Below are 69,774 nucleotides of genomic sequence, written 5' to 3' on the forward strand. Positions count from 1 at the left end.
AGCAGTGGCAAGAAAAATTAATGGAACACGGGTACCTCCACGATGGCCCAACAACACCAAACCCCTACGGTGAGAGCGCCTCGACGGCCGGAGTGTCTCAACGATCGGAGTAGCTCCAAACACAGCACCCTCCTTCCACAGAAACCCCTTCTTCGCAGAAATCCCCCACTCACGCGAAAGTCCAATTCGCAATGGGAGGACGCACGCGACAACATTACCGGAAGGAGGCCGTCACGACGCCGATTGCGAGTGGCACGACAGCGGAAGTCGCAGCAGCAACGGGTGGCGACAATGGCAGCGACTATAGTGATGCCCTATGCGGAGAAGAACTGCGTTTTGAAATTGGGGAGGCCCGCGATAGTGTTACTGGAAGGAGGTCGGAACGGCAGCGATTGGGTATGGCGTGGCAGCGACAGTGGCAGCAGCAAGGGGCCACAACAAGGGCAGGAACAGGGGCGGGAACGGGGGCGACGATTTTAGTTTGGAGAAGAAATGGTGAAGTGGTGAGTTTCGCAATGGGGAGAAATGGATTTTTTTTAAGTTTAATCTGTGAACTTATCGACGGATCAATCTGTCGGCCACCTGTCGGTAATTGTCTCCTCACCTTACCGACGGATAAATCCGTCGCCAAATCTCCCCTGTGGTTTTACCGACGGATATTTCCGTCGTCATATGTTTGTTGTGTTATTACCGATGGATATTTCTGTCGGTATTTTTCCCACTCTAGATCTGTTGCTAAATCCGTCGGTAAATCATAGTTACCGACGGCTATTTATCCGTCGGTATTGGTTCGTCGGTAATTAGCATATTTCTTGTAGTGGGAGAGGCGAAATTGTAGCTACGTGGAAGAAGGAACCTTTGCATTTTCCAACAATGGCATTCGAAAATGGAAGAAAGAAAAATGAACGTTACTCTACACGAAGAAGACGAACATTGATGCGATTTCTTTTAAACCCTAAGAAGGCTTATTGCCTCGATTGATTTTAAACTGAGGCATAAACATCTATCTGCTTCGGTTAGATGTGACCTGGGGCATATTCCACTCGAAAAGCAATCAAATATGCCTCGATTAAAATAGACCTAAGGCATAAACATCTATCTGTCTCGATTAGATGTGACTCGAGACATAAAAGTCAACCACCAATTTAAAAATATCAATGCAGTGAAAAAAATAAAAATTTTGGGGGGTTTATGCCTCAGTTCTAAGTACAACCGAGGCATAAAAATTCGAAAAAATTATAAAAGTGCCACCGCATTTTTATATACCTTGATTGCAGGTGAACCGAGGCATATAGAGCATTGTAAAAAATCCATTATGCATTAGTGAATGATTGAGATGACATGTGGAGATTATTGGTAAAAGAGTTTAAAGGGAAACTCTTGGTGATGGTGGTTAGTGCATACCTTGATATAAGAGATGTCTAGATAAAGGAAGGTATCCTGAACTCTAATAATCGTTCACACTCACATAGAGCAAAATGATTTATGTGGTGAGAGTGGTAGGAGGTCCTAGTCTTGGGACATATTGGGCCTAAGACATTAGAGGATTAACCATGTGTGTGATTGGGTGATAACCCCTTGCGTCTAGACTCTGTAGAGTTTAGAAACCAGGACAAGTGCATACTTCCTTTAGAATTCTATATCAAGAGTATGATACGGATAATCGGGTCAAAGAGTCCTGTATTTGTTTGCCTTCACATGATTTGGGTGTTTACTGCTTTATATGATTTTAATCTGATTTAGCTTTTATTTGCCCTGTAACATGATTAAAAAAAATTTTACTCTAGCTTACCTTGTTTGTTTGGTGTATGCCTTTTGTTTTTCCCTTTTGCGATGATCATCAATTAGATGGTATGAGCAAATGCAGAAACCCCTGGCGGTCATCAGGATGATGGGAGTGCTACGATTTAGATGAATCATGCTTTGGTGTTGGCTCATTACTGAGCCCCTTTTTGGAAGAACAATAATTGTTTTAATTCTCTGCTCTTTGGGCAGTTCTTTTGCGTACTATTAACTTTTATGTTCTGTTAGTGGCCATTGTTTTGTGCCTTAACTTTCATTCCAAGTATATTTTGGATAATTGTAATAGTTAGTACGTGTATGCTTCATGTCGTGTGCTCTTTTATATTATAATCATGTGATGTTCCTCCATCAGTTGTAGGAGAATATGATTGGTGCTCTAGTGTACAATCCTCACCCCCAACCTCCACCCCCTGAATGGAGCTTGGAGGATTTCTTGAAACATCAGCCGACCAAGTTTGATGGCAAGATAAGTCCCAATCAGGTGGACCAATGGATGAAAGATATGGAGTGCATCTTTGATTCCAAGAGGTGCTTGGATGAGAGCAAACTTGCTTTTCACTGTCTACACTCACAAGGGAGGCTAAGCATTGTGGGCCAACATGAGGTTGGTCATGGAAGAGAAACATGAACAGATCCCCTGTGAGGCCTTCAAAAGGAAGTTTTTGTCTGAATACTTTCCTGATAGCGTGAGATACGCTAAGGAAGTAGAGTTCCTTCAATTGACCTAGGGAGACAAGTCGGTGGCTGAGTATGCTGAGAGGTTCAAGCATTTGGGGCGCTTCTACACCATGCCACTAGATGAGGAGTGGCGATGCAAGAATTTTGAGAATGGCCTTCGAGGAGACATCAGATTGATGGTGGCACCACTCTCCATCAAGGACTTCACAGCTTTGGTGGAGAGAGCTCGTGTTATGGAGCAGATGAAGGCTGAGGTGGAGGCTCAACAAAGTCAACAGTAGCAGAAGGTCAGTGGATCGTCTAGGTCCAGACCTAGAGTAGACATTACAAAAAAAATAGATATTACCGATGACCGAGATCCGTCGATAACAACAAATATCCATCGGTAATCTAATTTTTTTATGGATTTTCGATGGGCTGAAATCCGTCGATAAAAGGGTCGTAGCTAATATTTACCGACAGATAATGTCTTTCGTTAATTACCGACAGCATTATCCGTCGGTAATTTCCAACAGCATGATTCAATAATTTTTGACGAAAGGATCCGCCAATAATTTCCGATGGCAGAATCCGTCGGTAAATACATGAGATTGGCGCAGCATTTTCCGATGCATTGTCGACGGAATAATCCGTCAGTAATTTCAAAACCATTTTCCAGTGCATTTTGTATTTGCACAGTCCACAAAATTTATCAAACCTGCAATCTCATAAATACAATCAGACCTGCCAATCTTATAATTATCCCTAGCCAATTCAAACAGGTATCTTATACATACATCACCCATGCATAAATATTCTAAGATTCTGCATATAAAAGTGAAATAAAGATAAACATCTATCAATCACAATCTCATAGGTTATGTTTAACTAATGTAAAAGTATACATAAGTAACAAACTCAATATAGAAAAAAGTCCTAATACTCTACATAATCATTTGAATGATTTTCTTCTATAGGGTCTTCTTGTTGCTCAGTCTGTGGCTGGACTACGGTGGACTGGACCGGAGTGGGTTGGACTGCAGTCAGTTGTTGCTAGGGTGGTGTTGGGCTGGACTATTGTTGTTGAAGACGAGTGTGGGCATCAACAGGTAGAAAGGCCATGACTAGATTTTGGAAGCTTTGAAACTGACTTCTCAAATTTTCATAAGCCTGGTCATGTTCTTCTAGTCGTTGCGTGAGTCAGTTTCACGGCCTCCTCAACATTGTTGGAAAAAGATGCTTGTTGTTTGTGGATATCTCTTCCAACATTGTAACCTTTGCCAAGTTCTCTAGTGCCATAAAGTCTTCCTTTATTTTTTCCGCCGACAACGTCAACCCAACATTGTGTCCTAATGATGTCTTCCTTATTAGCATCGTCATTATGCTCTAATGCAACAACACATGACCCTTACTCAAATCTGACCTATGAGAGTCTAGTTGAAAATTCTTCCACTAACTCATGTGGGGGTAGTGTTTCAATAACACAGAACCAATTTCTATATCTCAATATATAAGTATATTGTAATTATTACATCCTCAATAAACCTATATGTAGATTAGATCATTGCATCTGCATTCTTCTTTTTCTTTTTCACCCTTTGGGTCAAAGGTTTAGATCACATATCAATTAGCCACAACCCTTTTCATACAAAAATATGTGTAAAATATGGACTTTTACATTGGTTAGTTAAAATGAAGTCTACCTAAACAATTATTAAAGATTGGTGATGATAATTATCATAAAATTAAGCTTCAAATCAACACCAACATGTTTTATCATTCAATTCAGATGCACTACAGTAGGAAGAAAAATTAAAGGAAAATGGGTGTTACCTTCACGACAGCCCAACAACACCAAAGCCAGTAGGTTCCCCCCACGGTCAGACCGCCTTGATGGCCAAAGCGCCTCAATGGTCGGTGCAACACCAAACAGAGCATCCTCCTTCCACAACAACCCCTTCTACGCAAAAATCCCCACTCACGCGGAAGCCCAATTCGAATTCCTCTCGCCACAAAAATGGAAGCAACTATCAGAAAAAAAATGATTGGTAAGGATGAATTAAAAGGTTAGATGATTGCTCGAACAACAAAACCCCTTACCTTGCTTCTCTTTCGATGTCAGAGCAGATCCGGGAAGTCAAACTCAAGCTAGCGAAAACGTTACCGAAAGGAGGTCGTCACAGTGGTGATTGGGAATGGCACGACAACGGTAGTAGCAACAGCAATGGGTAGCAATAGTAGAGACAACTTCAGTGATGTGTTTAGAGGAGAAAAATTGAGTTTTGCAATGGGGAGAGGGCAACGACAACGTTACTGGAAGAAGGCCGTTACGGCGATGATTGGGAGTCACATGACGGCGATTTGGAGTGGCAGCAATGGCGCCAACAGTAGCGACGCGATTTCAGCTATGCGTTTGGAGGAGACAAACTGAGTTTTACAATATGGGGGAATGGGTTTCATCTGATTATTTTAAGTTTAATCCGCGAACTTATCGACGGATTAATCCGTTGGTAAACTGTAGCCAAATGTCCCTTGTGGTATTACCGACCGATAAATCCATTGCCAAATGTCTCTTGTGTTATTATCGATAGAAATATCGGTCGGTATTTTCCCACTTGAGATCCGTCACTAAATCCATTGGTAAATTATACTTACCAACGAATAAATATCTGTCGGTAATTAGCAGATTTCTTGTAGTGAGAGGAGAGGAAAAACCCTATGCCACTACAACAAAATAGGTAATTTGCGAGGGAAATTAGCGAGGGAAAGTATTTCTTACTAATTTCTCGCTATTTAGCGAGGGATTAGTGACAAAAAATTTTGTAGCTAATTTGTGAGGGAAATTAATGAGGGAAAATATTTCTCACTATTTAGCAAGGGATCAGCGACCAAAAAAAGTTTTGTAGCTAATTTACGAGGAAAATTAGCAAGAGAAAATATTTCTCACTAATGTCTCGCTATTTAGCGAGGGATTAGTGACAACAAGGTTTCGTAGCTAATTTGCGAGATAAATTAGCTAGGAAAAATACCTCTCACTATTTAGCGGGGGATTAGTGACAAAAAATTACCATAGTTAATTTGCGAGGAAAATTAGCTAGGAAAAATATCTTTCACTTTTTAGTGAAGGACTAGCGACAAAAATAAATTGTAGCAAATTTAAAACTAATTTACTATGTTTTGAAAGAGGTAAATCATTTTATGATTATTCTCTCATTAAAATTCAAGTTTATTTAATTATGAAATTTTTTTCCACAAATCCATGACAAAAGAATAAAATTTGTGTTAATAAGTAAATAATATTCAAAGTATTCTCGCTCTAATGAAATTAAAAAATAAAACTATAGATGTATTATGCAAATTTCATAAGCTATGAATATTTTAACAAATTGTTAAAAATATGTTTTATTATTATATAAATTAATAATTTTATTATATCTTTATATGTTAATTTAATTTAAATAAAAATATTAATTAATTTATATTGTTACATACTATTAGAAATATCTAATTAGTTTCAATTAATAATTAATTTTTTATAAATAATTATTAATATTAGTATGCAATTTTTTTATATTTACATAAATTAAGTTTTTCATAAATAATTATCGATATTAATTTATAACTTTTTAATATCTATATAAAGAAAATAATTACATAAATACTTACTTATAAAAAAAATAACATTGAATATTACATAAATAATATTAGAAGTGATTTAAAACCTTGAAAGCTTAATCTTTTTTTTTTTGTGTGTCAAAATTGTGAAGTGTTGGGCCTGTCAAATGAATTGAAAAATTGAAAGAAAGTGTGGAGAGCGTACAAGAGAGTGAAGAGAAGCTTCAAAGAGAGCTTGGAGAGAGCTTGACTACATCAACGACATCGAGTTTAGTTCCTTAGAGCAGGTTACATATGCTTCTATCTTCACGTTCTTGGGTTTCATCGAAGTAAAGCAGTAATTGATTAATCAATTGGTTGTTCTTGTTGTTGTTTGGTAGATTGTGATTGAGACGATTCCGGAGTTGCCGAAATTTTGTATTTGAACGGAGGAGGCAACACTGTTGCGTTTCATTGAAGTGAAGGAGGCAGTGTTGTTGCCATTACTATGTGAACGACACCAGATCGAGGGATTAGGGCAAACATTGATCTCGTTCCCTTTGCCAGCAACATGTAATCATTTGTTCCTTTTCTTGAGTTCTTAGTTTTGTAATCATTGTAGCAGAGTTCTTAGTTTGTAATCATTTTAAATAGTAGTTTGTAATCATTCGTGTTTTCAAATTAGTTAGTGTCTGGTTGGATGTATATGCTAACCTTGCCCTTTAGGGTCTGCCACACAGAAATCTTGGAGAGCACTGGTATCAGCTGCTAAAGCAACTGAAAGTGAAAGAGATAGAAGAAATATCAACAACGAGAAATTAGTCATTTGACAAGAACTCAAGAAGAACTACAGTGGATTTTGCAGTGACAAAAATAAGTATCGCCTATTTGTACTAATTGATTATTGGTGAATGAATATGGCATTGGGTTAAGAAGATGCGATATAAGAAGAGAATAAATCATGTTTGACGTGGTAAGAGAAAGTGATAAGGGTTTTTCTGAAGGTGCCATGTGGAGATTGTAGAGGGGTTATTTCTTATTGTGGATATAATGCCGACAGAAAGTGTTGTTGCCATTTGGCTAATCAACCAGAAAAGAAGAACAGTATGAACCCCAAATTGATGACAACCTCTATTTTGGTTAAAGGTAATGTAGGGTTACTTCCATCAATTTTTACCGAAGCTATCATAATCCATTTAAATATATGTAATATACAAAAAAATAGTAATTATATCTTTAATTATCAATCGTGATATAAAATAATATTCAAATTAGTTATGAATATAGTAATACATTTGATCACATTCCAACGAGAGACTATATTTAGTATGATGCGCCACCTTCCATTTTAGTTTGATAGACATTGGCAGTAGCATATTCCCCTCATCATGAATTCAACCTAGTATTTATGTTAATCTTATGGTTGACATTACACTGGATCTTGATCATGTTCACATTAGTTTTAGTAATTGCCTCTTAATCAAAATCAAATGGGTGAGGTAGCTACTATCAGACTCACTTTTGTTGAATAGAGTCTGTCAAAGAATCAAAACCTTTCCTTTAATGCATCCAGAAACTTCTTAATAAATGTTCTTAAAAGCATTTATGAACATTATGATTGTTTTTTATATATAAATCATGTGCCTTTTGGAAACAATACTATTACGAAAAATCACTATCAGTAGGTAAACTCTCACTTTGGATATATTTATAATTGCAAACTTCTGTTGTTTGAGTATGGAATCCAAATAAAAGGAATGAAGTGAATTTTTTTTCTTATTTTTTTTTATTAAGATCACATTTTGTTCTTTTAACGTCATATTTGTTATCTCACATCATCATATTGTACAAGAGTTAAATCAAGCCATGAAATTGAAGCTAAACTGGTCTTCTTAATTTATTTATTTCTTAATTTATTTTATTTTAACTGAATTTCTAATGTTATTTTTCTTATAGTTAAACTTAGTTGTAGTTAGTTCTGTAAGAATTTTAAAAGCATTTTCTCTACTCTCACACAACATTAATTCTTAATATTCTTTACTCATAGTTTATGATGCATGATTTTGCAAGATTTACCTCTGCATAATCTCAGAAAGCTAAACTGATAATTAATGTGTTTTTCAATAATACCAGAATCCTTAAATTTCAGATGGTACCATAAAGTTTCTCTTATCTTATAGCTATTGGTCTTATTGTCATGTTCCATTGCAATGTAGGGAGATGTTCAAAACGTTAAGTTCTGTTAGTGGTGTGGTAGTCCAACGAAGCTTGGAATACCTGAAGGAGAAGAAAGATTCAGAGCTATATGTACCAGCTGTGGGAAGATTGCATATCAGAATTCAAAAATGGTAAATGCTTAAAGAATCATACCTGTTTACTTTCATGCCAAGAAAACCACCTTATTTTCTCCTCAAATCTCACAATGTTTCTCATGTTATTAAAGATAGCGTTGCAATTTTCTGATGGATGGTTTGATTCTATTGTCTTAGTTGTAACTATATAGGGATTGGTATAGTTTTGTGGATTACCTAACACTCTATTCAAGTTGATTTAGTATGTATAATCCTTTAGACTGAAAGTGTTTGATAGTTAGTACTTATAAGTTATGACTTGTTATTTTAAATATAATGACTTTTACTAGATTTTTAAGGTAAATTTCATGCTTACATTGAGAAAAAGAAAATGTGGTTCTATCTTGACTAAGCATTAGTTGATCTAAGGAAGCAGATTGTTATATAAGCTTTTGGACTCTGTTTATTATGTAATACATGAATTTAGTTCCGAAGTTGATATGGTTCATAATTAATCACGTATTAATGGTTTTATACTAGTTGTATGACTTCTATTTTCTACAAAATTATTGTACTAGTTGTATACTATTTACTCTACCACTCACTACCAGGCCTCAAGAACAACTTGTGCAAGCAAACCCTCTCTGCAGAAAACATCTAATTACTGAGGATCTCCAGACTTTAAAAGACCACACATTTGCACCAATCCTTTATCTTTGTGAAAATACTATTATTATAATAGCTTAAATATTAAAACTGTGCCTTTAATTTTAAATATTAGGAGTTGTTGAGGCCAAACTTTCATGATTACAACATGCAAAACTATTAAGAGGTAGTCGGTTGCCTCATTGAACATGATAACAAGGTCCTCCTTTGCAAGTTTTTTATAGCCATAATTAACCTATTGTTTGGCACCATTCAATGGCCAACTAACAAACTTGAATTGAAACTACCCCAACTATATTATGCTAATTAATGTGTTTATTGTTCCGTACATCAAGGATGTTATTCTTGGATGCTAATAATGATGTTTTGCAGGTTGATGTGGAACCGGGAATGTGGAGACAACATCGTTGTTGTGTAATCAAAAGTCACCTAGAACTTGCTCTCCTTAGTGCATTTTGGACTTTTTAACTTGAGCTTTATGCCTCGGTTATAGCGGAAACGAGGCATATAAACATGCGGTGGCAGTTTTGTAATTTATGCAATGTTTTATACCTCGGTTGTAATTGACCCGAGACAATAAAACTAGTTTATGCCTAAGTTGTTATTAACCCGAGGCAGTAAAGTCAGTTTATTTCTCGGTTGCTACTGACTCGAGGCAGTAAAGTGATAGCAAATTTTTTTTCTTTTTTTTTTCGGACTCTAGGGTTTCAAGTGTTAGGACCCAGGGCAGAAGATGGTGACATGCCTCGATTTTCAATCGAACCGAGGCAGAAGGTGGGATAAAAATCTTCAAAACCAGAAACAGTCAATCTCCTTCCTCTGGTGCGCAAAAACCCTAACTCTCATATTTCTCTCTTCGATCCTATAAGTTTCATTAGGGAAGTGCAGCAATGGAGTGGCTAAAGCGTTGCATTCTAAATGGGTTCGTGATGTTGTGTTCGTGACTTTGGTTGCGGTGGTTATGAAGATTTGATGGATGCGTTGCTATGTAGTGAATCTCGCGATTAGGGTTCGTGATGGCTTGGTTCAAATGTTGTAGCATTGAGTTTTCTGGCGTGGTAGACGTGTGTTGGCTAGGTTCGTAGTAGTTCGTCTGCGTGGAAAAATCCATGGCGCGTTCTTGATTGCTGGGTTCGTTTTGTCTTGCTGCAACAAGATTTTGGCAAAGAACTGGTTTGTTTCGTGAGTGCGGGAACGAACCTATGCCAATGGTGGTTCGAAGGTACTGTGCCATTCTCGATCTGCCCGTGGTCGCGCTTCTCGATTTGCTCCGCCAGCACAGCTCCGACGTCATTCGTGTCGTGAAGATGGTATGGAAGGCTGAGTGGAAGGTCAGAGAAGATGAGAGAAAGATGATTTCTGCAACTTTTTTTTTAATTTTTAATGTATATTACGCCTCGGTTGCCATCAGAACCGAGGCAGTAATGATGGGATATGCCTCGATTGAGAATCGAGGCAAAAAGATGACCATTTTTGCCTCGGCTGCATATGCCTCATGTCTTAAATCGAGGCCAAATGACCAAAATAACCGCGACAACAAGTCTTTCCTGCACTGGTGTCTAATGCCACCCAGTATGTGTTTTAGGATAGTTCCATCCTTCACTAGCAGCTAACCAAGTTCTAGCTGATGCATTAATTCTCCAAGGCATAAGTCTTATCTAATAAAGAGTCGTGACTATTGGTCAACTTTTGTTTTGATCATGTATCTTGAAATTGTAATGTTAAAAGTTTACGTTTTATGTATATGAAAGTATTTTGAATACAGGGAAATTTCACATATTTCATCCAAATGTCTTGCAAGATATATTATATTTTTTTGTTTACCATTATATTTTTTAAATGCATTTAAATAAATAAGAACATGGAATATTTTGGTATATTTATACAACGTAAATACGAATGAGTTAGGGTGCTAGGGATAATTATTATAATATAGTATGGATCAATTAGGAATCAACTAAGGATAAATTTGCTATGGATTAATTAAGGATTAGCTAAGGATAAATTTGCTAGAGATCAACTAGGAATCAACAAGGGATAAATTTGCTAGGGATCAGCTAGGGATAAATTTGTTAGGGATCAGCCAGGGATTAGCTAGGGATAAATTTGCTAGGGATCATCTAACGATTAGCTAGGAATAAATTTGCTAGGGATCAGTTAGGGATTAGCTAGGGAGAAATTTGTTAGGGATTAGCCAAGGATTAGCTAGAGATAAATTTGCTATGGATTAGTTAGAGATTAGTTAAGGATCAATTTGCTAGGGATCAGCTAGGGATTAGTTAGGGAGAAATTTGTTAGGGATTAGCCAGGGATTAGTTAGGGATAAATTTTATGGATTAACTAGGAATTAGCTAGGAAAATCATGGATAATAGCGAGGGAACAACCTCCTAGCTATTTAGCTACTCATATTTTAGCTATGGAATAAAAACGACGAAAATAAAACTCAATAAAAACGACGAAAATAAAAGTTAAAAGAGAATTTAGGCCTGTTAAAATAACATTACGTAAGTATCTAAATGTATTTAGTCTTTCTTCTTCTAGCGTAACGTTATGTACTTTTTTAAATTAAAATAATAATATAATACAATTATTTAGCTAGTCTATTAAAGTGTAATTCTATATCACTTATGAGTGTATAAATATAAACTAGGTTTTCTTCTTCATTTTATACTTGACCAATGGTTATAAAACAACTCATAGATGAGTGATATGCAACGTGGAGTGTAAAGTATGGTCATTCAACATAAGAGGAGTGAGGAATGTTTCGTGTATTAATATAGAATATTTAGAGAATTGTAAGAAAACAAATTTAACAAACTCTAAGCCTGCAAAAATTGACTTGGTGAGAATGATTAAAACATCAATGTAATATAATATTAAATACAAAATCTTTACTATGTGCATTGTTATTAGACGATAATGTTTTTTACAACTCTAATTTATAAGATCTTAAATTGTTAGGCTAAACCTTAAAGAAAACTGTTGTATGATGTGTAATGTTGGTGGATTTAAGCCACTTTAGGATTATGCTATATGTGTTTTAAGACTTATGAGTCTTATAAAAGCTAAACAAGGTTCTGATCGATCTAAGTGTTTTAATTGGTTCTATTAGTTGGTTGTGATTAATCGTGATTCAATTATTAATATATCATGTAATTTTGTTATTTATAATTTTAAGATTCTATTTATTGAAATTGTGCTCTTTCAAATTTTAGAGTTTGAAATATATGATTATTTAATATTATTATTTTTTATTATAATAGATTCAAATCCATCTAGGAGTGGAAATTACACCAGTTCACTTTTATTAGATTTAAACAATAATCATCCTAATTCAACACCAAAATTAACAACGAAATTAAGGAGGGGATCCAATCGAGAAGGTGGCAAAATTGTTTTTTAATCACTTACAAATTATACAAATTTAGTAGTTTTGTTGCTTAGAGCAGCTTGAATAATACCTAAAATCTGAGCTAAAGCAGAAAAAACCTCATAGGATAATCTTATAATAACAAGTTGCTTCTATTTTCTTATTCCTTTATTGAAAGATGTGGCTATAGAGATAAAGTTCGATATACATACTGAAAATCATCACACAATTAAGAAAAAAGAAAAAAAAAAAAAAACCTCAGTGATACAAAACTCATCATATCTAGAGGAACACATATATGTGTAATTTTTTTTGCCTCAATAAATTTAGATGCGAAGGGTGTATTTCTGTTGCATGTGTTGAAAACTTGGTTTAATCTTGAGTGACACCTTATCTAATTAAAGGCAGGAGAACGTATGAGCCCATCAACAACTGCAAAAACAAACTCATAAGTACTTATGTAATTAGATAACTCTTTCCTTAATTATAATAAAATTGATATTGAACTATTCAAATGCTAAACAATCTTTATAAGAAGAATTATTACCTTCCAGTTCAATGAATAGAAGGATCTACCAGAAGCTGGATCTGTCACGTCTACGTATTTGGTCTGGTACCACAGAATTGAACCAAGAACAACATTTCCCAGACACTAAAACATAGCACATATTATGTTTAAATTTTCTTCATAAGTTTAAATAACTTCATTTATAATGATATGTAAAAAACAATAAACCTATGCTTGTACTAAAATATTGCTTATTTTAAAGATCAGTTGTACCCTTCACGTCGAGATTAAAAAGTAGGAATAATCTGCACCATAAAGACAAAAAACATTTCTAGAGAAATCTTTTGTTTATCTAAATAAAGATATATGGCATATCATTACCAAGAAATGTTAAACATTAGGGATGTTTGTTGAACTCCAAGAAACTTTGTATGAACAGAGAGATTTAAAAGGGAAAAAAAAATGGTTTCACTCTGAACTTTTCAGCTCAAATATCATTTGATTTTACCTTTTATTTTTCATTTTTAGACTATTTTGCTATCAATAACGAAGTCTCCCTTATCGGATGAAAAAAACAAAAAATAGAATACATAAAACAATTACACTGTTATTTCACTAGTGCAAAAATAGATATAATGACTACTTATTATGACGGATCAAGGACACTAGCCATGATAAGTAGACCAATTACATATTTTAAAACTTGTTATGACATATGTAGATGAACTTATTAAAAGAATATTCTCTGCCAAAACAGCGTATTATTATAAGACTTTGTTCATCAAAATCATTCTCCATGTTGAGGAAAAAAAACAAATAAAAATATGTTACCGTGACAAATTTAATCCAAAAGGGCGATGAAGATGATGCTGCTGCCAAAAAGGCAACTCCAAATGCCATTTCAAAAAGGAAAACACAAATCCAAAATACCTATCAAAGAGTTAGAATCAGTCAAGTGTCATAACAAAAAAAGAAAACATTTAATGTAAGAAACATATATACTTTTTTCTGGCCTAAACGTGCTGCGAAAGAAGCAACGCCATGTTTTATATCTCCTTCTACGTCAGGTATATCCTACACAAATCCAACACAAGATTTTACATTATTGGACCAAAAATCTTGATGTTGGAAATTAATACATGTCCTGAGAAAATAAAGACATTTACCTTGGATAATGCTAAACCAATAGAATAGAAACTCATGAACAGGAGAGAAACAATGAATGATCTTGTAAACACAAGTGGCCTCTTCAACACAAACGTCTGAACATTTGTTACAAACAATTAGTAATTTAATAAATCCATTTCTGATCGGTGGATTCAAATGGTTGATTTGTTATTATTCTTTGAAAGTCATAATAATTAAGTTAAAACATGGTTATTCAAAACTAACATCTATAAGAGGCAAAGATTAGTGATAGGGCATACCTGCATATGAAGGAAGTATGTAAATGGAATTAAAAATGTCCAACAAAAAAACATGAGTAATGATGTCTGTACAGCATTTTTCTTCCATCGTAAGAAAGGCAACTGCAGAATACATAAAAATAATCAATGCACCATTACTTATACCTTAAAACATAATAAACACTTAAAATGAAATTGAAAAGAACTTACATTGACAGAATAGCAAGTCCATAATGTAACGCTCAACACAAAGTTCCAAATCAATGCAGGAGAACCTATCATCAAGTTAATCCCTAAACCCTGTAAAACAGAATAAAATAGTAACTCTCATTTTTCTATGAATTCAGCTCATCATAAAATCCTTTATTCTAAAAAGTGATGGATCTATATGGCACCAAAATTGCAGATAAGGCAACAATAAAGACACAATTTCTGAAGGATAATTTGCCAGCAGCCAATGGAAGATATGGTTTGTTTATCTGCAATAAAACATGTAACATTGATTAGTTCTAAGAAACATCCAAAAGGTTTGTAAACTATACATAAAAAGTTACATGCTTTCACTATCCTATCAAAGGATACGGTAATTAATTAATGGAAGACTTCCGAATCAAAATTATATAAATTGTTCAAATTGATGTGCATGTGACGTTCTTGCGTAAACTTAGTCTTTATACATGTTTCTGAATATTTAACTTTAGATCAATCTTATACAACAATAATTTTTGATTGTATTTTTTAACGGAATATATACAAGTATATAAAACAAACAAATAAAGAAATAACTCATCAATGATCCATAGTATTTTATTCATAATACCTTATCTATTTCAAAGTCAAACAATTGATTCACTCCGCTAACATAAAGAAGCATAAAAGAGAGAGTTGACACAGCCTGAAACATTCGAAAAAACAACTCAAAAGAATGAATTTTATTGAAGTTAACGGGTAATTTTAAACTGTTTCAAAAAAACAATATATTTGGAGTGTCACCTGCAACAAACCAATAAAAAACAATGGAGATATATCTGATAGTTTTTGTACTGCAAGCAGAGACGCAGAAGTTGAAGCTGATGTCTGTAAAATACAGATTAAGTTAATTTAAAATAGCAACGGTATTAGTTGTACAAATAGGTATTTAATACAAAGGAAAAATTGACCATAACTTTTGAATATTGAGAATGATGGAAAAGTTTGTACTTACCTGAGCAAATAATGCGTAAGGGTAAATAAATTGGTACAAAACGGCCATAAAACTTTTGACAGAGTCCACAATGCTTTTGGAGTTGGAAGCTTCAGATTCTAACTCAGAAGATGGAACAGAGTCGGCTTTCACAACATAAATTTTATTGGTTTCTTCAAATGTTGCTCCTCTTTCAATGCTTTTGTAGTTATGATTAAAAGCTGATTGTTGAAACCTCAAAGGATTATACTGTATTTGACCTTTTATATTGTGCTTAGAAGCTTTTGATCCATGACAACCTAATGTACCTAGTGTTCAAAGTTGAAATAGAATGACATCAAGTAACTTGTTGAATAGAAATGGTTTGCAAAATATATAATAAGTAAGAATAAGATGAGAAATTGACTTTTATTATTTTCTAATGACTATTATAAAAGTCAAGTTTCACTTTACACATATATATATCTAAAAAAAAGTATTTAACGTAAGTGTCAGCTTTTGAAGGCCGTCTAACACAAATATATATACTACAAAAAAGTATTTAACGTCAGTGTCACCTAATAGATGTACAAAAAGTTGTTAGAGAGATACTCAGAGAGCTAACCAAATAATAAGTCCACTATTACATCCAATTATTAAGACTAGTGTAAAGTTTAAGTTTCCATCAACATGTGAATTTTTTAATATTATAACACATTTCAATTAATATCACTGCACCATTTTTTAATTTAAATCACACTGTGGTATAAAAGTATCCTCAGTACTGTCTAAAAATAGAAATATTCACTATAATTGTGACTTAAAATTATTAAAACTCACGTTTTATAAATCATTAATCATTTAAGTAACATTTTTTTTAAGTTGTCCATAAAATATGTGGACAAAATAATAAAATTATAACAATTTTCTTATGTTGTTTCTTTATTAGTTATATTATACATTATGAATCTTCTTCATATTTATAGATTAGACAATATTGGCATGGCAACGATAAGGAAACCATTATATAAGATAGAAATAAGCCACAATTTTTTTTTTATTATGTAGTGAGTTTTATTTACCTTAAACCTAGAGAATATACAAAAAAGTGTTGTCTATTTATTTTAAGCAATAAGGTAGAAAATATTGATAATTATAGGTAACAATTGTTAAAATGTGACTACTTTAGACCATATTTTTAAAATTGTGATAATTTAACTTTAAATATTTTTAAATTATCATCATGTGATTTTTTAAATTATTGTAAAATGGATTAATTATCTTGTGGTGAAGGATAGCTGGACCAAATCACAATAAAATCATGACACTTTGGCTTGCTACAATCTTAAGAAAAAAGAGTTAAACTTTAACTATTAGCTAAAGTTTTTGACTTAATGATAAAAGTTCAATCCAACAATTGGTATTAAAGCAAATGTCAAGAGTTCAATTTCCAGTGAAAGATTATGTTATAGGTAATGATTTTCAAAACTTTGCTTTAGGAAAAAACCGTGGTAAAATCTTTATCTATACTTAAGATTTTTTTTTTTTTTTATTTTAGGCATCATTTTTAAGTTGTTTAAACTACAAAATGGTGTAGTGTATAAATGAACAAAAAGATGTGAAAGAGTGAGATACTGATCAGAAAGTTAATAAAATAATTAGCCATGACAAAGGTTAGTTGAAGGAATAAGGTATAAGTGATGAGACATACTTTGAAAGTAAACAGTGTTGAGGGAGAGTTTCCTGGCCCAAAGATTTGAACCTACAATTACGAAGCATGCTTCCACATATTACTCAGAAAATAAGTTTGCAGAGAAAAATGAAGGAAATTATGAAGAGAGTGAGTATATATAAGTACCATTTGTGAGTGAAGAGACGTTAGGAGAAGATATAAGATGTAGCCTAGCCATGGAAACTAACCACACAGAGAGTAACACCAAACTCTATAGAACAGATAAGAACGTACAGTACCTTGTCCTGTAGATGAGAAGAGAGGAATGACAGATTTTATAGGCAAAAAAAAAAATTGATTTTTCTTAGCGAGAGATAAAATTTGATTGGCACATATAGAAATTGATACACCACGCACATAGTCAACATTTTCTAGGCAAAAAATTGTGAAATAATCAAACTAACAGTGACGTGTAAGAAAAATTTAAAAGACTTTTATAATGTGGAAGAAATAACACTAAACTCTGTAAAACAGATAAGAACGTAGACATACCCTGTACAAGAGTCAATGAAATTTGATTTTTCTTAAAGAGAAATATATAAAATTCTTAAGGAGAAATATCATTCAAGATGTTTGTGAACACTTCAATTATTCTTTTAATTTCCGTCTATTCAGTGTATATTAAAAAAAGGATGTCAACTGTTAGAACCAAATTTTCTAACATTTATCTTTATTCATACCTGATAATAATGGTTTTTATTTGTATATTTTATTTATTTATTATTATAGTCAAATTCAATTTATCATTGTTACTAAAAAATTAATTTATTTAAATAAAATGTAAAATATATCAATATTTAAAATTTAAATTGAATAAAATTATATTTAAAAAATATATAAAGAATAAAATATCTAGACCTCAAATAGTAATTATATATTTTGAAAAAATTACTATAAAAGAATTCTTGTGTATTAGTAGAAAAAATATATGTATAACTTTATTTTCGCAAGAAAGATTACTTGTCATTTTTCTTTTTATAAAAAATTATTTACGAATTTAAAATACGTAAAAGAATTACTTGCAAATTTAAATTTGTAGAAAAAAAATATTTGCTGTTTTATAAATTAAATTATTTTTTAAAGAAAATTGCTGCGAATATATTTCACAAAACAACTTATAAGAAATTTTATATGAATTTCTAAATTTCACGCAGGAAGTATTATCTATTCCCCAAAAGTTTTCTATGAAGCTCATCTTAAAATCTTTTATTCTAAAAAGTGATGGATCTATAAGGCAACAATAAAGGCACAATTTCCGAAGGATTCCCAGCAGAAGGAAGTTATGGTTTGTTTATATGCAATAAAACATGTAAACATCCGACTATATTCTCAATTATATATTTTGATTAATTCGGTAAATCTAAAATAGATTTAAAATAAGAAAAATAGTTAGGTTTTGGTCAAAGTTTGAATGCTGTAGTTTAAGATAAGAAAAAGGAGGAGTACGTAAGTAAATCTCAAATATGAGAAGAGTTTGAAAGTTTCATACCTTATATATCTATTTCAAAGTCAAACAATTGATTCACTCCATTAACATAAATAACCACAAACACTCAACTATATGATGTTGATTCGGTGTTAAGGTTTTTAGGTAAATTATTGTAAAGAAGATAGTTCTATTTTGGAATGATAATAAACAACTTAATGTGAAAAATAAATTTTCCCTTGCTTAATCTAGTGGAAAGATTGATTTATGGAAGTGCGTTAGATATCCAGTTATTTTTTGCAAATTTATTTTATATTATATATAGATCGTTAGATTCAATAGCTTGACCATAATTTTTAGAAGAATCAAAATAATATATTTAAATTTATATATATTTTAAAGAGGTAATTAATATGAAAAATCTCACCTACACTATACACATAATTATTTGAATATTAAAAAATATCTCTTTAACTCAACAATTGAATCTTTAGTGTCACATAAGTGAATTTTTTTTAAGAATGATAGAAAGGAAATATATCGTGAAGATAAAAACAAGAAAAGTTCTGTGACTTTTTTAAGTTTAAAAATAAAAATAATTTATCAAAATTTAATTAAAAATTGAAAAACATAATTATTAAAAAAGCAATATATGATAATCAAGTCACCATTAAGTAATTGTCATAAAAAACATGTAAGACATAATTTTTCCTTTTTCCTTCTATATTCATACAAAAATAAATCTACAAAAATTCATTAGATGAAAAAATACTATTTATTATACTAATATTTCACTGTTAGTAAGAGAAGAAGAGAGTTAACCGTTATAACTTTGATAATGAAATAGAACATATGAGAAATGAGAATAGTTTTTGCAAAACAAAGTAACTGCTCTCCACTCAAAATACCAACACCAAAACCTCCCTTCTCTCGCGCTTCTTTCAAAACTATGGCTCATGTGGAATTTAGAAAAAAAAAAATACTCTTTCACTGCGACATCTAGTAGTGAGAGAAGTTGTTAAAAAACAACGTATCATTTTCCTTTAATTTAATGGCACCTAATAATATCCAACATTCCTGTAGTGAATATTGTTTTTTTGTTGTTCTTATTCTTTTGTACCAAACATATACAAACATCAATAAAAGACTTATGCTTTTGTAACGCATATTAGGGAGATGATTTTTTATTGAGTGTATTTATAAAATAAAACTTCTTCCATCTTTTGTTTAGCTAATTAATAGAAATACAATAATTTACTTTAAAACTTAAGAAAATCAACAATGGTAGAGTTCTTCATGCATGATTTTTTTTTTTGCAATAAAGGCATTTTGCATGAGGTGCTTGTGTTGAGACCCGACGATAGAAGTTGATGCCGGCGATACATGTTCCTGCCGTGGAGACCAAGGTTGCCGTGGGTTTCCGTCGAACAAACTTGGGTCATTGTCGTCAATGGCTGGCCACCAAGGTTGTGAATTTTGTCTCCGTCGGTGACCGCCACTCGCCTTCTTCCTCCTGGGTTGGGTCACGATTTTACTGTCGAGTTGTTGCTTGTCTTGCATTTCTGAGTTGAGTTGATGATGAAATGAAATTATAGAAAAATAATGATACGACCATACGGGTCAGCCCATTTCTAAATCAGTTATAGATTACGGGCAAGCCCGCGGTCAACCTAACCTTCGACCCAATGGGGTTGACGGGCTGAATTCATACTCGTTGATATATTCAAAATTTTGATTTAGTCCACCTTTTATTTAATGGGTTAAGGGATTGATGCGTCAAACTTAACTTATTTTGTCATCCCTAGCAAAAACAAATGTATGTAACTTTTATACTACAAAAAAGAAGGAAATAGATGATTCAAACATAAGAAACATACAAATTTCCAACAAAATAAAACATAGTGCATAGCACCGGCGGAACTTAGTGGTTCCCATATTGTAGTCAATGTGAACTTCTTTGTATTTTCCTTTTAGAACCATTCAAAACGCCTTTTGAAAATGTCACAAAAGATTCCATAATCTTCTGCTACGATGCAAATATGATAATCAATATATGTATATTCATGATTATTTATATCCTCTACTTTGTGCCGACCAGACAGACACTTATATTAATAAAAAATTACCATGTAACATCAGTTTGATTACAAAATATTTAATGTTGTTATTATTGTTTTTTATGTTGGTTTAGATCGGACTTCTCCCACTCTATTCTTTATATTTCATTTTATTATGGGTTAGGACTCTAATTAATGGCAGTTAATACCCAACATTCGTGTGGTGAATATTGTTCTTATTTTTTTGTTCTTATTCTTGTGAACCTAACATATACAAACATATACAACGAAAGACTTATGTTTCTGTGACGCATATTGATGATTTTTTATTGAGTGTATTCCTAAAATGACACTTTGCAGAAGAAAAAAGCTCATTTACTATATAGGGTAATCTTATAATAACAAGTTGCTTCTATTTTCTTATTCCTTTAATGAAAGATGTGGCTATAGAGATAAAGTTGGATACAGATACTGAAAATCATCACACAATTAAGAAAAAAGAAAAAAAAAAAAAAAAAAAACTCAGTGATACAAAACTCATCATATCTAGAGGAACACATATATGTGTAATTTTTATTTCTTCAATAAATTTAGATGCGAAAGGTCTATGTAATTCTATTGCATGTGTTGAAAACTTGGTTTAATCTTGAGTGACACTTTATCTAATTAAAGGCAGGAGAACGTAAGACCCCATCAACAACTGCAGAAACAAACACATAAGTACTTACTTTGTTAGATAACTGTTTCCTTTAAATTTAATCTGGATATTGAACTACTCGAATGGAAACAATGTTTAAGATTAGAATTACCTTCCATATAAATGAATAGAAGGATCTAGTGGAAGCTGGATTTGTCACGTCTACGTATTTGGTCCGGTACCACAGAATTGAACCAAGAACAACATTTCCTACACACTAAAACATACCATAGATTCAGTTTTAAACATTGTTAAAAGTTTAAATAACTTTATATTCATTTATAATCACATGTAAGAAACAATAAACCTAAAACATTGCTTATTTTTAAGATAAATATTTATCCTTCACATCGAAATTAAAAAGTTGGAATAATCTACACAATAAAGACAACTTTTCTAGAGAAATTTTTGTTTATATAAATACAGATATATGGCATATCATGAGCAAGTAATGTTAAACATTAGGGATGTTTGTTGAACTCTAAGAAACTTCGTATGTGTGGAGGGAGAGGTTCAAAAAGGAAAAAGAAATGTGTTCACTCTTTGAACTTTTCAGCTTATATAGCATTTGTTTTTACATTTTCTTTTTTAGTCTATTTTTCTATCGATAACGCACTCTCACTTGTTCGATGTAGCATATACCGATCATACTTAGAAGTTTAAAGATTGTAGAAATGATATGAAAGAAAAATAGAATACTTAAAACAGTTACATGTTATTAGTATTAGTGAGAAAAATTGTCACAAAAAAAAAAACTATTTTTTGTTTTATTAATAATTGAACCCTAATCCTAATTATTTTTTTTAATCAGCAAAAAAAAAATATTGAATAGGGATAATTGGTTGTGCCAACTCATACATAACGTAATATATACAAAAAGAAAGACAAATGACAACAATATACCATTCCTTCTCTAATTCTCTAAATGATGCTGCAAAAAACATTATCATGATAACAATTCCATTGAAGACTAAACTTTATATTATAGTTTGTTTTCTATAACAATGCTAAAAGCATCTATTCAAAGAGTTCTTCGTACATATATATATTTTAATCAAACATAGTCTTAATTCTTTTCATTATAGATTTTGTGGTCTTCAATGGATCGTCCACATAATCTTACAATCATGCAAAAAACCACAACCAAGAATCCCACAACAAAAAAGTCACAACATCATACAAAACAAAACACATAAAGACACATAATGGTGACAACTCGGTCATTACACTATAATTCGTGATACTTTAAAAGTTAGTGTACACATCACTTAAAAAAATAGTTTAACCATTCAACTAGTTTTTTTTTTAATTTAAAATAATTATTTTTAAGATAAGACATTAAAAAAAATCTTAAAGAAGTAGATAGAATTTACTTTTTAAAATATAAAAAAAAATATTATTTTTAATAGTAAAACATATTAGACAAATATACAAAACAAGTAAAAATATGCTTAGTTTATTACAAAGAGAACATTTACTTTAAAAGAATATACCCAAACAAAACAGTGTATTATTATAAGACTTTGTTCATCAAAATCAAACCCCCCTTTGAGGATAAAAAAAACAAATAAATTCTGCATACCAAACAAAATTCCAACCTATATATATACACATAATAAAAATATGTTACCGTGGCAATTTTAATCAAAAAGGGAGATGAAGATGATGCTCCAGCCAAGAAGGCAACTCCAAATGCCATTTCAAAAAGGAAAACACAAATCCAAAATACCTATCAAAGATTTACAATCAATCAAATGTTATAAGAGGGTATAACAAAAAAAAAAAACAATAAAACATTGAATTTAAGAAACATACTTTTTTCTGGCCTAGACGTGCTGCGAAAGAATCAATTCCATGTTTTATATCTCCTTCTACGTCAGGTATATCCTACACAAATCCAGTACAAGGTTTTAGATTATTGGATCAAAAGCCTGATGTTGGAAAATGAATACATATGTCCTGAGAAAATAAAGACATTTACCTTGGCTAATGCTAAACCAGTAGTGTAGATACTCAAGAACAGCAGAGAAACAATCAATGATCTTGTAAACACAACTGGTCTCTTGAACACAAAGGTCTGAACATTTGTTACATCAATTAGCAGGAAGATGTTTATTCAAAACTAAGATGTATATAAAAGGCAAAGAGTGATAGAACAGAACCTGCACATGAAAGAAGTATGTAATTGGAAATATATATGCCCAACAAACAAATATAAGTAATGATGCCATCACCGGATATTGCTTCCATCGTAAGAAAGGCAACTGCAGAAAATATATATATAAGAATACTTATACCTTAAAACATAATACACTGTTTAAATGCAATTAGAAAGAACTCACATTCACAGAATAGCAAGTCCATATTGTAACGCACAACACAAAGTTCCAAATCAATGGCGGAGAACCTATCATCAAATTAAGCCCTAAACCCTGTAAAACAGAATAAAACAGTAACTCTTATTTTTGTATATGAAGCTCATCTTAAAATCTTTTATTATAAAAAGTGATGGATCTATATGGCACCAAAATTGCAGATAAGGCAACAATAATGGCGCAACTTCTGAAGGATAATTTGCCAGCAGCCAATGGAAGATATGGTTTGTTTATCTGCAATAAAACATGTAACATAAATTACTTTTAACAAATCTGTACCATACGAATAATTAAATCTCGTAAAAAGTTACATGTTTTCACCATCCTATTAAAGATATAGTAATTCAGATTCCAAATTATAAAGGAATTATTACAAGAAACTATAAAGGGACTTGTAAAGTATTCTCACCGTTTTCAAGGTTGAAGTACATTAAAAAAACTGTTCCAAACATCCAACTATATATTTTCAATTATTTTAATTAATTCGGTGATATATAAAATAGATTTAAAGTAAGAAAAATAGTTAGGTTATGGCTAGAAATTCTGTTTACCGGAGTGTGAAACTAGGTCAGAGCATCTTTTTGTTCATGTTGTTATGTTGTTTTGTATAAGAGTCAGAGCACTTCCTTAAGTGTTCTTTTTAATTTAATTTCATTTTTTTCTGATAAAAAAAAGAAAAATAGTTAGGTTTTTGGTCATATTTTGGGGCTGTACTTTGGTGATGCTCCCATTAAAAAAAAAGTAGGAGTACGTCGATAAACCTCAATTATGAAAAAGAGTTTGAATGTAAATATTATATAAATTATTCAAATTGATGTACCTGTGACGTTATATGTTTCTGAATATTGATCAATCTTATACAACAACAATTTTTTATTATATTTTTTAATAGAACATATACAAAGTATATAAAAGAAACAAATAAAGAAATACATTATTTAATGATCCAAAATGTTTTATTCGTAGTAAGTTTCATACCTTATCTATTTCAAAGTCAAACAATTGATTCACTCCATTAATGTAAAGAACCACAAAAGAGTGAGGTAACACAGCCTGAAACATTCGAAAAAACAACTCAAAGGAATGACTATTATTGAAGTTAAAGGGTAATTTTAAATTGTCTTTTAAAAAAACAATATTTCTGGAGTCTCACCTGCAACAAACCAATAATAAACAATGGAGATATATCTGATAGTTTTTCTATTGCAACGAGAGACGCAGAAATTGCAGCTGATGCCTGTAAAATACAGATTAAGTTAATTTAAAACAACAAGAAAATATTAATTATCCAAATAGATATTTAATACAAGAAAAATGACTTTTTGACTATTAAATTTTGATAACTTTCTCTTACAATCTTAAGTGTAGATATGTCAAAGTGAGCCAACTTGGCTCACACGGGTTGGCTCACCACGAACCGGATTGAAAATGAGTGAACCCAACCCGACTCACTTTATAGTGAGTCAGAAATTAAGTGTCATATTTTAAGTGGTTTTCCATTTTCTTTTCTCATTATCAATATTCAAAAATCATTTAAAAAATAACACTTCATATTATAAGATAAAGTTGTCAAAATTTAATAATCAAAATATCATTATGCTTAGTACAAAGCAACAAAACTTAGTATTGACCATAACTTTTGATTACTGAGGATAATGGAAAAGTTTGTACTTACCTGACCGTACAATGCGTAAGGGTAAATAAATTCATACAAAACGGCAATAAAATTTTTGACAGACTCCACAATGTTCTTGGAGTTGGAAGCTTCAGATTCTGATTCAGAAGATGGCACAGTGACGGCTTTCAGAACATAATTTTTATTGCTTTCTTCATATGTTGCTCCTCTTTCAATGCATTTGTAATGATGATTAAAAGGTGATTGTTGAAACCTCAAAGGACTATACTGTATTTTAGTTTTTATTTTCTGCTGAGAAGCTTTTGATCCACGACAACCTAATTTACCTACTGTTCAAAGTTGTAGCATGCACAACAAATTGAAGGTGTTAGAGTGAGATACTCAGAAAGCAAACCAAATTGAAGGAATAGGTATTATAACATGAAAAATGAACGAAATTAGAAGAACATAGTGAATGTAGGTACCACTTGTCACTGGAGAGACGTTAGGAGAAGATATAACATGTCCCCTAGCCATAGCCATGGAAACTCACACAGATAAGAACGTAGATATATCACAGTAGAAGAGAAGAGAGGAATGGGAGATTTTATAGGCAAAAGAACTCCATTAAGTTTGATTTTTTCTTAGGGAGACATAAAATTTGATTGGTGCATAGAAATTGAACACGACACACATAGTCAACATTTTACAGGAGAAAATTTGTAAAATAATCAAATCAATCACCACGGTCATGCATAACAAAGATTTAAAACACTTTTATATCTGGATTTCGTAGTTTAGATTTTAATAAAGTTACAACGTAAAGGTTTGGAAAGACTATGTTAATTACATGGATTTTTGTAATGTATATTCAAAGCTACAGAAAACCCCATTAGTGATAGATGTGTTATAAGGTTGGACAAAGAAAAAAAAGAAAAGAAAATTGAAACAATCTTTTAATTATTTAATAATTTATTGATTGTAGCTTTCACACATATTAAAGTAACATTATGCAGGTATTTAAATATAATTAGTCTTTCTTCCGGCGAGACCATATGCATTTTTTTTAAATAAAAATATAATAATATAATATAGTTATTTAGTTAGTTTATTAAAGTGTGATTCTAGATCACTTATGAGTGTATAAATGTATAAATATAAACTAGGCTTTCTTCTTCATTTTATACTTATCCCAACGCTTGAAAATTTTATAAAACAACTCTTAGATTAGGGATATGCAACGTGGAGGAGTGAGGAATGTTTCGTGTATTAATATAGAATGTTTAGAGAATTGTAAAAGTAAACAAACAAATTCTAAGCCTCCGTGCCTCCGTAAATTTAGAGACGTTAAAATAGATAATTCGATCCGGTTTGACCCACCACGGGTTGATCATTTAATGAGTCAACCCAATCAAATTTACTTATTAATGAGCCAACAAAATTTGAATTCAACTTGGCCCATCACGGGTTGGTGGGTTGAACGGGTTGGCTCACTAATTCACTTAATTAAAAAATTACAATTTTTTTTTTCAATATCAAAAAAACTAATTATACTTCTGATTAAAATCTAAATAAACTTCAATAGAATCCAAATAGAATCCAAAAGGATGTTAAACTCCAACTACAAACCAAAATCATAAAAACACCAATGTGTTGGCTGAAAAAAACAATCTCACTCGACCCAAATGCAAAGCCCAACATAATAAAAAATACTTGTGTGACCCTTTAATTGCGAGTTGGTGAGCCAACCCGGATGAGTCAGGTTCTAGATGAGTCGGGTAAAAAATTAACCTGTATTAAAATTTGTAAATAATTTTCAACCCAACCCGACCTGAACTTGTAGTGGGTCGGGTTGGCTCGCAGGTTCTAACTCATTTTGATAGTTCTACGTAAATTGACATGGTGAGAATGATTTAAATAGAGCTGTCAAAACGGGTAACCTGACCTGACCCGGCTCGACCCACCACGGGTTGATGATTTAGTGAGTCAACCCAATCCGGCTCACTTTTTAGCGAGCTAACAAAATTCGAACCCGGCCCGGTCCACCACGGATTGGCTCACGGGTTTACTTAATTAAAAAAAATATGTTTTTTTTTCAGTCAAAACTAAATTGTAATTTTAATTAAAATCTAAATAAACTTTAATACAATCCAAAGACAAACCAAAATAATAAAAAAATACAAATTATTGTTGGATAAAAAAACAACTTAACATGACTCAAATGTAAAGCTCAACTTAATAAAAAAATAAAAAAACTTGTGTGACCCTTTTATCTGCGGGTTGGCTCACCAACCCGGCTCACCACGGATTCAACCCAGATGAGCCGGGTAAAAAATCAACCCATATTGAAATTTGTAAAAAAATTTCAACCCAACCCAACCCGAACCCGTGGTGAGCTGGGTTGGCTCGCGAGTTCCAACCCATTTTAACAACTCTAGATTTAAACATCAATATAATATTAAATACAAATTGCATCATAACAAAAATATTCACAATATAGATCCTAACTTTGGTATTATTCGCTGTAAATGCTTTGTTGTTCATAGTCTTTACAAAAGTGAAGAACAATACTCCTTTGTTGTTTAACACTCTACAGAAAAAAGAACAACATCCCCTGCATGCTTCGTATCTGCAAAAAACAAAAAATGGTTCTCTCCAACTATCCCCAACCCAATAAAGTAACAACATTCTCCTATTGTCTACCCCTAATGTATGAATGTCCAGGAGAGAATTTCAGCATCACAAAACATTTGTGCACCTTCCAATGAGCTATTTATGTGTTTCAAAACATTTGTTTAGCCGTCATAGAATATTACCCCTACCTTACCTCCACTTTTTGTTAAGCTCATTGCCTATTTAGTTTCTCTCACTATTTGTCTTCCTTCTTCACTTTCCTTGTGATTATATCCCTACACCAATTTGACCCTTTTTGTGTATACCCTTGTTTCCTAGTATTGAAGCCATTTTATTTTCAAAAATATTTTAAGCATGTGGCAAGGCTCAAACACCAATCTGAGTATGTAAATGATAATTTTGAATACTTATTAATAATCCACCCTCATGTTTTTAGTTATGCCATTGTAAATGTCTCTTTAGCATATGCCATTTCATATCGAAAGATAATATTGTTTTTATGATTCCAAATTATCCAAACTATTGTCATCCACATACATTTTAAAACACCATTTTGTTTACCATTTAACTTTGTGAGATAAAATTGTTGGAAATGTTGCTTTTCTTTAAAATGTTGAACATTATTAATACCTATATCTATTTGTTACATTGATTCCACACAGTCTTGACACATTCCATTCTTTTTCTTATGTTTTCAATTACCACTCTCCACAATTCGAATCTCTTAGGGATGCCACCAATCGGCATACCTAAATAAATGAATGGTAAATGCATAACATTACAATTCAACATTTTTGAATATATTTGTATAATGCCTTCCTCTACTCCTAGCCCAATTTTACTTTTAATGAAATTAACTTTTTAAGTTCATCGGCTAACTCAAAACATCTAAGAATGCTCTTTATGATCAAAATATTTTGTATGTTTTCTTCACACGAAAATATTGTGCCATATTCAAATTTTAACATATTAACCTCAATCTCTTTGGCCCCTACTTTTATCCCTTCTAGAAACTTTTTCTTTACTACTTGCCTAACCATACCATCTAGACCCTCAACTGTTTTGAGGTACGAAAACGAAGCTAGAGGATCACCTTGTCTAAAACCCTATGTAGGGTTGAACTCGTGTGTTAGGATGCCATTAACCAAAACTGAAATTGTGGAAGATTCTAGGCACTCCTTTATCCGGTTAATCCATCTTGTGAAAAAACCTAATATTTCCATCATATAATAGGAAATTCCACCTAATTGAGTCATATGCTTTCACATAATCCACCTTAACTATGATATACTTGGTTTTTTTTTTCTTGATCTCATCAATGGTTTCATTAGCAACTGTAACAGTATTAAGCATCCCTCTTCCCTCTAGGATAAAAATTTGGATATTATCTTATAAATGTAGCCAACTAGTTATATAGGTATGTATTGATCTAATTCTTGAAGTTTATTCATTTCGGTACAAGAGCTATGAATGATGAGACATTACATCCTTTAGACCACCTACCTGTGTTATAAAAGTTATTAATTGCCTGCATTATATCCCTTTTAATAGTACCCTAAAACTTCTTAATAAAACTAAAATTAAAGCCATCTCGACGGAGGTTTTTATTGCTTTCACAATCCCATACTACCTTCCTAATTTCATCTTCTGAAAATATCTTTGTTAGTCTGTCATTGTATTCTAGTGAAATTGACCTAAAATCAACATTTCCTAACTTTAGATTGAACCCTTTTTTTTTCTCCTTTAGTCCATCCTCATAATATGCCTTGACACCTTCGTTAACTATTTTCTGATCCTCACACCACTCTCCATGTATCCTCATCCCTTTGAACATATTGTTTTCCTTTCTCCAATCAGTTGTTAGATAGAAAAATTTAGTGTTCATATCACCTGAGGCCAACCAATTAATTAACTCTAGACTTTTGTCTTGCTATGGATTCTAGGCAAAGTAACGAATCTCCTCCTCCCTTTGTGCATCATTTATTTCACTATCATCGTCTTTTTTGTCCAACTCCCTAATTCTAGCAATTAATCGTTGTTTTCCCCTAGTTATGTCTCGAAAAACCTCCTTACTCCATATTTTTAGGTCATGTTTCATTTTTTAGTTTCTCTTTTACCGTAATAATCCATTCCATGACACCTTGTAGTCAATCCAATGTTTCTTTACAAATTCCCCATATTGCCTCCCTCTTCCTCCTTACACGCTATTATTTCTTCCCACAATCCTCTTTTCTCATTAAAATCACTTGGTGAATACACATTTTATAGAAAGTTTAGATATTCTTGTTTTTATTTTGTAAATCATAAAGAGATAAAACATTTCAGATTTCTTAATCTATAAGTAAACTAATTCAAGTTAAACTTTCATTATTTATCAACAAAGCAAGATTAATCCATAAAATGTACGAGATGAGTTGATTTTGTGTGATAACTTACATTAGTAATTTTTTTTGAATCCATTGCCAATTGCATTTTGATCTCTAATTTTTATAAGTAATTCATTGCAAATCCATGTATTCTTAGTTTAGTTTGTAATTTTGTGCCTAGTTGGTGTTTTCATTGCTAATTTCGTAATTATTTCATTGCTAATTCGTTTGTGTTTGATTTTACATTTTATAAATGAATAATGTTGCTTTTGTAAAGCATGTGTAATGTTTCATAATAGTATTCATGCTGTCCTTATGAAGTTTCCTTCCTTTAGAAGTTTGATGTTACTGAGTTTAAATTGATTATTGTTCTTTTCTCCTGTTGTTTCAGTCTTTTTGTTCTTTTTGTGTATTTTCATAGCATTCTCTTATAAGCAAACCTTCTCACATGACTAATCCTATCGATTAAACTCTTATTCAGTCACAAACTTCTTAAGAGTTTTTATTAAAACTTGGGCTTTAATAAGACTTCTGCTTTCTGTGATTCATATTTTAGGGAGATGATTTTATATTGTGTATTTATAAATGAACACTTTGCAACAGAGAAAAAAAAAAAAAACTCACTTACTAGCACTCATTCTTTAGGGTAATCTTAGCATAACAAGTTGCTTCTATTTTCTTATTCCTATAATGAAACATGTGTCTATAGAGATAAAGCTCGATATAGATACTGAAAATCATCACACAGTTAAAAAAAAAAACAAACTTAGTGATACAAAGGGTGTAGGTTATTCTGTTGCGCATGTGGTGCAAATGTTGTTTTAATCTTCAGTGACACCCCTTATCTAATTAAAGGCAGGAGAAGGTGTGCCACCATCATCAACTGCAAAAACAAACACATAAGTACAACGTTATCATGTTCCACTTTTAATAATAAAATAATTTAGTAAAAAAATCTCCAAATAATATATATAGATAAACTGACAATAATTCACGTGCTGGTTTGTTCCAACCTTTAAATTATATTGAATTTTTAGCTAAAATATGAGATTAGTTTGATATATCACTAATCACATCATTTTAACCATAAAAATTATTGTTTTAAAAATTGAAATCAATAGAAATCAACTCGGCATGTTTCCGGAAACAATTGGAAAATTAATTAGATAACTGTTGGATGTTGAACTACTTAAATGGTAAACAGTGTTTAAGAGAAGATTTACCTTCCAGATAAATGAATAGAAGGATTTAGTGGAAGCAGCACTTGTCACATCTATATATTTGGTCCGGTTCCAGAGAATTGAACCAAGAACAACATTTCCTACACCCTAAAACATAGAACAAATTAAATTTTAAATTTTGTTCAAAAGTTTAAATAACTTTATGTTCATTTATAATGATGTGTAAAAAACAATAAACTTATGTTTGTACTAAAATATTGCTTATTTTAACATTTGTCGAGATTAAAATGTTGGAATAATCTATACAGTAAAGATAACTATTCTAGTGAAATCTTTCTTTATTTAAAATAGATACATGGCATATATCATAAGCAAGAAACATTAAATATAAGGGATGTTTGTTGAACCTTAAAAAAATATATACTCAAAAAAAAAAAATCGAACTCCATTCTGAGGAAAAAAAACAAATAAATTCTGCATACCTAATAAAATTACAACCTATATACATATAAACATATGTTACCGTGACAAATTTAATCCAAAAGGGAGACGAAGATGACGCTCCTGCCAAGAAGGCAATTCCAAATGCCATTTCAAGAAGGAAAACACAAATCCAAAATACCTATCAAAGATTTAGAATCAATCAAATGTTATACAAAAAGGGCTTAACCAAAAGAAAGTATTAAATTTAAGAAACACACTTTTTTCTGGCCTAAACGTGCTGCGAAAGAATCAATGCCATGTTTTGTATCTCCTTCTACATCAGGTATATCCTACACAAATCCAATACAAGGTTTTACATTATTCGACCAAAATCTTGATGTTGGAAAATGAATACATGTCCTGAGAAAATAAAGACACTTACTTACCTTGGCTAATGCTATACCAGCAGAGTAGAAACTCAAGAACAACAGAGAAACAATGAATGATCTTGTAAACACAAGTGGCCTCTTCAACACAAACGTCTGAACATTTGTTACAAACAATTAGTAATTTAATAAATCCATTTCTGATTGGTGGATTCAAATGGTTGATTGTGTATCAAATGAAACTAACCCAAAAATCTTGGGTTGAAGATTTGTTATTATTATACAAGTTGAAACATGGTTATTCAAAACTAAGATCTATAACAGGAAAAGATTAGTGATAGGAAAGAACCTGCATATGAAGGAAGTATGAAATTGGAAATAACAATGTCCAACTAATAGTCGTGAATAATCCTGCCACCACCGGATATTGCTTCCATCGTAAGAAAGGCAACTGCAGAATATAAATATATATAAGAATACTGAGTGCACCAATACTTATACCTTAGAACATAATACACAGTTTCAATGCAATTGGAAAGAACTCACATTCACTGAATAGCAAGTGATTAATACAAAGCACAACACACAGTTCCAAATCAATGGTGGAGAACCTATCATCAAGTTAAGCCCTAAACCCTGTAAAACAGAATAAAACAATAACTCTTCTTTCTCTATGAATCTCATCTTAAAATCATTCATTCTGAAATGGGAAGAATCTATATTGCACCAAGATTGCAGATGAGGCAATAATAAAGGCACCATTTGTGAAGGATAATTTCCCAGACGCCAATGGAAGATGTGGCTTGTTTATCTGCAATAAAACATGTAACATAGATTAGTTATAGGAATCATCGAAACGGTTTGTAAACTATAAAATGTTACATGCTTTCACCATTCTATCAAAGGATACAATAATGAGGAAGACTTCGAATTCAAAACTAGAAAGGGTCTTTTTTGTTTACAAGAAAGAAACTCTAAAGGGTAGGAGCAGTTTGGTAGTTAAATTTATATAAATTGTTCAAATTCTTGTACGCGTGATGTTCTTGTGTTAACCTGTGTTTTATTCATAGTAAGTTTCATACCTTATCTATTTCAAAGTCAAACAATTGATTAACTCCATTAACGTAAAGATCTATGAACAAGTGAGGTAGCACAGCCTGAAACAACTCAAAAGAATGCGAGGTTAAAGGGTAGTTTTGAATTGTCTATATAAAAGAACAACATATTTGGAGTGTCACCTGTAACAAACCAATAAAAAACAATGGAGATATATCTGATAGTTTTTCTACTGCAATGAGAGACGCGGAAATTGCAGCTGATGTCTGTAAAATACAGATTAAGTTAATTTAAAAACACAAGATCAGTATTGACCATAACTTTTGAATATTAATTATGAGAGATATGGAAAAGTTTGCACTTACTCGAGCATACACGGTGTAAGGGTAAATAAATTGGTACAAAACGACCATGAAATCTTTGACAGACTCCACAATGCTTTTGGAGTTGGAAGCTTCAGATTCTGACTCAGAAGATGGCACAGTGACGGCTTTCACAGCATAATTTGTATTGCTTTCTTCATTTCTTGCTCCTCTTTCAATACTTTTGTAATGGTGATTAAAAGGTGATTGTGGAAACCTCAAAGGATTATATTGTATTTGATTTTTTATTTTCTGCTGAGAAGCTTTTGATCCACCAGAACCTAATGTACCAAGTGTTCAAAGTTATAGCAAGCACAACAGAAAGGTATATTTAAAAGTATTGAAACTAAATCATGGCAAGATGATGAATTGAGAAAATGATAAATTTGAAATTTGAAATAAGAAAAATCGTGGTAAAAAAACTGTAGTTCTTCTCGGAGAAAACCTTAAAAAAATAATATGACAAGATTTTGGTTTTAAAAGAAAGTCAAATTCAATAGTCACATACAAAAAAATGTATTAATAATGTACAATATTTATAAAAACTACTTTAATTGATTTTCAAACTTGATATTTGTTTGACGTGTAACTATATTCTTTTTTGTATTTTTTTCTTTTAATAATAGTTTTATAAAAAGATATATAATTATTGATCTTGAGATACCAGATATTAAGGTTAAAGATATTGATAGGTCTTTTTTAAGGAGAATTCATCGGCAAGACTCAATTATAAAAAGATCTAATTACAATTGATTTAAACAATAATATTACATTCAACCCAAAATTTTTAAAGTTTTATCGATTTTTATCCTTATAAGATACTTAATTTTCTAATATTTATCTAAAAATTTAAACTCACAATTAAGTTTTCAAAAAAAAAATATTTATATATATATATATATATATATTCAAATAATGAAAAAGAAAGAAAATATAAATAGTATTTTTTTTCTAAACTAAAATTACTTTATATTAAGGTAATTTATAAAATTTGTTTCATGCTTTTATTTCTTTAAAACGAATTTTTAATTCATATAAAAATTATGCAAAAGTTTATTTCATCTTTCGTCTTATTCTATTCTCCTAAATATTTGTAAAAATAAACTTATCCACAAATGCCTTTAACAATTTTGAAAATGTTCATTTTATCTATTCAGAAAAAGAAAGACATTATATTTCTTTTAAAAAATGAATGAATTTTTATTTTGAAAACAATAATTTAGCATCACGGGTCCGTATCACTCCTACTTACGCTTAGACGCTGAAAAGTTTTAGTTTTGCAATTAACATATTTAACTGTTAATTTTAATTTTGAAAAAAGAGGTTTAACAAATAAATAACTTAAATGTATACTTATACATTCATAAGAATTTATTTATTAATTTGTATAAACTTTTAAAGTAAAGATATTATTATTATTATTATTATTTATTATTATTATAAATAAAATAAAACGACATCAACCTACTTGTTCAACTAACTTATTCAATAGAGATGGTTAGTAAAATATATAATAAAATAAGATTAATCCAAGAGATTAACTTTTATCATTTTGCTAAATATATACTACCGTTACTTTTTACACCGGATGTATATACGACACTAAAATCATAGAGGTTAATCCGTTAGCTTTTGAAGACCGACATCAATGTTGGCTTAATCGCCATTAATTTATAATTATTTTAAAATTAATTTTTTAATTAAAATAGTAATAATAATTAATTAGATAGAAGAGTGTAAATGAAAAAATTAATGTGAATGAAGAGATAAATACGAATCAAGGAGACAAGAAACATATTGTAGATTAAGAAGACGTGGGACAAAATAAGATGAATGAGATGTATATGAATGAAAAAGATAAGTAGTAATATTTATAAATGTGAGCGAGCGAAAGAGACGAGTGTTGATGAAAATATATGTAGTAATATTTATAAATGTAACTGAATTTGATGAGACATATATAAAAAGTGAGAGAAGAAAATTATAAAATATTTATCATCGTTATATCTGAATTCATATGCGGCGTGGATATATGTTAGTGTTGTTTAAGAACCTTTTAATATGAAGAAACTAAAATAAATTAGTTTATGCTAATATTTATATACTAAATTCGTTTTTTAATATTTATATTTATTTAAGTTCATGCAGACACCAACAGATTTTTATTGTGACAGAAGGGTTCATGTTTCCCAAACTATTTTATATTTATATAATTTCAAATATTTTTTTCAAATTTAATAGTTTTAATATATTTTATATATTTAATATTGTTAAAAAAAATTATACATCAATATCTATAAAGAAAAAAATTCTCTTTTTTTAAATATTTAAATATTTTTTTAAATTAAAGTAATTATTTTATTAATATTATTTTTTAAGTGATTATTTGTTTAATTTAACTATTTTTTTATTTGATTATTTTTTAAACTTAATTATAATAAATAAAAATTAACTAGAGTAAAATTATAAAAATTATTTATATTTAATTTTATAATTATAATTATAATAATAACAATAATAATAATTTTATTATTTTTATTATTATAAAGAAAGTAAATACAATATTTTTACTAATTTATATAAAAAATTTTGAGATCACTCTTTTGATTTTTATTTTCATTTATACATATCAAATTTGTCCTCTAAGTTTTATAGTTTTTCAATTTGATTTCAATATTTTAAAAATTAATGAAATTTGATTATTTTTGTTAAATTTTCTGAAACATATAAAATATTTTTTCATCAAAATTGAAATTGTGAAGATGTTAACAAACCAAACGATCTTATTCATAATTTTAATTTTGATGTAAAAATTGTGATCCAAATCTAAAAATTTAACGAAAAAGGACCAAATTACAATAATTTTTCAAAAGTCAGGATCAAATTAAAACTAAAAAACTGGATGATCAATTTGGCATTATTGAATGAAAATAGAAATCAAAAGAGTAATTCAACCAAAATTTTAGCATCCAAAATATTGAAAATTTGCCACTGAGAGACACTAACTATGAAGAGAAACAAAAACAAATAAACTTAGCATCCCCAAAGTTTCAACTCTAAAATTATTTATTTTATTTAGCATTCGTTAAGTTAATACTAACATAAATATTTATAAATAATATATATATATATATATATATATATATATATATCGTATTAGAGCTGTCAAAACGGACCATCCAACTCGGCTCGGCCGGACCCATTACGAGTTGGTGGGTTAATGGATTGGCTCATTGACTCACTTAATTAAAAAAAAATTCTTCAATCCAAAAAAAAAAGGTAAATTAGAATTGTGATAAACTTTAATACAATCCAAAATAATGTTCAACTTCAAATACAAACCAAAATCACAAAAATAATAGGTTTGCATTTATCAACTCAATATGTTGGCTAAAAGAAAAAGAGCTCAACCTAACCTAAATACAAAAAAAAAAAAAAATTGTGTGACCCTTTATCTGCAGGTGAGTTGGTGAGCCAACTCAATTCATCACGAGTTCAACCCGAGTGAACTGAATTTTTGGTAGATCTGGTAAAAAATTAACACATACTAAAATTTGTAAAAAAAAAATTTCAATCCAACTCAATTGAAACCCTTGGTGGACCAGATTGACCCATGCATATCTGACCCATTTTGATAGTCTAAATTATACTATGGAGTGAAGGATGATAGTTGAAGGTGATTGATGAACAAAAGGATGTTAAGAGTGAGATACTCCGAAAGCTATTCAAATAACAATAAAGGTTAATTGAAGGAACAGGGTATAACCGACGAGACATACTTGCACAGTAAATGCTCTTGAAGGAGAGTTTTGTGCCCCAAAAATCACCTACAATTACCATGCTTCCATATATTACTCGACAAATAACTTTGAAATGAAAAACGGACCAAAGTAGAACATAGTGAATATAGGTACCACTTGTGACTGAACAGATGTTAGAAGATATAGCATGTGCCCTAGCCATGGAATCGGACCACCCTAAGTACACTAACAGGTAAGAACTTGTAGATTCCTTGTAGAAGAGAAAAGAGGAATGTGAGATTTTATAGGCAAAAAGTTTATTTGGTACGCAGAAATTGATACACAACGCACATAGTCAATATTTTGTAGGAAAAGTATTGCAAAATAATCAAACATAACAGTCACGTGTAAGAAAGATTTAAAAGACTTGGACATTAGATTTTAATAATTTATAAGGTAAAGATTTAAAAGTTTTAGAAAGACTTTGTGAATTACATATATTTTTATAATGTATATTCAAAGCTAAAAAACCCTATTAATGATAGATAAGATATTATAAGGTTGGACAAAAGAAACAATTTTTTCAATCATTTCATTCAGTAACTATCTAGGTATCTAAATATATTTAGTCTTTCTTCTAGCGTAACCTTATGTAATCTTTTAAATAGAAAATAATATAATATAGTTATTTAGTTAGTTTATTAAATGTGTAATCCTAGGTCACTTATGAGTGCATAAATATAAATTAGGCTTTCTTCTTCATTTTATACTTGACCAATGGCGCTTGAGAAATTTAAAAAACGACTCTTAAATTAGTGATATGTAACTTGGAGTGTAGCATATGACGATGATCATGGGTCATATTTTGGAATATCAAATTCAGAAAATTGGATCAAATAATAAATTCATATTTTTTTTTAACTGAGTTTAGATTTTTTTTAAATTTAGATCCAAATATTTGGATTAAGTTATAAATCTTGATCCACGCATTTGAATCCAATTTTAATCCAAATCTATTTCTAAATTCATATTTTTATTTCTAAATTAACTTTTTTTATAAATCTAATTTTAATATTAAATTTATATTTTTAAAAATAAAATAACTATTTAATTTAATACATAAATATAGAAAAAGTTAAACGATATGAAATATAATATTATTAATATTAAAGATTAATTATAATATTTATATAAATTCTTAATATTGAAATAAAAACTAAGAATTTTACTACTTCAATTCATTGATTATGAATTTTCTGATGCAAAACTTGCAGCTTGTATTTGGTCAAATATTTGCAAGCTCATATACATAGAAAAACTATTCTACTTCATATGATAACTTGAAATTGTCCACATTTAAGATCAACAACTACAATTGCCAATAAACATCAAAACTTAAAATAAAAGGTCATTGTATGGAGACATGGAGAGTTATTTGGTATAGGCATCATTATCCATCTCCATACCAAAAGTCCATTCATGACAAATATAGTAACTACAATTTCTAATAAAATAAAAAGTCAATGCAAGGAAACATTGAGAGTTATTGGTCATAGTATCAATATCCATCTTCATATCAAAAGTCCATTCTACACAACGATGGATTACGCGAGGGATTCTACACAATGTTGGATGGATGTCTTGATGTGATGCTTTGTTAGGGACCCAGTTACGAGTGTAACTTGTATTGGGGTAACACGTGGTCACTCGAGTTGTAGCATGGTGGTTTTGAAAGTCCAGTGGAGTGTGCGAGATCGTGGCTCGTACAACGAGGTTCCAAAAGATTGCCTTCTTTAGTGTAACTGATTGAGTTTGGTAGTTTGGGGGACAAATACGGACTGTGATTCGTTTTGGGAAACTCCACTTGGTGTCACGGATTGTGGTCATGACAATTTATTCCCGCGTGTGGACTATTAGGTGGTGGCCTGTAGTCGGAGGGGCGAGTAGACACTCGTGGCAGCAAAGATCGATCAATGTATTCATCAAAGGATGTAGAACCAAGAGGCATCCAGAGGAAGTGATGAAGATTGGGGTGTGAGGCTTGGGGTTGTTAGAAGTGGTTGGAATATTGAATGATTATTTATTATTGTGTATTGTACTTGTATTATGTTAAGCTCACCCTATTTAAAATGATTTCAACAGGGGAATAAGTTTGATGACATTCAAGCATACATCACCAAATGCTTTCAATAGGGGAAGGAAATATATTTTGTCCCTTATATTACCATGTAAGTGTACTTTGTTAACTTGTCAATATACACTAGTACAAAATTGCATTTTTACCTCGCCTTATAGGTCTCGGTTGGTAAGGAACCGAAGCATATAACAGCGCGGTGGCATTTTTGCAATTCCAGGCAACTTTTATGCCTCGGTTCAAGAAAAGTCCGAAGCCAAAAGGGGTTATAGGCTTCGGTTCAAAAAAACCCGGTGCCAAAAAGTCCTTATATGCTTCGGTTAAATAGACCTGAAGCCAAAAAGGTGGCTAGAAATTTCAAAAATGCCACTAGCTGTTACGTCTTTGGCCTCGGGTGGCACTGAACCGGGACCAAATAGGCTATATGCCTCGGTTATTAATTGAACCGAGGCCATATAGTTTAATTAGGGCAAAAAAAACACGAACCCTCTACTTCTTCCTCGTGCCGCTGCATCTCCTCCATCTCTCTCTGCGACAACACTCTCCTCACTCTTCCCCTTATCGCCACTCTCCAAAACCTCATTGGTATTCTCCGACGAGACCAAAACCCGCGCCTCTGCGCGCACTGAGGGATTGGTAGAAGACCCACCATTGCGACTCGCTGCCACCACGCCAGCCACCGAGACTGGGTCCGCGAGCACCAAGGAAACTAGCCCTCTGGCCGCCGCGACAACGACCGCTCCTGTCCGAGACTCCGACTCTGTAGAGGTTCCATTGACCAGCCGTGTTGTTTCTGGGAGGGGCTGATGAGGTTGTGTCGATTTTGGAGAAGGAGTTTCCGCTTCTTGGGTTGAAGAAGGAGAATTGTACCGAGGTGAGTTGGATTGATTCTGTTCTGTGGTGGAACAATGATGAAATGATGATGAAAGTTTGAACTCTGAACCCTACTGGATCGAAATCTGAACTCTGCTGGTTTTCTGAAAAGAAAATCCGATTTTGTTGAGAATGCCATTTCAAGAGACAGGTTGGAATGGATATTCAAGAGGATGATCGAGCTGGGTAAAACGGGGTTTCTTTCATGCTTTTCAGGTTTTCTTTGCATTAACTATGGGAACTGCTGGTATTTGCCAATCAAGCTCCATTGCTCCTGACTCGAGCAAAGCGAAGTCAGCCACTGCGTCCATATTTAAAATGCTTGATAAGAAGTCGAAAATAGATCCGAGTGATGAGTCTGGAACCACGAGTCTAGCTTTGAAGAAGGACAAGTTTATGGGAGCAAATACTTCAATCAGAATTTGGAGAGGCTGGTGAACATTAAGACCAAAGTGGATCCTGAAAACTTTTTCAGGAATGAACAGAGTGTTCCTAATTGACCTATGGCCTCGGTCCTAATTGACTCGAGGCATAAAGTTATGTATATGGCACCGGTTTCAAAACAACCGAGACATAAAATTGGGTCTATGGCTTCGGGTGATAACCGAGGCCAAAAGGTGTACCTTTTGGCCTCGCCCCAATATGCCTCGGTTCTAGACCCGAGGCAAAATGTGGAAAACAACCGGGGCAAAAAGCCCTTACTGCACTGGTGATAATCTATCATTTTAAGGTATACTAATGAATTTCTTTTCTTTTCAGGTGCCATTGGTAGCTACTTGTGGTTTCTCTGAAGGACAACCTTGTTGTGTGGTTTGCTCCTTGCACAACTCTTTTCCCATCCATCTCAGACAAGTAATAGATTGGTAAGAACCTCAATGTTATGAACTTTCTTTGTTATATAAATGTATCCTAACACATTCCCTTTATCATTGTTCAGTTGTTGGACATAACATATTGTTAGGGAGATCAACTACTAAGGCAAAACATATTGCATGGTTGTTGATAATGTTACTTTTTACGTGTTTTTTGTGTTTATTGTCATAAATAAATCAACTTTTCCTAACTTTTATCTTGTTATATTCTCAAGTTTAATATGTTTTGTATTGTTTGGTGCTTTAATTATTTTATGCTTGTTTTACCTTTAACATCTACTTTTAGTGTGTTAAATAAGTTAATAGGAAGCATTTGTGGTGGAAGAAAATAAGTAAGAACTCAAGGGAGCATGTTTTAGATAAGAAAAAAAATAATTTGAACCAAATACCCGCGTCGGGCGTCACTATAATCATGCCTAGTGCTTCAAATACAGAATGTTGTCAAACTGCACAAGGTTGTGCGGTGGAAAAGTGAGGCTGAGTACCCACTAGGCTGAGCGGTGAAAAGTGAGGCTGAGCACCCACAAGGCTAAGTGATGAAAAGTGAGGTCGAGCACCACCAAGGCTAAGCGTTGAAAGGTGAGGTTGAGCGCCATTGAATTCGTAAAACTTGGCACTGAGCGATGTTGAGACAAGGCTAAGCGGTGGCGTCGCTAACATGTTAAAAAATGGTATTTAATCTTGTCTCTCGCGAGGGTTTGACAATTCCTCTTTTTTTGTGATAAAGAAACACTTTGGGTGCTTGGAGAGCCTCCTAGAGGTTGTTAGGGGTGTGGGGTATCTCTCTCACTCCTCTTTGGGTCTTCTCCTCCATTCATGGTGGTTTTTCCCCCTTTTGGGGTTGGAGAGGAAGATGGGTTACGATTGGAAAATGGAGACGTGAATGAGAGACACAATTGGAGCATGGAATGGCTGCTAAGAACCTTGGGAGAGGGCTTGCACATATTCTCTTTGGTTTCCATTTCTTCCCTATCTCTTCTTTTGTAAACCCTAGGTTCTCCACCATGGAGAGCTAACCCTATTTGTTGAAATTAGATGTAATGAACTAAATTCTTGTTTAATTTATGTTGTTAATACATATGCTTTTCAATTTTAGTGTTAGTATTTGATTTCCATGCTTAATGCTTGTTTTGGTTTGGTCATCCATGCGTGATTTGTGATTCTTGAGGTGTTAGAATTTGTCTTTTGAACCTAGAACTGAAATTGAATACCTAATGAAACTTGTATCTAGGGATAGAACATGATTCATTAGTAATCTTTAGACTCTTGAACTTAATACATGATTGCTTGTTGAAGATTCAAGGAATTGGAACTTGATGAGTTATTATAGGCTCAAAGTCACTAGGGATAGGATTTGAGTATATTTGTGAGTTCATTTTGACTTGAATATGGAAATGAGATGTTTGTCAATGCATGAAAAGGAAGTGAATGAAATCTACTCTTGATAGTTGTAGATACTCTATGTTAAATTTCTTGTTGCACACAAACTGTTTGATAAAAATACCAAAAAGAGTTTTTTTTTTGTTTTTGTAAGCTTTGTTGTCTATTTGAGTTGTGAATTGCGAGATTTGTCATGTGTTGTAGAAGTCTTTGTGGAGAGAACGATATTTATTACTTGCTACGTGCGACCGGTGTGCTTGTCGTTTTTCACTTAACAATTGTCCTTCCAAGTTTGGTATTTTAGTCCATAATTTATAATTGTTTGAGTTTGTTTTCTTTCTTAATTATTTATAATTGTGTTAATATATGTGTGTAATAAACAAATCAGCTCATATAAGTGTGGTTACTATGTAATGCAATGGATGATAACCATTGTTCATGCTCATATTACAACTAATTGGAATACGGTAATATTTGTAATGAATCAAATACTTTGCAACTTTGTCTTTCTATATACTAATTGAACTTAATGTCTTTTTTGCAGAAATTCAAGAGTAGTGCACCAATTTCCAATGAGTCCATAAAGTATGATAGGATAACTTGTGCAAAATTTATAATATAAATGTTCAACAATATTTAGGATATTTACTTGTTAGACAAGACTTATAGTTGTATTTAGATTTTGGATGATTCTGGGTTTGATAAAATATATTTTGTTGTTTTTGTTATGGTTTTGTGGTGATATAATTTAAAATGAGGGAACAAACCAAAAAAAAAAAAAAATTAAAAAAAAGCACACATTAGGTTTCGGTTATGCCAAAATAGAAGCATAAGATGACATTTGGCTTTGGTTATTACCTCGCCAAATACTCTAAATTTAAAATAATTAAAAGGACACATGGCATTAATTCTTACTATAATTGAAGCCAAAATCTCATCTTAATTTAAAATTAATTATTTAATTTTAAAGATATATGACATCGGTTGTCCATCCAATCGAAACCAAATACCCTTCTTAATTTAAAATAATTATTTAATTTAAAGAGTACAGGCTTCCGTTAAAATATGAGTTGAAGCATAATATTGACTTTTTATTTATGTTGATCAAAACATCACGCTTTCTTATATCGCTTAAATATGCTTCGATTTGAGAATCAAAACCCAATGTCAAAAATAATCACAACCAAAATTCTTTCTTGGTGATATAATATTTATCCACCAACATGAGGGATTGTTGACATGAAAATTTTTCATTTAGCTAAACTATAATTTTATTATTAATATTAGATACAAAATATTACATAACATAGTTAGAACTTTCTTAATTTAATCTTGATTTGTAAACTCTCTCAATAACTTTCTAATTTGTAAGAATAAAATATTATAAAAACAATGCATCTATATGCAAAAGTATATGTTATAAAATGAATTTCATTTTTAATTATTATTTCTTATGTTTTGTAAATCATTCCAATGAAAAAAAATAAAAGAATTCAAGTTTTATATATAGAGATAGAGACGTAGAGATAGAGAGCATGTTGAGTCTCCTCCGACCACTAATATCGGCCATTATTTCTATACTTGATTTGGCCATACTTTTTCCAATGGCGATTTAACTGCCTCACCCATCAAGAAGCGTAAGCAGTTTCCTGTCGTGTCACATGTTTTAATTATCTTCACGTAAATGTATTTATCCTTAGACTTCACCATTTTTTTAGTTGGACTTTGGGCACATTTCAAAGACCTTATTTCAAGTTTTTGACTTATAGTTTTTAATTATTATCTTCCAAGCTATTTTTGGTTCATTTCATTAAATTTGACACTCAATTCATGAATAATCTGTCATTTGACAAGAGCTTATTCAACACGTGCTTAATTAAATATATATACCTAAATATCCCTTTGTCTCTTTCCAAATGCCCCAAATGAAATTATCGATAGTCCAAAATCATTCCGATATTACCCTTGGGTATAAAAATCTTATCATCCATAAATCTTTGTCTCTGTATCTGCATCATAATTAAAATTTTAAACTAAAAGATATTTGAATTTTTAAATAAGTTAAAATACAATAATTATTTTTAGTACTTTTTCTTCAGTGATAGCCTTTTACTGTGTTTTTCCATGAAAGAGAACACTTTTTTATTACTTTTAATATCTTTAGTTCTAATATGAATTCGTATATTTCAATAAAAAATATTAATAGTTAAAACTACCCTTTTATCACTGTACAAATCAGTTATTATACATGAAAAATATAATTTATATATTAAAAATATTAATTTATTATAAGCTTTAATTATAATGCAAGTTATATATTTAGAAATATAGATTTATCATAAATTTTAATTACATAAACTAACCATTCAGTCTACGTGTACTAAAAGATTAGTGTTAGTAGCAAAAATAATCATAACCTATGGGGAGAAATAGTGAACGGTCAACTAATTCGAATACAGGATAGTCTTTTTCTTGAAATTGTCAAGTCAAATTTATTAAGTGAAGTCAGCAGAATGATAATTTAATATATTATAGAAATCCATTACTTGAAGTAGTAAATTGAAGTGTCAAAGTTTTTAATTTAGATCTTATATTTATTGGACTCGTTCGAACAAATAGGTTTGACTATATTAATTGATAAATCGATGGTGCAACCGAATATACATGTTTGAATATGGATTCATGAGTGTAAATAGGTTTTAAGAGGATTAAATAAATAATTTAATATTGTTTTTATTGGATGCTAATTCTCTAACACATTACTCTCTGATCTAAAAAAATACCGTATTTTGTAAACAAAATAAAGCTGAATCACTAATTAAGAGGCCAGGAAATTGATTCTTCTAAAAAAATTATAATTAACATATTCTGAAAATTATTTCTTGAAGTTCTTGAATAGAGATATGGGGTTCTTGAAAAAAAAATTGGAGAAACAAATATAAGAGAGACGAAAAAAATGTTCAAATTACAACTATAACATATATTTGTGAAACACAAAATCATACTTCTAAATAATGTTCAAACTAATGGTGCATCAGATGTGTATGAAGGAGAGAAGGGGTGTATATAGAATATCTATGCATACACACGGTGCCATGCAAGGGTCCACAAGCTCAAAATACACATACAAACAGTGAGGATGCAGGTGTCTACTTTCTACAGCCTGAAAATTTCTTTGCACATCCCCAAATATGCAACTACTATTATACCTCTTTGAAAAAATGGGCTTTTGGATCACATGCTTAGAAAGTATTATGGAGCAAACTGTTCAGAATAAGATATCTGGAACAAAATTTTTAAAACAGAACCTTTAGAACAAGATTTCCAAAATACAAATAATACCTTCCGCAATGAGTTTTTTTTTTTTTATGTATTTTGTTTTTCCTTTTTCTCTTCCCTTCTTCTTCTCCGGTGACAATGGTTACCAGAGTGACACTAATAATAATAGATGCACGGATTAAAGAATTTGAGTGGTTTCTAAACTCTGCAGAGTTTAAATACAAGGGTTATCACTCAACCACATACAAGGTTAATCTTCTAATATCTTAGGCCCAATACGTTCCAAGACTAGGACCTCCTGTACTTCACCACATAAATCATTCTGCTCTATGTGAGCGTGAACGATTATTAGAGTTCAAGATACCTTCTTTATCTAGACATTTCCTATATCAAAGTATATACTAACCACACCATCACTAAGAGTTTCCCATGAAACATTTTTATCAACAACATTTCGCATACCATCTCAAGCATTATCATCTCATGTCAAAGCACCACCAACCAACCAACCCATTCTTATTTCATTTCATACCAAGCAAGTCAATATCATATGAAACATACATAATCACATATTCATGCTTTTAAGAGTAATTGAATTAATCTGCAAGGTAAAGTAAGGAATTAAAATTCTACAACAATTCTCACTTAAGCTAGAGTAGTCTCACTTAAGCTAAACTGATTTCGCTTAAGCTAAAAGTTCTCGCTTAAGCTAAAAGATCTCGCTTAAGCGAGATTGCAAACAGGGAGCACTATAGGTTTTTGCGAGTTCTCGCTTAAGCGAGACCTCCTCGCCTGAACGAGATAACTCGTTGCTTAAAACGGAAGCTTGTCACCTGCGCGAGAGTTCGAGCAAAAACCAGGGCGAGCTTCTACTATTCTCGCCTAGGCGAGACATGCTCGCTTGGGCAAAAATATCAGTTCTCGCCACTATTCACGCATGCAACAAGCAGACATTCGAAGCCAAACAACATCTCAATATTTTCTAGTAAACCACAACTGCATACAAGCATTATAAACACGAAACTGAACTGAAAACAGGCAGATACTAAGAAAACATTAAAAAAACTCTAGCTTCCCTTACCTGGATAGATGCTAGCAAACAAAAATAGGCACCCAACATATGAGCATTACAGTTCCAGGAATAGATTTGAGAGCTGAAAATACTGACACCAAAACAAAACATGGTTATGAAGATGATTCCTAAACAGAACCACAACAATAGAGCTGGAAAGGTTTAATTCATGGTTTAATTCAAAGTGAGTATACTCTTTATGGGAGAGTATAAGTGATTTTCAGTATAAGCAAAGATAAAAATGAAGATATGTTTATTTTAATCATGGTGGAGAATATTGAGTTAATGAAAATAATAAATCTTGGAAAGCCTCACATCACCTAAGATAAGCAATGGAAAGAGAGATAGTGGCTATATAACAAACTCTAAGTTCATGGTTATAGATGTCCCAATCAAAAAAAAAAAAATTAACCTTATATTTTACTTTTCTTATACTCTTGTAGTAGAGTATTGTGAAGATTGAGTTAAATTCTTATTTTGGACAATGTGGGTATACTTGAGATCAAATGGCATAGGAGAGTTGTCTATGTCTTGTACACATTTTCATATAATATTATTCTTTGGTTATCAAACAACGATTTTGGTTTTTTTGTGATTTTGAAATTTTCACAATATATTTTTGTGTTGATTGTGATGATCTTATTTCTCTATTAGTACGAAAATTCTCGTGGGTAAAAATGTTCATGTTTTTCAAGATGTATTTGTTTTTATTAGTCGAACACCGTATGAAAATAAAGATCCATAAACTTGTTATTTCAAGATTTTGGGTTAGTGTTAATTTCTTTTGTCTAGTCCTATTTGTGTTATATTTTCTCGGTGATCGTTCCTTAAAAGATCCTTGTGTATCTTGTGTCAATTTGTTTAGCTTGATGAAAAACTACATACATGATGTTCTTTAAATTTTGTACAAGGAAGGAAAGAATCTATTTCACCAATACAATTCATTGAATACCTCTTTCTAATAATTGTTCAAGAGTGAACATATACAATACTCATACTAAATATTATTGTATACTTATTCATATTTTTTTAGTTGCTGATGAAAAAAAATCTAGTTATAACAAGTTGCTTCTATTTTCTTATTCCTTTGATGAAAGATGTGTCCATAGAGATAAAGCTCGATATAGATACTTAGAATCATCACACAATTAAAAAAAGAAAATCTTAGTGATACAAAACTCATGATATCTAGAGAGAACACATTCATTGGTTCAGGAAATTTAGATGCGAAGGGTCTCTAGGTTATTCTGTTGCGCATGTGTTGCAAACGTTTTGTTTTATCTTTAGTGACACCTTATCTGACAAAAGGCAGAAAAACTTGTCCCGCCGTCATCAACTGCAAAAACAAACACATAATTGTACTTACGCTATTAGATAACTGTTCCCTTTAAATTATAGTCTACTCAGATGATAAACAATGTTTAAGAGAAGAATTACCTTCCAGAGAAAGAAATAGAAGGGTCCAGTGGAAGCTGGATTTGTCACATCTACGTCTTTGGTCCGGTAAAAGAGAATTGAACCAAGAACAACATTTCCAAGACACTAAAACATAGCACACAGATTGAGTTTTAAATATTGTTCACCATGTTGAGAGAAAAAATAAATAAATTCTGCATACACAAAATTCCAACCTATGTACATATAATAAACATATTACCGCGATAGATTTCATCCAAAGGGGAGATGAAGATGATGCTGCTGCCAAGAAGGCAACTCCAAATGCCATTTCAAAAAGGAAAATACAAATCCAAAATACCTATCAAAGATTTAGAATCGATCAAATCTTATACAAAGAGCACATATAACCAAAAGAAAACATTGAATTTAAGAAACATATATACGTTTTTCTGGCCTAAACGTGCTGCGAAAGAATCAACGCCATGTTTTATATCTCCTTCCATGTCAGGTATATCCTACAAAAATCAAATACAAAGCTTTTACATTATTTCACCAAAAGCTTGATGTTGGAAAATGAATACATGTCTGATAAAATAACGACACTTACCTTGGATAATGCTAAACCAGTAGAGTACAAACCCATGAACAGCAGAGAAACAATGAATGATCTTGTAAACATAAGTGGCTTCTTCAACACAAACGTCTGAACATTTGTTACAAACAATTAGTAATTTAATAAATCCATTTCTGATTGATGGATTCAAATGGTTGATTGTGTATCAAATGAAACTAACCCAAAAATCTTGGGTTGAAGATTTATTATTATTATATAAGATGGAACATGGTTATTCCAAACTAAGATCTATAAAAGACAAAGATTAGTGATAGGACAGAACCTGCATATGAAGGAAGTATGAAATTGGAAAAACCACTGCCATACTAACGACTACGAATAATGCTGCCAGCACCGGATATTGTTTCCATCGTAAGAAAGGCAGCTGCAAAGTTTCAGAACCATCAGATATTTATATAATATTTATATATTGTAAGGGGAAAAAAGAAGTTTAAATTCAAAAAGAACTCACATTCATTGAATAGCAATTAATTAATATAACGTTCAACACAAATTTCCAAATCAATGGCGGAGAACCTATCATCAAGTTAAGCCCTAAACCCTGTAAAACAGAATAAAACAGTAACTCTCCTTTCTCTATGAATCTCATCTTAAGAGAATCTTTTATTCTGGAAAGGGATGAATGTATATGGCACCAAGATTGCAGATGAGGCAACAATAAAGACACAAGTCTTGAAGGATAATTTCCCAGAGGCGAATGGAAGATGTGGCTTGTTTATCTGCAATAAAACATGTAGCATACATTAGTTCTAAGAAACATATCCAAAAGTTCGTAAACTATTAAAAGTTGCATGCTTTTTAGATCCTATCAATGGTTATAGTAATTATAGGAACACTTTAGACTCAAAATTATAAAGCGATTCTTTTTTATTTTTTTACAAGAAACTATATATAAAGGGACTTTGTTAAGAATTCTCACCATTTTCAAGGTTGAAGTACATTGATAAACTGTTCCAAAATCCAACTATATTTTCTCTTATTTTAATTAATTCGGTAATATATAAAATAGATATGTTAAATTACTTTAATATGTCCCATAGACTGAATTAATTAAGATAAATAAATAGTTAGGTTTTCGGTCAAATTGTAGGAGCTATAGTTTGGTTGTACTCCCATTAAGAAAAAGATACGTCGTTCTCAATTATATAAATAAATAATTTATCAATGATCCGTATTTTTTTATTCATAGTAAGTTTCATACCTTATCTATTTCGAAGTCAAACACTTGATTCACTCCATTAACATAAAGATCCATGAACAAGGAAGGTAACAAAGCCTGCAAAAACTCAAAAGAATATTTATTATTGAGGTCAAAGAAGTAGTTTTCAATTGTCTATTTTTATTTTAAAGCAATTTATTTAGAGTCTAACCTGTAACAAACCAATAAAAAACAAGGGAGATATATCTGATAGTCTTTCTACTGCAACGAGAGACGCAGAAATTGCCGTTGTTGTCTATAAAACACAGATAAAGTTAATTTAAACAACAAGGTATTAATTATCTCTATGGGAATTTAAAACCAAGGAACAAAAACTAGTAGTGACCATAACTTTTGAACATGAATTATGAAAGTGATGGAAAAGTTTGTACTTACTCGACCATACATTGCGTAAGGGTAAATAAATTGATACAAAACGGCCATGAAATTTTTGACAGAGTCCACAAAGTTTTTGGAGCTTGAAGCTTCAGATTCTGACTCAGAAGATGGTACAGTGACGGCTTTCACAACATAATTTTTATTGCTTTCTTCATATGTTGCTCCCCTTTCAACGTGTTTGTAGTGATGATTAAAAGATGACTGTTGAAACCTCAAAGGATTATACTGTATTTGACTTTTTATTTTCTGCTGAGAAGCTTTTGATCCACCAGAACCTAATGTACGCAAGTGTTCAAAGTTGTAGCGTGCACAACAAAAATATATATATATATATATATATATATATATATATATATATTTAAATTCATGACAAGATGATGAATTAAGACAATAAATAATTTAAAAATTGAAATAAGAAATGCCGTTGAAAAAAAACTATAATTTGTGACAGTCGAAGAAACAGAAAAGTTATGTTGGATAGTATATTTTCAAATAAATTTTAATAATAGTTAAAACAGTGTATTAATCTAAAATAAATATTTTCAAATAAATTTTAATAATATTTTAGTTTAAGTGATAATATCATATAAATATTCAAATAATTTATACCTTTATTATTTTTAAAGTTTATTTGCATCATTTAAATATAACTATATATTTATACGTTGTTATTATTAGCAAAAAATATTTTATAAATAAATTTAAAAGTAAAGTATACCGATATATAATGGTTTATTTTTAAAATTTTCCATTCTTAAGTTTAAATAAACTAAGCTATTGTGACTTACATTAAATTTAACAGAATATTTATAAAATAATCAATTTTAATTATTGTTATTTCAGGAAATATATTTTAAAGTTAACTAACATGAAATAAATAAATTAATGAATAAGCAGTACTGTAATATTTAAAGATAATATAAAATGATTAAAATTAATGGGTGTTTGTAAAATTTATATAGTAAACAAGGATTATGTGAGAAATCTAGTTACCATCAAATATAAATAAGTCCACTATTACATCCAATTATTGAAGACCATTGTAAAGTTTAAGTTTCCATCAACATGTGCATTTTTTAATATTATAACACATTTCAACTAATAGATGAACAAAAAGATATGAAAGAGTGAGATACTGATCAGAAAGTTAATCAAATAATTAGGCATGATAAATGTTAGTTGAAGGAATAGGGTATAAGTGATGAGACATACTTTCATAGAAAGCACTCTTGAAGGAGAGTTTTCTGCCCCAAAGATTTGAACCTACAATTACCATTAATGTTTCCACATATTACTCAGAAAATAAGTTTGCAGAGAAAAATGAACCATAGAAGATAGTGAGTATATATATAAGTACCATTTGTGAGTGAAGAGACGTTAGGAGAAGATATAAGATGTGCCCTAGCCATGGAAACTCACCACACAGGGTAACACTAAACTCTATAGAACAGATAGGAACTGAGAGATACCCTATAGAAGAGAAGAGAGGAATTTCAGATTTTATAGGCAAAAAGACTCCATGAAATTTGATTTTTCTTAAGGAGATATATAAAATTTGATTGATACGTAGAAATTGATCACGACGCTTACATAGTCAACATTTTCTAGGCAAAAAAAAAATGCTAAATAATCAAATCAAACAAAACCAGTCACACATAAAATGATTTAAAAGACTTTAGCAACAGGATTTATTAGTTTAGATTTTAATAAATTGACAGCGTAAAAGTTTGAAAGGTTTGAAAGACTTTGTGAATTGCATGGGTTTTTATAATGTATATTCAAAGCTTAATGTTAAATAAGATATTATATATGGTTAGAATAAAGAAAAACAGAAAAAAAAAAGAAAATTGAAATAATTTTTTTAATCATTTAAGAATCGATCTCATTATGTGTCTTTATGTATTTTGTTTTTGTATGATATTGTGGATTTTTGTTGTAGGATTCTTGGTTGTGGTTTTTGCATGGTTGTAGGATTATGTGGACGATCCATTGAAGACTACAAAATCTACAATGAAAAAAATTGAGACTATGTTTAATTAAAGTATATATATGGATGGAGGACTCTTTAAATAGATACTTTTGGTATTGTTATGAAAACCAATTATAATGTAAAGCTTAGTCTTCAATGGAGTTGTTGTCATGATAATATTTTTTGCATTATCATCTAGAGAAGGAATGATATATTGTTGCCATTTGTCTTTATTATGTATGAGTTGGGACAACCCAATTGTCCCTATTCAATATTTTTTTTTTCTGATAAAAAAAAATAACTTGCACATGTTTTTAAGTAACATTATTCAGCTATCTAAATATATCTAGTGTTTTCTCTACTGTAATACTCTGTTTTCTTAAATTATATATAATCTAATATAGCTGTTTATTTAGCGTAATTAAAATTATTTAATTGTACTTGATTTATAAATATTAGCCCTAGGTTACTCGTGATTAATGCAAATATGTTTTCTTCATTTGATATTTGATCCGTGACCCAGAAACATTAGGAACAAATAATATAGGCGAGAAAAATATATAATACTTAAGGGTAAACGTCATTCATGATAAGAGGAATATAAAATGTTAAGGTTGGAGTCAAAGTTGTTGATAATTCGACTGGATTTCCTATAATATAAAAACCAGAGATTAACGTAACTCTAGACATTGTATTTAAAATCTACAAAGGTCATGGATTCTAGATATTGCATTTAGACTCTAGATATAGTAATGATTTTCCATATGTTATGTGAACAAAAGATATATATTGATATATGTGTGACAATAAATGATATATTTTGTTATGGTAATTTGTGTTTGGGAATATTTGTGTTGATGAAAGTCTAACAAGTCCACACAAAAGGATCTTTATGGTTTTCTACCTTGGTCTTGGAGATTTTTTAGGGGGGAAACTCTAGTGTATGAGTGTGGTGAGAATGACCATAAAACAATTATATTATACACAAGCATTTAGACTGGCAAGCATCTACATACTTGGGCTTACCAGTAGGTGCAAATCATAGGAAGAAAGAGTTTTGGGTGGGCATAACCACAAGAATTAGGAAGAGACTAAAAAGATGGAAAGGAAAATATATATCATTCGCAGGAGGGTTACATTAATAAAATCGGTGATATCTTCTATTTCATTGTATTATATGTCTTTATTCAAGATGTCAGTGAGTGTGATCAATATTATTATAAGAATGCAAAGAGAGTTTTTATGGGGTTGGGGCCATGAAGGAAGGAGGATTGCATGGGTTGAGTGGGAAAATACGTGTAAAACCAAGGAAGAAAGTGGGCTAGGTATAAAGGATTTGAGAATGTTTAACATGGCTATATTGGGAAAATGGAAGTGGAGGTGAAGGGGTGAACCAGGATTATGGAAAGAAGTATTATTATCAAAGTATGCTTCTTGGAGAGCACTAGACAAAGGAATAGATGGAAACTATAATTCGTGGTGGTGGAGAGATATTAGAAAAATATGTGGGGGAAGACAAATAACAAATTGGTTTGATAGGAACATAATATGAAAAATGGGAATAAGAAATAAAATAAAGTTTTGGGAAGATAGGTAGGCCGGTGAAACCCCTGTTAGAGATAGTTTTCCTAGGATGTACACAAATTCTATTCTAAAGGAAGCTACTCTAAAGGAAATGGGTGTTTGGAATGGTGATCAATGGATTTGGAAACTTCTACAGAGAAGAGAGTGGTTTGAATGGGAAAAACCTATGGTCACTACCTTGTTGCATAATATACAAAGGAATAATCCATGTAAAGAGAGGGAGGATGAGTGGTTTTGGAAGGGAGAAGATAACCAAGTGTATAGTGTGAAGTCAACATATAAGACTTTGCAAAATGGAGATATAAGGCAAGAGAATGCAGTGTTTGGTCTTTTTTGGAAAGTTAAAGCCTTGCCTACAGCCCAATTCTTTGCATGGTGAGTTATCTCTAATAGAGTGGCAACATATGACAATTTACAAAGAAGTGGTGTACTTTTGAGTAACAATACATGTGTGATGTGTGGAATTAATGTAGAATTTGTTAGCCATTTGTTCTTTGGGTTTAAGGTGGCTGCACATGTTTGGAAGATGTGTGACTTATGGGTGGGACTGTCATCTGTACATCATAATATAACAACTTCATACTTCATTCAGTTTAAACTCCAAGGTATGAATAAAAATTGCAACAAATTGTAGCGGTGTATGTAGGTGGCCATTATATGGTGCATTTCGAATCAAAGAAACAATATCATTTTTAGAAATGCAAAGGTTGATGCTGATTAAGTGTTCACTCTAGCCCAACTTAAATCATGGTCTTGGATAGTGTACAAAAATCCTAAAGCATTATTTTCATACTCTGAGTGGTGTTTGTGCCCAACCATATGTTTACAATCTTTGTGCCTTTAGCAGATATTAGGCTCTTTTGTTTAGGTTGGTGGTGGACTCATTTGTTATCCATGTATTAGTAGATTGTTATATTATCTGATGGGGTGGGGATGTGAAGGTAATGTTCTTTGTTTACAATAGGTTCAAAATGAAATTTTATCTATGTATGGTGTTGTGTTGCTTAAGTCTTGTTTGGTTTTAGCATGGTAAGAACCTATCAGGATAGCAAGAATAGTTATATTGACATAACTTGTTTTTTTCTGGTATTGGAATCTATACTGGTGTGTGGTATTGTGCTTATGATTTTATGCAGGATCCATATTGGTATTAAGAGTGGTAAATCAAGTTCATGTTCTAGTCTCCTTTCTTATTATACTTTTTTCTTGTAATTTGGTGGACAACAATTATGAGAGAAAAAGATGTATGGTTTAGATTTGTTCTTGTTGTTTTTTTTCTTCTTACTTTGTTTTTTTGTATTTGGGTTGGGATAATCCTATTGTCCCTATTAATATATTTGTTATTGCTAATAAAAAAAAATATACAAGCATTTAGACATAAGAGCATTATTATTAAGTTTTTTTTTGAAAGAAATACCGGATAGATTTAGTACAAATGAGCTAAGAAAAAATTCATACAAGAGACCATAAATCACGTTCAACCAAAATCTTAAGAGTTTGTGACTATTAGATATTGTTTATCTCTTGTTCATTTATGCTCAATGGGAAAATTCAAAAACCTAATTTTTTTTACTCAATCATTGTACTTGTTTGAACTCATCACCAGAACAAACTTATGACTTTAATATCACTTATTAGGCTTTTCTAGGAGGTAGTAAGGAGATTCCATTATAATGATAAGAGATTATATAATTATATGTAACCAAAAGTCTTAAAACAATGTGTTTGAGTTTTTATCTTTATGTATTGCTTGCATTTCTATCCGATATAAAAAGTCAAACTCACATTTGATCTCAACAATATTTGCCTTGAGCATGAGTCAATTTCATATTAGTAGGTACCACCTAAAGTAGAAGTAAACAAGTACTTTTACAACAATTATCAATGTTGTAATTTACATTGAATTACTGATGTTGTCTAACACACCATACTTGTACAATGAATTGTCCATATGTACTCATTGATAAATTGGACAAAATAAATTAAGGGGAGCAACAAACAGGGAGATATACAATTCTAAGTGTGAGTTGGAATTCCACATTTGACATAGCAAGATGAGTAATAAATAAGAATAAAAATTTACAATCTCTCCACTTTAAGATTTTGGGTTAAATGTGTCATATATCATGATCTCTTATATAAGTATACTTATGACTCATGTAGCGAAAGTTTTCCAAGAAATACTACTAAGGTTCTCATTTATAAAAATGATTTAATTTAAGAGGGTACCGATGTGAACAAAACTTTTACACTTAGACGAAAATTGTTAGAGCAAGAGTGAAAATATTATGTAAGAAAAGAAAAAGACTTAGAAACATATTTAAAGTTTTAAGTTGAAAGTGATGTTATTGTATCTTATATATAATTCTAAGACAAAAAATAGTTTATGTATTTTACTTTTCTTTTTCAAAATTATTATGGTTTATATTATTGAGAAATTTCTAAAAATTATTTTATTGTTTAACTTTTTTTTTAGTTTCATTTAAAAAAGTAATGTATAAATATTTTTTTACCTTTTTATTTTATGTTAAAAGGGTACTAAATGCTAAACCACATTCATTTTCTTCTTTCCTCGGTGTTGCATCCTTCCTTCTTGATTCCTCCCTGTCCTTCACTCCTTAGTGGTTTTTGTTCACCAACGAAGTTTTCATTAGGACCTTCCATGCGATTTCCAGAAACATAATTGCAGTTGCATCTATAGGGAACAATGAAACAATAGTAATTTAACCTCCGCGTTATCATGCTCTTTCTCCTATCGCAATAAAGACTACGATGTGGGACATAAACTGTCATTAAAATTCTTTTCTTTACAACAATCTAAGCTGTCATCGAATGAATAAACTTATAACAACTTAAATAATGACAGATCCAAAACCATTTTAAAAGGCTACTTTGAGTTGTTGTTAAAAGTCCTATGTGTTTCTTACTTTTTTTAGTTTTATTTAGAAAAGTAATTTATATATTTTTTTATCTTTTTATATTATCTATTTTATTATTTATTTGAGATAAATATTTTAATATAGAATAACAATGATTTTTATGTAAAGTTAATCAAACACTATTAAAAAAAACTCATATTTCCTACAATTCTTTTTAATTTTTTTTTTAGAAAATACTTACAAATTTTACTGTGAATTTTTTTTTGCAAGAAATTATTACCAATATTTTTGCAAAATATTTTGTATAAAACACTTTTCGTAACAAATTTTGTAGAAAATACTTACAAATTTTATAATTTTGTAAGAAAAAATTACCCAGAAGGAATTACGTGCCAATTAATACTCTTAGACAAAATGACAGAAAAATGTTTTTTCTTGTAATTTATTTTAACAAATTTACAAAAAAAAAAATCATATAATATGAGAATTTCTAATAGTGAAAATACGTTAAAAGATATATTTATCCATTAGTTTAATTAAAAATTAACAATACTATATTTTTGCATGAAGTTATAAGATAGTGCAAATAGCGGCTTAATAAAGAAAAGAGTAAATTATATAATAAAAAAAAAGTTAACAACTATCCTGAAAAATAAAATTAAAGTACAGGAAAGTCTCAATAATTTACGTAAAATTATCAAATAAGTGATATTTATATATTCTATTAAAATATTACACAACATCGGAAAAAAATATATAATAAGACTTTTTATAAGTTATAATATTAGTCATAATTAAATGTTACCAAAATGTCTTTCTTTAAAGATTTTGATAGTTTTAAATTTTAATAGAATACCAAAATAACTTAAATTAAGTTTAAAACTAAAAAAATAAAAGGATGCTTCTGTTTCTCAATAAGTTAAATTAAAATAATTATCTTGAAAGAAAGTATTTTTAATAGTTATTCTTCAGTGATAGCTTTTTACTGTTTTCTCTGGAAGAGGACACTTTTGAGGATTTATTTTATTATTTTTAATATCTTTTAGTTCTAATATGAATCTCAAATAAAAAAAATATCATATAAATTAGTTATCATAAATAAAAAACGTAATGCAAGTATTTATATATCACAAATTTGAATCACTTAATATAATCATAACCTATGGGCGAGAAATAGTGGACTGTTGTTTAATTTGAATAGAATATAGTCCCTTATTGGAATTTTCAAGTCAAAGTTATGTGGTCAAAAGTCAACTGTCGGGTTATTGAAGTGTTAAAAGTTTACAATTACATCCTATCTTTATTGGAGTGTTCAAAGTAATAGGTTTGACCGAGAACCATCCCTTTCATGTATCGTGTAACTGAATACTGTTTAAATATGAATATATGGAAGTACAAAATAGACTTAAAAAGAATTTTATATATATATATATATATATATATATATATATATATATATATATATATATATATATATATATATATATATATATTATGTTTTGTCTAGTACTGTAAGAAAACAACTCATGTTTTGTGACTTTTTTAACTGATGGGAATTTATTCTTTTAATAAACTTTTACAATACATATTCTAAAAGTTATTTCTTAGGGTCCGAGTTTTTTAAAAATAAGAGAAAAAAAAACAAATACAAGAGGGATAGAAAAAAATAAATATTTAAAGAATTTTTAGATTTATTTGAATATCCTCCATCCTAACTTTAATATCAATTACTCAATCTTTAAAACATTATTTATATTTAAGGATGAAACAGGCCATCAAACTCTTAAATAATATAACCAATAAATTCTTTAAAAATCCTCAGGGAAAATATTACAAATACTCTTGTATTGGGTGAATTTTAATTTAGCCAAAAGAAGTGAAAATATATTATTTGTTTGTGATAAATACTAAGTATTTATTAATTAAAAAACATAAACAATGTTGAATACATAGTGATCTTAAGTGATTGTGGAGGATTAGATAACCATTTATCTCTAAATGAAATCTCTCTTGTATGCAAAAACCAGGTGAAATCTTTTAAAATTCTAAAAGATAAAGAGAAGTCGTCATCCTTAGGGTAAAATAATTTATATGATTGAACCTAAAAGTTTAGTTTTTAAAGTTGCATGTAAGATGTGTCTTCTAAATCAAAGATGCGCAACAATTAATTAACTTTTTCTCTTGTGCTTGATCACATAAGATTATTGTTCCATGTACTACATTTTAACATGCCTTTCACTAATTTTGCACTGACCTTTTAAATGTTTCAAAGATTCAAAATCACTGTAAAAACTTTGGTAAGAAGATAAAGTTTCCAGTTTTGTAAAGACCTAATTAAATCATGTAACTTTTTATCATAAGTGGAATAGTTTACGTGACTACCTTTTAACATTTTACTAAAATAAGCTGTTGGGTATTCTTCCTGAAACAAGAATGAGTCCTAATATTCGAAGAAGTCCTTCTCATTGGCATTTGATTTTTGTATAAAAGTCGTGTTGGATTATTCAATAAAATAATATTGAATATGTTTCATATGTTTTTTTTTTTAAGAAATAAACGAGCTATTTCTTTGTAAAATTGTACTTAATTTCGTATGTAGTAATTCTGTCAAAAAAAATTTGTTAGTTGTGGAAAGAGATCTTACAAATTAATTTTTTTGAAAAACATATCAAGAATTAGATTTGATTAGATAATATATGGTTGAGATTTAGTTTTTTAGTTAAGATACACAATGTATCATAAAATCTTTAATATGATTTTCATTCAAATAAGATTCTAACAAATTTCGCATGACTTACCCCTACAATATAATTTATTAGTCAATTGCCATAGGTCAAAGTGACCAATTTTTGTAAAAAAAAAAAAAAAAATCTAACATTATTTTCTCCATTTGAGCAGCGGCTAGAGCCTTTTTATGCCACCTGATTTAGAATTGTATTATTTTGTTTTATTAATGTTTTTAAAGTGCTAAGCTAACCAATTACTTCAACATTTCTTCTTTTTTTACTTTTTGTGTATTTTGTTATTATTTTTAAATTTTTTAAAGTTAATTCTATTCTATTTTTTCTATTATTATTTTCGTATTTTATATGATTATTATAGGACAAAATTAGGTGTTTACGTCACTCTTATTAAATTTTATAGGTTTAATTATGTCTTTGGTTCCCATTTTGGACTCTAAATCTTAAATTGGTATCCGAATTTTTGAAAATCTCAAATTGATCCCTTTTTAGTTTAAAAGTCTCAAGTTTGTCCTTTCCGTTAAGTCTGGCCAAACGGCGTTTGTAGTTGCTGAGGTGAATTTTTGTTACTGAAACGTGTCAATTACGGGTAGAATGGAGTGCAAATATTTATTTATTTAAGCCACCAGCAATGTTGGGTCTAGAATCCCTAATTTTATTGTCATCTTCTCCTATCTTCTGTGATGAGTCCAGCCAATTGTGGAGATAACTTTGCCAGCTTTTGCCCAATCCATCTTTTTGGGAGGACGTTTCTGGTTAGGTGATTGCACTTTAATAGAAAACGTGAAACCAATCCCACTCGAATTTCTTGAACCTGAATCACAATCAAAAAGGACCGAGCCATCACCATTATTTGTTATACCCTCTTCATCATTCGCAGACTTCAAGCTTTCACTTTCAATTTTATCATTCAGATCATCATCACCACAATTACTATCCAAATCTTTACACTCTGAAACATCCTCCTTTGTCTCTGTTTTTGTACCTACAGCTTCACTTTCATTCTTATTCAGCAACTGATGAATGCGTGTAACCTGAGACGCACCGAACAAACACACCGAACCAAAATAGGGAAAGCGACTAACTTGAGAATGCTCCAGCGATTGAAATCAATGCGCACAATCCAATTACACAGCTAACCAATGCGTAATGACGATGGAGAAGGAGAGCGCACTCCAGAGCTTCCACCAAGCGCACAATCCCCAAATTTTCCCAACCTTTCTTATTTTAAAACCCTAAACCTAATTTCAGAATTCTGATATGTTTTAAAAAAAAAAATCCTAGCTTAAATTATAAAATATCTAAACCTAATTTAACATTTTAACTTTCCCTAAACCTAATTTAACTACACCTGTCATTTCACGTCACTGTTTTCCTGCCAAATCACTATTCAATAACTGGTCAACCTTGCCATATCACTGTACACCTAACGCCGTCAACACATATTTAACGGAAAGGGGAAACTTGAGACTTTTAAACTATAAAGGGGACCAATTTGAGATTTTCAAAAATTCGGGTACCAATTTGAGATTTCGAGTCTAAAATAGGGACCAAAGACATAATTAAACCAATTTTATAATGTTTAATAAATTCGAATCAACGAGAGATTATATTGTTTGATTCAAACATACAGAGATTATAGGTGATTGATTTTATATTGATTATAAAATAACACTTTGGATCACAAAGAAACTCAGTGCCACCACTCATATCCTTAAAGAACTTATTTCCTCAGATATAATCTTTATGATGTGGAAAACTCATTGTATATAGGAAAAACATAAATCGCTTCAATAAATTTAGATGCGAAGGGTTATGTTATTCTGTTGCATGTGTCGCAATCGTTGTTTTAATCTTGAGTGACACTTTATCTAATTAAAGGAAGGAGAACGTGTGCACCCATCATTAACTGCAAAAACAAACACATCAGTTCGTACGTTAGATAACTGTTTCCTTAAAATCATAATCTGGATATCATTGAAATGGTAAACAGTCTTTATAAGAAGAATTATTACCTTCCAGTTCAATGAATAGAAGGATCTACCAGAAGCTGGATCTGTCACGTCTACGTATTTGGTCTGGTACCACAGAATTGAACCAAGAACAACATTTCCAAGACACTAAAACATACCACAGATTTAATTTTAAATACTGTTCAAAAGTTTAAATAACTTTATATATTCATTTATAATCATATGTATGTAAGATGCTTCACATCGAGATTAAAAAGTTGAAATAATCTATGCAGTAAAGACAAATTTTTTAGAGAAATCTTACCGTCACAAATTTAATCCAAAGGGGAGATGAAGATGATGCTCCTGCCAAGAAGGCAACTCCAAATGCCATTTCAAAAAGGAAAATACAAATCCAAAATACCTATCAAAGATTCAGAATCAGTCAAGTGTTATTATACAAAGAGGGTATAACCAAAAAAAATATATTGAATTTAATGAACATATATACTTTTTTCTGGCCTAAACGTGCTGCGAAAGAATCAATTCCATGTTTTATATCTCCTTCTACGTCAGGTATATCCTACACAAATCCAACACAAGGTTTTACATTATTCGACCAAAAATCTTGATGTTGGAAAATGAATACATGTCCTGAGAAAATAAAAACATTTACCTTGGATAATGCTAAACCAGTAGAATAGAAACTCAAGAACAGCAGAGTAACAATCAATGATCTTGTAAATACAAGTGGCCTCTTCAACACAAAGGTCTGAACATTTGTTACATCAATTGGCAATTTAATAAATCCATTTCTGATTGATGGATTGAAATGGTTGATTGTGTATGAAATGAAACTAACACAAAAATCTTGGGTTGAAGATTTGTTATTATTGTTTGAAACTAATAACAAGTTGGAAGATGGTTATTCAAAACTAAGATGTATAAAAGGGAAAGATTAGTGATAAGACAGAACCTGCATATGAAGGAAGTATGAAATTGGAATTATACATGTCCAACAAACAAACATGAGTAATGATGCCGACACCGGATATTGCTTCCAACGTAAGAAAGGCAACTACAGAATACATATATAATAATACTCAGTGCACCATTACTTATACATCAAAACCTAATACACACTTTAAATGAATTTGGAAAGAACTTACATTGACAGAATAGCAAGTCCATAATGTTGCGCACAACACAAAGTTCCAAATCAACGCAGGAGAACCTATCATTAAGTTAAGCCCTAAACCCTGTAAAACAGAATAAAACAGTAAATCTTATTTTTCTATGAAACTCATCTTAAAATCTTTTATTCTCAAAACTGATGGATCTATATGGCACCAAAATTGCAGATGAGGCAACAATAAAGGCACAGTTTCTGAAGGATAATTTGCCAGCAGCCAATGGAAGAAATGGTTTGTTTATCTGCAATAAAACATGTAACATAGATTACTTCTAAAAAACATTCAAAAGGATTGTAAACTATAAAAAGTTGCATGCTTTCACTATGCTATTAAAGGATATAGTAATTATAGGAAGACTTCAGATTCAAAATTGTAAAGGGATTTTTTTACAAGAAACTAAAGGGACTTACTTGTTAAGTGTTCTCACCATTATCAAGGTTTAAGTACATTAATAAACTGTTCTGAAAATCCAACTATATTTTCAATTATTTTCATTTGTTAATATATAAAATAGATGTAAAATTACTTTAATATATGTCCATAAACTGAATTATTAAAGTAAGAAAAATGGTTTGGTTTTTGGTCAAATTTTGGGAGCTGCAGTTTGGATGCTCCCAATTAATATGAAAAGGAGTTTGAAAGTAAAATTTATACGAATTGTTCAAATTGTTGTACCAGTGTTCTTGTGTAAACTTTGTCTTTATATATGTTTCAGAATATTTAACTTTTAGATCAATCTTATACAACAACTACGTTTATATCATATTTTTAATGGAATATATAGTATATAACAAACAAATAAAGAAATAATTTATCAATGAAGAAAAGTATTTTATTGATAGTTGAAACAAGTTTCATACCTTATCTATTTCAAAGTCAAACAGTTGATTGACTCCATTAACATAAAGATCCATGAACAAGGGAGGTAACAAGGCCTGAAACATCTCAAAAGAATGCATCATTGAGGTTATAAGGAGTAGTTTTCAATGATGTATTTGACAAAAAAAAAGCAATTTATTTTGGAGCCTGACCTGTAATAAACCAATAAAAAACAAGGGAGATATATCTGATAGTTTTTCTACTGCAACGAGAGACGCAGAAATTGCCGCTGATGTCTATAAAATACAGATAAAGTTAATTTAAAACAACAAGGGTATTAATTATCCAAATCATAATTTAATACAAAAGGAACAAAACTCAGTATTGACCATAACCTTTGAATATTAATCACGAGAGTGATGGAAAAGTATTTACTTACTCGACCATACACAACGTAAGGGTAAATAAATTGGTACAAAACGGCCATGAAATTTTTGACAGAGTCCACAATGTTTTTGGAGTTGGAAGCTTCAGATTCTGACTCAGAAGATGGTACAGTGACGGCTTTCACAACATAATTTTTATTGCTTTCTTCAAATGTTGCTCCTCTTTCAATGCTTTTATAATGATGATTAAAAGGTGATTGTTGAAACCTCAAAGGATTATATTGTATTTGAGCTTTTATACTGTAGTTAGAAGCTTTTGATCCACGAGAACCTGTATAAAATAATTTATAACAATGCCCTAATTCAATCTTACACTAACTTAAGAGATACTTTGGAAGATAATTTGTGAAGAGTCGAAGTAACAGAGAAATTATTTTGGATAGTATATTTATAAATTTTAGTAATAATTAAAATAATGGATTAATCTAAAATTATGATGCACCGACAATATTTAATAATAAAATATCTAATTTATAAAATTTCAATAATTTTATAATAATAATAATTTATAATTTTTTATGTTAACAATTTTAATATATGTAATTTTAATTTAAATTTAATAATAGTATGATTTTATAAATTATTGTAATTTTTGAATATATATATATATATATATATATATATATATATATATTATTTCTAAAATAAATATATCGTATTGCATATATGTCTTATCCTATCCACGTATCATCTATCATAGATGTAAAACAAATATTCTCATGCTTTCTTATTTATTTTATTTTAAGTTATAATACCATATAAATTTTTAAATGGTTATAAGTTTTTCATTTTTAAAGTTTGTCTCCATAAAAAAGCCCGTACTTCTTAACTTTTATCGTTAATTGTAAATTAAAAAATAGTCTGCATCAATATAAATAAAGCTACATATTTATAACATTATTACATTCAACTATTTATCATTACTCTTATTATTGTTATTTGTGAAATATATTTCAATAAATAAATTTAAAATTAAATTATACCGATATATAATAGTTTATTTTTAAAATTTTCCATTCTTAAGTTCAAATACAATAAAATATTGCGAATTACATTAAATTTACCAGCAGAGTTATAAAATTTCAGGAAATACAGTTTAAAGTAACTACTATAAAATAAACAAATTAGTGAGCAGTACTGTAATATTTAATTCTGATATCAAAATTATTAAAATTAATAGGTGTTTGTAAATATTATAGTAAATAGAGCTTATGTGAGAAATCTAGTTACATAGTGCACTATTGCATCCAAATGAAGACTATTGTAAAGTTTAAGTTTCCATCATGTACATTTTTTAATATCATAACACATTTCACCTAATAGATGAAAAGACAATTTGAATTTTCTACTAAATTTTTTTGTTGTACTTTCAAATATACCGATAAAATGTAATGTTTTAAAATATATTAAAATAATTTTTAAAGTCAATATATTTTATACTTGGCAGAAAAAAAATCAAATAAAGAATAATTAGGCATGATAAATGTTAGTTGAAGGAATAGGGTATAAGTGATGAGACATACTTTCATAGAAAGCACTGTTGAAGGAGAGTTTTCTGCCCCAAAGATTTGAACCTACAGTTACCATTCATGTTTCCACATATTACTCAGAAAATAACTTTGCAGAGAAAAATGAAGCAAATTAGAAGACGGTGAGTATATATATAAGTACCAGTTGTGAGTGAAGAGACGTTAGGAGAAGATATAAGATGTGCCCTAGCCATGAAAATTGATGACACAGATTAACACTAAACTCTGTAGAATAGATAAGAACGTAGAGATAGCCTTGCGTTGTAGAAGAGAGAAGAGAGGAATGGGAAATTTTATAGGAAAAAGACATTGAAATTGGATTTTTCAAAAGGAGGTGTAAAATTTGATTGGTACATAGAAATTGATTACGACGCACACAGTTTAAATTTTACCGGCAAACAATTGCAAAATAATTAAATCAATACAACGGTCACGCATATAAGAAAGATTTAAAAGACTTTTGTATCAGGATTTAGTTGTTTAGATTTTAATAAAGTTACAACGTAAAGGTTTAAAAGGTTTGGAGAGACTTTGTCAATTACATGGACATTTTTATGATGTATATTTTAAGCTAAAAGTCCATTAATGCTAAATAAGATATTATATAAGGTTCGAAAAAAGAAAACCAGACAAGAGAAAATTAAAACAATTTTTTAATCATTTAAAAATTAATTGATTAACTTTCACATACTTTTAAGTCACAATATCCGGCTATCTAAATATATTAGCTTTTCCTATATTGTAATATTCTGTTTTCTTAAAATAAAAATAATATAATATAGGTATTTTTATACAGTATTAAATATATTTCTATCCCTTAATTATTATAAGAAGAAAATTGTAATCGATGTATGTTTGAAACTTTGATCTTATGTAATCCCTTTACATCCTAAAACAATGGATATAGTCTCTCTTTTCTAACAACGTTAATCTTGTTTCAAGTGACCAACACATTACAGGTAAATTTCTGCATTGCTTAGACGTAAAGTGATTGTTGTTGAAAATTCCTCAATTATGTGATAAGTGGGATAATGTGACATATTCACATGGTCAATTATTTCATAAATATAGTCCATTTGGAAATTAATTTTATAATTGTTGTATAAATTTTGATATTATAATTCAATATAATTGACAACAATTTATTATATCAGAGAGTTAGAATTTAAAACAGAAAACACATTAAAAGATTCTCATAACACTGACAATGGGGGAAGGTTAGTAATTATCCCTTCTTTTTGCATTAGTTTTACTCTTGGTACCAGAATAAAGTTAAATATACCTTTGTCTTATCAGTGGTTATTCTTTTGAATTCTTTATTTGTATTTTTCCTGTGTTTGATGTCGAACTTAATATTATCGATGTCGCTATTGACGAGATGGTGCTAACCCATTGTTGGGTGTTTCCAATATAGGTACAAAAGTTCTTGGAGCATCGGCCTTTGCGGCTCTTCAAGGCTTTGCCGGAATCGCGAGATTTATTTTGTGTACTCATGAGATGGGATGGGATGATGATATTTAATGGTTTATTTTCTATAACTCTACAATTTTTATGCATACACCAACTCATGTCTCTTTTATATACAAGTATTACATGCATGCCACATGAGCCCATGCTTTCATGGACATCCCTTGTTTACTAATAAAATTTATACTCGTCCTTATCTCCTTGCCTTCTTTTGATTGCTCCTATGCGCAGGTTTTGGGGGGTAATGGTGTCCTTGAAATTAAATCTATTTGATGTTGAATGAATGTGGAAATCCTTTAAGGTTGTTTTGAAAGATATCTTCATAATTTTTTAGTAGAGTTTCCATGCCTACGGATGGGGAAGTTAGAATTTAAGAAGACAACACAGAATTAAGAAATGGTCCAAATTTTAGGAAAGTACCACACTCTTAGATGAAACAATTTTGGTGATGTGGAGCGTTTGAGGTTTGGCTTGCAACATGGAGGCAGTGGTGGGTTGATTCATCACATCCTAGATTGGCTGGAGCAAAGACGTTGTTGGGTGTTTCATTTGTTGGCAAAAATAGTTTCGAAGAATAAGGATTTGATGAAGCTTTAACAGAGAAAAAATTTAACAAAGAAGTCTTAGTGTGTCTTGCAATAACAGAGAAAAAAAAATTAATCATAGCAAATTTAATCAAAATAACTTCTCAATAAAATATTACTTTGTCTAATGTATATTATTTTTCCTTTTATATCTAGTAAAAAGCTACTTAGTCAAAGTAACTTTTTGATTAATTCAAATGAAAATTTTCACCTTTAATCAAAGTAACTTCTTAATCATTGGCAAAAACTTATTCAACCATATAAAAGTTTATAATTTTAATCAAAGTAACTTCTCAATTAAAATTAAAAACCATTGGACTCATATCATTATTATGTTATGCAGATTTAATATCGTGCTAACTTGCTAAAAGATAAAAATAATTACTTTTACTTAAAAAGATACAAAAATAAAACACAACAAGAATTAAAAGAACAAACAAATTTATTCATCTAATCTTAGAATCCAATTAAGAAACTGCAATATAATCAATCTCATAGGCTTAACACTCCATGGAATGTAGAAATAACATGAAAATAGAAGAGGAGAGGGTGGAGAACGTGAAAGGTGAGAGGGGACGAAATTAGGCCCCTCAAAGGGTTCCTAAGCTCCAAAGTTTATTTTTTTGCTTTCCTTGGTGTCTTTATATAGGACTTAGACCAGATTTTTCTGTTGCTCAAATCTTTTTTTTTTATAATGTAATATCTCTCCAATAATTAACATATTTGATCAATTTTAGATTATTTGACAGACATTTTCTGTTGATAATTTCATATATAAATAAATTAATTATATCTAATTAATTATTAACAATTGAATTTTTCCCAATTTTCCAATTCCACAACCAATTATAATTTTTTATTTTGTAAATTGGTATCTAAATTGTTCATTATAATGACTAACAACTTTTGGTTTCTAAAATATGTTGTTAATGAGACATTGTTTTGTAGTGTGGTAGGTTGTTGTGGAGCCTGCTATGTAGTCTATTTTGGAGCTTGCTGTGGTGGTGGACTTATTGTTAAGCCTATGATTGAGCATGTGGTGGAGCATGTGGTGCTTGTGGTGAATCATGTGGTTCCTATATATGGTGAATGATAATGTTTCTACTGGTGGTGGTGTGCGAGTGGATTCTGGTTTCTTGCTAATTTGTCTTCTTTGGAGGATGTCATATCCATTGTCAATAGTTTGAAAGGTTTACAACATTTAAATTAACCTCATTGTAGTTTTAATGCAGTGTAAGAAAGCTCGTTTTGCAGAGAAATTGAAAATAACCTCGAAATGGGGTAAAATGCATGATGAGAGGGAGGATTCTAATTCAGAGGAGGATAATGAGTCAGTTCAAACTATAAGGAAACTTGGTCGGGATAGGCTAATGAGAGTTCATACTAAATCTTCCAAAGCAAGAATTTCTAATAAGGATATTGAGTTTAAAGGCCTTTTGAAGATTGTAACTCTTAATATGTTGAGGAATTTAGAATTTGATTATTGAACTTTAGTTTTTTATTATGATATTGACAAGTATATCAAATTGTACAAATAATAAAGTTGAAAGTCCAAATATCGTTTTCCTATGAGATTTGTGCAACACTCGATAACTCTCGCAAATCAATACTCACTTAGACAAAAATTCATCAAAACACAAAAAAAAAAATATTTTTATCAAGCAGTTAGTATGTAACAAAATATAGAGTATTTACAATTGTCAAAACTATATTTTATTCACTTCCTTATTTGTATCGAAGGTAAGTTTTGTGATTTTGAATTTGGACTTTGTTAAACCAGATTTTCTATGTATATATTAGTATAGATGTAAAAATTCATTATTATTTTTTCAAATTTTTAAAGTTAATTCTATAGTATTTTTTC

At 30.6% G+C, this 69,774-nt stretch overlaps 5 protein-coding genes and 1 long non-coding RNA gene across 11 annotated transcripts; 1 reads left to right on the forward strand and 5 right to left on the reverse strand.

Annotated features, from left to right (window-relative positions):
- Nucleotides 1–6,241: 6,241 nt before the first annotated feature.
- Nucleotides 6,242–10,766, forward strand: LOC146884579 (uncharacterized). Of its 3 annotated transcripts, XR_014996811.1 has the most exons (5): nucleotides 6,242–6,362; nucleotides 6,456–6,627; nucleotides 6,795–7,200; nucleotides 8,271–8,402; nucleotides 9,384–10,766. It is a non-coding gene; the product is annotated as an uncharacterized LOC146884579 (long non-coding RNA). The 3 variants fall into 3 exon arrangements; XR_014996812.1 differs by having other exon boundaries at nucleotides 6,281–6,627; nucleotides 6,781–7,200; XR_014996810.1 differs by having other exon boundaries at nucleotides 6,282–6,627.
- Nucleotides 10,767–12,515: 1,749 nt separating this feature from the next.
- Nucleotides 12,516–17,464, reverse strand: LOC114189465 (glycinol 4-dimethylallyltransferase-like). 3 transcript variants are annotated; one of them, XM_028078027.2, is made up of 13 exons: nucleotides 17,317–17,464; nucleotides 17,170–17,220; nucleotides 15,501–15,787; nucleotides 15,290–15,373; nucleotides 15,117–15,191; nucleotides 14,692–14,775; nucleotides 14,507–14,596; nucleotides 14,318–14,419; nucleotides 14,057–14,152; nucleotides 13,893–13,964; nucleotides 13,722–13,820; nucleotides 12,930–13,034; nucleotides 12,516–12,814 (listed from the first exon to the last, which is right to left on the reverse strand). In XM_028078027.2, exons 1-13 carry the CDS (start codon nucleotides 17,366–17,368, stop codon nucleotides 12,773–12,775), a joined length of 1,239 nt encoding a protein of 412 aa, XP_027933828.2. In that variant the 5' UTR covers nucleotides 17,369–17,464; the 3' UTR covers nucleotides 12,516–12,772. The 3 variants fall into 3 exon arrangements, with proteins under 3 accessions (XP_027933828.2, XP_027933827.2, XP_027933829.2); XM_028078026.2 differs by having other exon boundaries at nucleotides 17,170–17,238; nucleotides 17,317–17,446; XM_028078028.2 differs by lacking the exon at nucleotides 13,722–13,820 and having other exon boundaries at nucleotides 17,170–17,238; nucleotides 17,317–17,448.
- A 2,307-nt stretch (nucleotides 17,465–19,771) lies between these two features.
- On the reverse strand, nucleotides 19,772–25,983 carry LOC114189468 (glycinol 4-dimethylallyltransferase-like). The gene is made up of 12 exons (XM_028078031.2): nucleotides 25,846–25,983; nucleotides 25,421–25,710; nucleotides 24,899–24,982; nucleotides 24,724–24,798; nucleotides 23,896–23,979; nucleotides 23,713–23,802; nucleotides 23,533–23,634; nucleotides 23,352–23,447; nucleotides 23,186–23,257; nucleotides 23,001–23,099; nucleotides 21,483–21,587; nucleotides 19,772–21,373 (listed from the first exon to the last, which is right to left on the reverse strand). The coding sequence occupies exons 1-12, from the start codon at nucleotides 25,901–25,903 to the stop codon at nucleotides 21,332–21,334; spliced, it is 1,197 nt and encodes a 398-aa protein (XP_027933832.2). The 5' UTR covers nucleotides 25,904–25,983; the 3' UTR covers nucleotides 19,772–21,331.
- Nucleotides 25,984–31,201: 5,218 nt separating this feature from the next.
- On the reverse strand, nucleotides 31,202–37,731 carry LOC114190375 (glycinol 4-dimethylallyltransferase-like). 2 transcript variants are annotated; one of them, XM_085665094.1, is made up of 13 exons: nucleotides 37,683–37,731; nucleotides 37,548–37,595; nucleotides 33,772–34,049; nucleotides 33,589–33,672; nucleotides 33,433–33,507; nucleotides 33,078–33,161; nucleotides 32,897–32,986; nucleotides 32,700–32,801; nucleotides 32,411–32,506; nucleotides 32,243–32,314; nucleotides 32,065–32,163; nucleotides 31,584–31,688; nucleotides 31,202–31,243 (listed from the first exon to the last, which is right to left on the reverse strand). In XM_085665094.1, the coding sequence occupies exons 1-13, from the start codon at nucleotides 37,729–37,731 to the stop codon at nucleotides 31,202–31,204; spliced, it is 1,224 nt and encodes a 407-aa protein (XP_085521220.1). The 2 variants fall into 2 exon arrangements, with proteins under 2 accessions (XP_085521220.1, XP_085521219.1); XM_085665093.1 differs by having other exon boundaries at nucleotides 33,772–34,061.
- Nucleotides 37,732–48,170: 10,439 nt separating this feature from the next.
- Nucleotides 48,171–52,263, reverse strand: LOC114189466 (glycinol 4-dimethylallyltransferase-like). Its single transcript, XM_028078029.1, has 13 exons — nucleotides 52,105–52,263; nucleotides 51,960–52,010; nucleotides 50,745–51,022; nucleotides 50,521–50,604; nucleotides 50,352–50,426; nucleotides 49,786–49,869; nucleotides 49,602–49,691; nucleotides 49,413–49,514; nucleotides 49,124–49,219; nucleotides 48,960–49,031; nucleotides 48,776–48,874; nucleotides 48,556–48,660; nucleotides 48,171–48,454 (listed from the first exon to the last, which is right to left on the reverse strand). Exons 1-13 carry the CDS (start codon nucleotides 52,154–52,156, stop codon nucleotides 48,413–48,415), a joined length of 1,230 nt encoding a protein of 409 aa, XP_027933830.1. The 5' UTR covers nucleotides 52,157–52,263; the 3' UTR covers nucleotides 48,171–48,412.
- A 9,285-nt stretch (nucleotides 52,264–61,548) lies between these two features.
- Nucleotides 61,549–66,157, reverse strand: LOC114189467 (glycinol 4-dimethylallyltransferase-like). Its single transcript, XM_028078030.2, has 13 exons — nucleotides 66,002–66,157; nucleotides 65,854–65,904; nucleotides 64,324–64,601; nucleotides 64,097–64,180; nucleotides 63,926–64,000; nucleotides 63,223–63,306; nucleotides 63,042–63,131; nucleotides 62,849–62,950; nucleotides 62,549–62,644; nucleotides 62,384–62,455; nucleotides 62,198–62,296; nucleotides 61,936–62,040; nucleotides 61,549–61,829 (listed from the first exon to the last, which is right to left on the reverse strand). The coding sequence occupies exons 1-13, from the start codon at nucleotides 66,051–66,053 to the stop codon at nucleotides 61,788–61,790; spliced, it is 1,230 nt and encodes a 409-aa protein (XP_027933831.1). The 5' UTR covers nucleotides 66,054–66,157; the 3' UTR covers nucleotides 61,549–61,787.
- Between the last annotated feature and the right edge of the window lie 3,617 nt (nucleotides 66,158–69,774).

This window comes from Vigna unguiculata, chromosome 7 (assembly GCF_037176805.1).
Source record: "Vigna unguiculata cultivar grain cowpea cultivar isolate G323 ecotype 2 chromosome 7, ASM3717680v1, whole genome shotgun sequence".
In the NCBI taxonomy this organism is placed as follows: Eukaryota; Viridiplantae; Streptophyta; class Magnoliopsida; order Fabales; family Fabaceae; genus Vigna; species Vigna unguiculata.

Excerpts from the sequence above, each read along its gene's own strand:
- LOC114189465 (XM_028078026.2), bottom strand. The coding sequence starts at position 17,368 with ATGGCTAGGCTACATCTTATATCTTCTCCTAACGTCTCTTCACTCACA. Across the intron at positions 13,821-13,892 it reads CACGTTTAGGCCAGAAAAAA|GTATTTTGGATTTGTGTTTT; the intron begins GTATATATGTTT and ends ACTCTTTGATAG. Across the intron at positions 13,035-13,721 it reads TTTGGATTAAATTTGTCACG|TGTCTGGGAAATGTTGTTCT; the intron begins GTAACATATTTT and ends GCTATGTTTTAG.
- LOC114189468 (XM_028078031.2), bottom strand. The coding sequence starts at position 25,903 with ATGGCTATGGCTAGGGGACATGTTATATCTTCTCCTAACGTCTCTCCA. Across the intron at positions 23,635-23,712 it reads GGACTTGCTATTCTGTGAAT|TTGCCTTTCTTACGATGGAA; the intron begins GTGAGTTCTTTC and ends TATTTTCTGCAG. Across the intron at positions 23,100-23,185 it reads CACGTCTAGGCCAGAAAAAA|GTATTTTGGATTTGTGTTTT; the intron begins GTATGTTTCTTA and ends AATCTTTGATAG.
- LOC114190375 (XM_085665093.1), bottom strand. The coding sequence starts at position 37,731 with ATGGCTAGGGCACATGCTATATCTTCTAACATCTGTTCAGTCACAAGT. Across the intron at positions 33,673-33,771 it reads CTTACACCGTGTATGCTCGA|ACATCAGCTGCAATTTCCGC; the intron begins GTAAGTGCAAAC and ends TGTATTTTACAG. Across the intron at positions 31,689-32,064 it reads TTTGGATTAAATTTGTCACG|GGTGTAGGAAATGTTGTTCT; the intron begins GTAACATATGTT and ends TCTATGTTTTAG.
- LOC114189466 (XM_028078029.1), bottom strand. The coding sequence starts at position 52,156 with ATGGCTAGGGCACATCTTATATCTTCTCCTAACGTCTCTTCACTCACA. Across the intron at positions 50,427-50,520 it reads TTTTTATTGGTTTGTTACAG|GCTTTGTTACCTTCCTTGTT; the intron begins GTTAGACTCTAA and ends GAGTTTTTGCAG. Across the intron at positions 49,515-49,601 it reads TTAATTGCTATTCAATGAAT|CTGCCTTTCTTACGATGGAA; the intron begins GTGAGTTCTTTT and ends GAAACTTTGCAG.
- LOC114189467 (XM_028078030.2), bottom strand. The coding sequence starts at position 66,053 with ATGGCTAGGGCACATCTTATATCTTCTCCTAACGTCTCTTCACTCACA. Across the intron at positions 64,602-65,853 it reads CAACAGTGCTTTCTATGAAA|GTTCTCGTGGATCAAAAGCT; the intron begins GTATGTCTCATC and ends TATTTTATACAG. Across the intron at positions 62,297-62,383 it reads CACGTTTAGGCCAGAAAAAA|GTATTTTGGATTTGTATTTT; the intron begins GTATATATGTTC and ends AATCTTTGATAG.